Here is a 71,226-nt window from a genome sequence, read left to right as displayed (position 1 = left end):
CGCTCCCCCCTCTTGTGCTCTTTCTCTCTCTCACTCTCTCTCTAAAATAAATAAATAAAATCTTTAAAAAAAAAAAAAAACACTCAGAAATAGCTGAGTGTTATAAAACTAACACATAATCAATGTATCACAGCAAAAACATGAAAAAGTCATCTTCAAATGAATTTCAGAAGGGGCTCCTGGCTGGCTCAGTTGGTAGAGCATGTGACTCTTGATCTCAGGGTCATGAGTTCAAGCCCCATGTTGGGGGTAGGGATTACCTAATAAATAAAATTTGTGTTTTTTTTTTTTTTAAAGGCCTCCAGGGTTGGGGCACCTGGCTGGTTCGTTCACTAGAGTAGTATGTGAGTCTTGATCTCAGGTCCTCAGTTTGAGCCCCATGTTGGGCATAGAGAGTACTTTAAAAAAAAAAAAAAAAAGCTTCCAGGGTGTTTTAAGTTCCATTTCCTAACTGGACATTTAAAAATCCCACCAACCACATGCGAATTAAGGTGAATAAAGACTTTATGATAAAGGAAGGTACCCTGTACAAGAAATAATAATTTGCAATGAATCTAATTAGAACCCATGACAAAAAAAAAAAAAAAAAAAAAGAACCCATGACAACATGATAAAAATATGATTATCAAAAGTAATATAAGATTTAAAAAGAATGCTTGGGGCACTCAACTGGTTAAGTGTCTGACTCTTGATCTCAGCTCAGGTCTTGATCTTGGGGTCATGAGTCCAAGCCCCGCATTGGTCTCCATGCTGGGCGTGGAGCCTACTTTAAAAAAAATAAAAATAAAAAGAATCCTTGAGAAAGACATACCCTAAAGAAAAAAAAAAAAACTTAATCCAAAATTTCATAAAACTTTTTTTGTTTTTAATCATAGGTTGACAGCAAGAGGGAAGAAACAGGCTAATAGAGAAGTAAAAACCTACTAAAGTTCTGTTGTTTTTGAGGGGGAGGGCAAGAAGGCAGTGACACTGTACAAATTAATTTCCAGTGGCATGAAAAAGAGATTCAAATATGACTGCTAAATTAAAATGGTACACTAAAATTTTAAGTTTAGTAACATAAAAAGTGTGATTACCAGTGGCCACTATACTTGTTTTTACTATAAGAACATTTTATGAATAAACACTGCTTTTTCCACTTAGTAAGAGAATACAAGATACTTACAAAAGAATTAATCTGAAGAGAAGTTGGTCAGTTACCACAACATGGAAATGGGAGTCGCGAATTACAACAGTAATGAAGAGACACCCTTACTGAGAGTTTCTCACATACCAAGCCCTCTGCCAAATGTTTTTCATCTAATACTAAATCCTCACAGCCACCATCAAGTAGATACTACTATTACCGTTATCCCCAATCCACAGATGAAAAACAGTGGACTTGAAAAATTCCAATTCCAAATGTAATTGGACAAAATCACTTTTTAAAAAATGCTTTTATTGTAAAAGTTCCTTTTTCAGTCTCGTGTTGTCTTCTTGCAGATAAAAAATCTCCATCTATGTGAACTGTTATAAATGAAGGAGAGATGTGCATAAAGTGGACAGGACGGTTGATTTATGAATTATGTGACGATGTGGTGTATCACTTGGACTGGATCACATAACTAATAGGTCACATAACTAACAAATGGCAGCACTGGGGTCCAAACTCAAGTTTTTCTGATTCAACTTGCAAATGTCTTAACCACTCTATTAAAGAGTCTTCTCAAGAGGCAAATAAAGGCAGTGCCCACGTAAGCATTGCCCAGAAAGGATACCCGGACTCAAAGGAACCTGTCTGGTTCCGGAGGCAGCACCATTCCCCTTATGAAGATAGGGAAGGTTTTCAGGGCAGTTTCATTCTCTGGTTCCATGCTCACCAAGCAACTTCTAGCTTGCACTGGCTCCCATGTGGCCTGCCTACAGGGGAACATGGCCTGGCCAGAGAACACACATACTTAGGGCCCTTGGTGGTTCCATATCTCATTGTAAATTATGAAACTGGCATCCTGCTTTTATATAACCTTCTCAGTCAGCTGGGGTAACGCATGTCTTACTCCCAAAGACAATAGGTTTTTGGGTTTGTTTGTTTGTTTTTAAGATTTTTTATTTATTTATTTGACAGAAAGACAGAGAAGAGCGCGCGCACAAGTAGGCAGAGCGGCAGGGAGAGGGAGAAGCAGACTCCCCATTGAGCAGGGAGCTGGATGTGGGGCTCGATCCCAGGACCCTGGGATCATGACCTGAGCCGAAGGCAGATGCTTAACCAACTGAGCCACCCAGGTATCCCGACAATAGGTTTTTAAGCTGAACCCCTTGCTCTAAACTGTGCTGATTCTATCAAGGTTACCCTGCCCCGTGGGAGTGGTTGTGCCCAGCTGACACCCTCTTGTCTCATCACCTCCATCCAAGCTCTGTAACATATACCTTCCAAACTGGAGAGAGAGTTTCCTAATTCCCCTTAAATTCTACAAAGGCTTTCACAACCTCTCTTGAAAACGTGTTATGAAACTCAGAATGAATGATATGCAGAGAATTTCAACAGTTCTGAGAGGCTGTTGCTATAATGACTAGCAATATTTTCCTGTGGGGATAATGTTCCTCCATTTTTAAAAGTCACTCTTCACAGCTCAAATATGGTGAATTTAGAAAAAGTTTCCTTTCTCCTTCTTGGTGCTCCATTCTAGCTCCTTCCTAAGGCTCGGCCTCCTCTATTCAACCCCAGGAGTCGGCTACGTCTTCTCTCTCTCTCCTAGACAGCCTCATGCCCTCTCCCAGCTTTGATGAACTGATGTAGACTGATGATTCCCAAATCCTTACCCCGAGCTGAGCTCCAAGCCTGCATATGCCTCTGCCTGCGCAACATCTCCAACCCACATCTCTCACTGAGCACTTCCAGAACTGATCTCACCACACACCTCTCCCTATCCCCCTCAAACCTGCTCTTCCTTTCATGCTTCCTCTCCCAGTTATAAGCTCCACCATTTACTGGAAACCTGAGTATCAACCTGGACCCTCTGGCTAGCCCTTCTCCACACTTGGCAGGTAGGTCCTGAATATTTCCAGATTCCAGCCACTTCTCTCCATCCCCATCCAGATCCAAGTGACTATCATCTGCACCACAACTACTCCTTTCTACTCGTTCTCCAGAAGGCCCACTCTTCACAAAAACAATCACACCAAACCCCCTGTTTAAAATCCTTCACTTCCAGCCTTCAGCAAGTCCACCGTGCATTAACTGGGTGGCTCAGTTGTTAAGTGTCTGCCTTCAGCTCACGTCATGCTCTCGGGGTCCTGGGATCGAGCCCCACATCGGGCTCCTTGCTCAGTGGGAAGCCTGCTTCTCCTTCTCCCACTCCCCCTCCTTGTGTTCCCTCTCTCCCTGTCTCTCTCTCTCTGTCAAATAAATAAGTAAAATCTTTAAAAATAAATAAATAAATAAAATCCTTCACTAGGTGAACCTGGGTGGCTCAGTTGGTTAAGCGTCTGCCTTCGGCTCAGGTCATGCTCTCAGGGTCCTGGGATCGAGCCCCACAATCAGGGGGAGCCTGCTTCTCCCTCTCCCTCTGTCTGCCACTCCCACTGCTTGTGCTTGCTCTCTGTCAAATAAATAAATAAAATCCTTTTTAAAAAAATAAAAAATAGGGGCACCTGGGTGGTTCAGTCGTTAAGCGTCTGCCTTCAGCTCAGGTCATGATCCCAGGGTCCTGGGATCGAGCCCCACATCGGGCTCCCTCCTCCGCGGGAAGCCTGCTTCTCCCTCTCTCACTCCCCCTGCTTGTGTTCCCTCTCTCGCTGTGTCTCTCTCTGTCAAATAAATAAATAAAATATTTTTAAAAAATAAAGAAAATAAATAAATAAAAAATAAATAAAATCCTTCACTAATAGGGCACTTGGGTGGCTGAGTCGGAAGAGCATAAGACTCTTGATATCAGGGTTGTGAGTTCAAGCCCCATGTTGGGTGTGAAGATTACTTAAAAATAAATAAAATAATAAATAAAATTTAAAAATAAAATAAAATAAAATCCTTCACTAACTTCCCTACTACTTTCATGACAAACTCAAAGCCTTTAACAAAAACCCAGCATTATGTGGCCCTGTTCTCAGCCTTTCCTCTCCCCACCTGAGGCTCCAGGTAGAACACCTGCCTCATGTCTTTGGCCTGCAGTTCCTTTGGTGGAACAGTCTTTCCAGCCTTCAGCAAGTCCACCCTGCACCATCCCTTTCCCCTCTGCTGCCTCTCCCTATTGTCCATAGCACCCTCTACTTTCCCTATCATAGCATGGATCAGCCCATTTTCTTACTGGTGTCAACACTAGCATGAGCTCCTACTACATATGTCCTTGGCACCTAACAGGTCTTTAATATCAAATAATCAAATGATTCTGAATAGTCACTGGGGGCACAGTTTATCTATTCCTAACTTTTTATGAACTACAACAATGGGATTTCCAGTTAGGAATATAACCTGGGCATTTACAGGGAATAACCAGTTTCTCCATCTTTCTCTTACCCCAGAACCAAGCAGCCAAAGACAGGAAGGGTCTTACATTTAATTAGAGCCCTTTTCTTCACAGGCCTTACATAGCATTTTAAATTTAAGACATTATGTGGATCCCTGAGGACTCTACAACTTCCTACAGACGAGATTAGGGGTTTTCCAGGGCAAACGTCCCTATGATAGCTGTAACAGACTGTTGTTACAGCTTTAGCATTGGGGCACCTAGCTGGCTCAGTCGGAAGAGCATGCAACACTTGATCTTGCGGTTGTGGGTTCAAGCCTTACAATGGGTATAGAAATTACTAAAAAAATAACTTAAAAAAAAAAAAAAGGACAAAGTTAAAAAAAGGGGGGGGGTTGGCTTTACATGCACTTTAAATCACACAACCACTCTTGAGCATTAGGCACCACTGTTATCCCCATGGTTCAGATGAGGGAACTAGATCCCAGAAAGTCACTAACTCATCCAAGGTTAAACAACCAGTTGGTGAAGAAACCAGAATTCAAACTCAGACAATATGTCTTTACAATCTTGGTGTGGCCTGTGCAAAACAGTCAAGGAATGTTGAATGAATGAATGAAATCAGTAAACTGTACTAGGTCAGGATGACGCATTTGGGATTCTATTAGAAAAGGGGAACTTGGGGGGCTCCTGGGTGGTTCATTTGGTTAAGCGTCTGCCTGCAGCTCAGGTCATGATCTCAGGATCCTGGGATCAAGCCAGGGATCATGCTCCCTGCTGAGCAGGGAGTCGGCTTCTCCCTCTCCCTCTGCCCCTCCCCCCTGCTCATGCACACTCTCTCTCTCTCAAATAAATAAAAAAAATCTTAAAAAAGAAAAGGAAAAAGGAACTTGGACAATCCTAAACGCATTACTATTGGATTTTGGATTACATTTTATGGGAATAAATATAAGCATTTTCAAAACTCAGCACTATTAGTGATCTTATGGGGCCCACCCAAAGAAAGACCTCTTGCTCTGTATCTATTCCTTCTTCACAGGGAGGGGGGCTTGCAGACTTGGACATCATGGCCAGCGACATACTTGGAGAACACAGAGCCAGCATGCATTAAAATGTCTGGGAAGGAAGAAGGCACAAAACTAGGCTAGAGAAGCCTGCAGCCTTTTTGGGGGGGGGCGGGGGGGGCTCACCTCCCGCAGCTCCAGTCTTTGGGCCACAGCTTCCAGGCTCTCCTGGCCAGTGCTCTCCACAGACAGCGTGAACTCCACAAATTCGTTATTGAGCAGCTGGATGCGGGCAACCAGGCAGCTCTTGCTGGACACGGTGTAGCGCCGGGTGCGTTTTAGCTTCAATCCAAATGGCAGTGGCATCTTCTCGTCCCTTCGAGCGTGGCGGAGAGGTTAAAGAGGGAAAAGCCCCGCCACCAACGCGGAGGTGGTGATGGCGGGAGAAAGCGATCCTCTCCCGACGGGAGGAGTACTGCACAGTCTCGGGCCGCTCACCCAGCAGCGGCTGCCGCCATCAAAAAGCAACTGAGTCCCCAAAGGCCGGGCGAAGGGAGCATCCACGCCAGTGCTGAGGAAAGAGTAATACCAATTACAGGGGCAATAGCAACTTCTGAACGGAGTTTTTATTTTTATCCCCCTCCCCGGCCGCCTCTGAGTTTTTTAAAAAAATAAAAATCATGGGGGCGCCTGGGTGGCTCAGATGGTTAAGCGTCTGCCTTCGGCTCAGGTCATGATCCCAGGGTCCTGGGATCGAGCCCCGCATCGGGCTCCCTGCTCCGCGGGAGGCCTGCTTCTCCCTCTCCCACTCCCCCTGCTTGTGTTCCCTCTCTCGCTGTCTCTCTCTGTCAAATAAATAAATAAAATCTTAAAAAATAAAAATAAAAATCATGAAAACTGTATCCAAAGAATAAGTTTTCCGGGTCTCCTGGAAAAAGAAGGCCTGAACAGGATCTGGGAGGCAGTGAGGAAGTTTATCATCGCACTGCCTTAGCCCCTGGGTCAGACTCCACCCCTCATTGAACCCTACAAATAGCGATAACCACCTACGGCTATCTTCAGGATTAAACCAGACAGTGGCTGGCACTACCGTACCGCCAAATTTAGTAGCTAGCATTAGTATGGTTCTACGTTAAAGTTTTGTTTTTTATAGTTAATTTTTTCGGCTCCCTAAGACGCCAAGTGTCGGGGTTCTTTAGCCCTTATGGGAGATAACAGCAAAACACCTCCAAAAGCCCTCGGTGAAAGTCTAAACCCCATTAGACAAATGAACCCTGAACCCAAAGGGGAGGAATAATCCCCTGTAACATATGGCAACTGTGAGGTTCAAGCGAGGTGAAACGCTTAGCAAGCACTGGTAGGGCCGTTTCTGCTTTATAAACATTTACGTCACCAAATTGATTGACAAGTCATAAAGACCCTACCAATGCTTGTTACCCGATTACCACCAGAAGCGGGGAAGTTCTGAAAGCCGTGGCCCCGGCTTCCCAACAGGTGGGGACGCCTGAGAGGCGGTGGGCCTTCACCGGAGCAGGGCCGCGGCCCAGAAGCCGAGGCGGAAGAAGTCTTAAACGCCATCCTGCATTAACGAGGGGCGGACCCGGCTCAGCAAGCCCCCGAAGCAGGAGGAGCAGCGGAGAACTCCGGCTCCGACTCCCTCCACCGCGTCCTCCCCGCCGAAAAGCCGGCGGCGTTGCCCGGCCAACGCGCAGCCTCAGAAGTCCCGGAACTCTCCGCCCGCCGCCGCGTTTCCAGACGGACGAGCTAACGAAGGACTGGCTCCCGCTGCCCCCGGAGGGAACGTTTAAAGAACCCAGCTCGAGACCCACAGGAGGTGGAGGGGTCTGGGCGGGGTCCGTTTGGTTCCCTGTTTGGAGCCTCAGGACACCTCCACCCCCCATACGTGATTTACAACGTTTTTAAACACACCTGGTAACTCCTGGGCTGGAGCAAACAGCGTGAGCGGCGGCTGGGGTTTTGTACACTGCCTGGGTTTTTTCCCCCTAAACGAGTCAACAAAATCCCGGGAGGGTTCCTACCCTTTTGGGGGTTTGTTTTTGTTTTTTTTCTAAGTAGAGGCTGCCCCAGAAGACGAGTCGTTCAGCGAGGCTCGGCCGTGGCTGTGGCTGGCTACCCTGAACTTGGGCGGGGAACCGCGCGGAGGGGCAGAGTCCGCCCCCAGTCCTCTCATCTGGGAGACACAGAACCCAGGCCTCGAAAGAAGCGACTTTCTCAACTTCACACGGGGATGGGCTGAGCTGGGAATGGATCCCAGGTTCCTCATTCCCAGTCTTCTGCTCTTTTCCGCTTTCCTGACTGCGTCTCGGTTTCAGAGGTGATGGGCACACAGGGCTGGAGTATGGCAGAACTAGAGAATAGAGAGTAGCTATTTCACTAGGCTTTGCCAGAGTTAACATTAAGTAATTCCACTCCACAAAAGTGTATTGCGTCTCTGAGTACAAGGCAGCGTAGTGGGCAGTGTGAGAAATCTAAGACGAACCTTAAGCCGTCGCTGCCCTTAAGGAGATTACATGCATGCTATAATTATATACATGGCTGTATCTCTAGTAAGGACCGCACCACGGTTTTCTCTGTTTGTGTTCTTGCTTTTGTTGTTTGTGTTTTGGTTTTTTTGCCTTTGGAGTTCTGGTTATGCCCAGGTAGCCAGAAAAATAAAAGTTAAAAACAAGGGCTAGAGGAAGAAGGCCAAAGGAAAAAACCAGGACTACTTAAAGCACTGTTTTTTGCTGAGTACCTTCTATAAGTAAAAGCACCATACTAAGGGGGGTAATATAAATATTATAAAAAGATATGGTCTCCACCTGCAGTTTTCAATGCCCTTTGCTATGTCAGTGTATAAACTACTTGAGGCAAAATGAAAAAAAAAAAAAAAAATCAAGAAATGAGAACTTTAAATAAGCTTTTGACCAGAAAATTGCCTGATAAGCTATCAGTGTTTGTATAATACAAATGTTAAAAGATTATATGTATGTAACATACCACACCACATATACTATTAAATACCTTTCATGAGATGAGGTGGTGGATTTCAATTTTACATACAAATTATGGTTAACAAAAAACGGGACAGATTAAGTAGTGTGATGAAGAGACAAGATACTGCATTTATGTAGAGGAAAGATGAGTATTTGTATTGAGTGTTCAAATATGGTAGACTCTTCATTACAAAGATAGACCTAGGCCTTGAAGGCAGTAGGTATTATACTATATAACTTAATTATTAACTTAAGCTCAGCTTAAGCAGAGTAAAATTTTCAGTTGTTCCTGGGATTTGAAATGTTTTACTGCATCAGAGATAAAGAAAAGCCAATGTTTTCTCTTAGGTAGATTTTATAATGTAACAGAAAAGATTGAGGGGTGAATGTGGATGTCAGGGTGCATTTTTCCCCAAGATCCATCCACAAGAATAGCTTGCTTTTTGCTTATTTATATAAAACCTACTGTGTTAATACTGTTTAATAATTTAGAAAATTATCAATGATTTACACCTTTTAATTTTCTGTTATATACAGTTTTCACTAGCAAATCATGTCAAAGTTATTAATGTTCAAATGGAGTAGAAATATAAGTTGCTTTTTTGGGGGGGTCTGTTTCAGATGTAAAATAATATGGAATAGCGGCTCCTGGGTGGCTCAGTGTAAAATAAAATGCAATAGCGTAGCCTGGGCTGCTCAGTCGGTTAAGCGTCTAACTTCTGCTCAGGTCATGATTGGAGGGTCCTGGGATAGAGCCCCACGTAGGGCTCCCTGCTCAGCGGGAAGCCTGCTTCTCCCTCTCCCTCTGCCTGCCGCTCTGCCTACTTGTGCTGTCAAATAAATAAAATCTTTTAAAAAAAATATGCAATAATTTGAAAGTTCTGAAATTATAACTTATCTACTAAAGAGATAATTCATAATTTGCTTGTGAAGGAAAAAAAACTAGTAAATACTTTCTCTACAAAACCATCCTGTTATGTAATAAGGGACACATGTTAAGTTCTGTTCCACTTGTCAAAAGGCAGTCTCATATTTGTGAATTCATTTTAATGTTTCCACATTCCCTTTCAAAACTTTCTCAAATACACTGTAACTCTGAATCCTGTCGTTTCCCCCCTTGCTGCCAAGATCCTCCCCACATGTAATTTTGCCACTGATACTGTAATCACAGAATATATGACATCTTTAGAGTAATATATAGATCTATAGTATTAAATCAAACATATTTCTCATGGACAATATGCGTAAATACTCGAGAATAAAATACCCTAGAAACAAAACAACTATTATCAGAGTAAAATTACTGTCATATCCCAAAGTTAAAAAAAAAAATCTGTCAGCAACTAATTAGGCATACAGCGGTTGTCAGAGCACACAGTGTTTTGAATATGTTTGTGAGTATACGCTATTATTATAAGGCTTTCTCAGCATAAAAGAAAAGACGTGCATGCCAAGAGCGGCCAATCTAATCAGGATTTGCAGAAATCACAAGTCGGAATTTGCAGACCCAAGAATTCTTTTTTCCAGAGTAAACACTCTTTACTCCAAAAACAAGTCATCACCAAACAATCCTTCCCTACTCGCCTTCTCGCCAAAGTTATCTGGCACATTTCTCATTTAATATACCGAGAGGCAAAAATATGCCTAAGACTGTTAAAACCCTGATCCAGAATTAAGACGCAACAATCAGCCAAGGAGTTCAGAATAGAAGTTCAAGACCCCTTTTAGAAATGAACTCAACTAGATCACGGAGACCTGGAAAGGGAAGACTTTTCTCTTTGTTAACGCTCCTGCCACGGGTCTGGAAGCCGGGACCCATCCTCCGGGAGGGACTCCAAGGCTGGCCGACGCGCTCCGGGGTCCCCGCTGGCGGACACACCCCACCGCTCGGCCCCAGCGCCCGCCCTTCGGCCAGGGCCCCGCGCCCTCACCTGCTCCCGCTCCCGCATCCTCGGGGCCGCGCGCCCCGCTCAGCGGCCCGCCTCCAGGGGTCCCGCCGCGCGGCAGCCACAGCCGCGCCCGCACGCCAGCCCGCGCCGCGGCGCGCTCATGGGGTTCGCGCGCCTCACTTCCTGTCTCCCAAACCTCGGCCGGCAGACCATTCCCCTGGGCAGAGTCCGGCGGCGGTGGCGGCGGCGGTGACGGGAAAGGCCTGGAGGTGGGACCGGCCGGCCGGGAGCGCCGCACAAAGGAACCGGGCGGGGGCTGGAGTGGCAGGAGGACAGACGGACGGACGGACGAACAGACGGGGCACGGGACGCGCGGCCGGAGCAGCGGAGCGGCCGGGCCGGGCGTCCCTCCCCCTGGGCCGGGCGGGCGGGGCGGATCCGGGGAGGCGGCGGCGGCGGCCCGTGACCTCAGACAGTTGGAATGCGGGCGGCGGGGCGCGGGGGAGGTGCGGACAGCTGCGCCCGGCCGCCGGGGAGGGGGCGCGCCGCTGCTTTTTTTTTTTAATCATATGACCACTTATTTTAAGAGTTTCCAAATAAAGCAAGGCTTTTAATAAAAATGAGGGGAGGGGGATATTATTTCGGTTCCAGGTAAAGGGTCCGTAAAATGCTATTATTGCTGGAGTTATTCCTTTACTGTTGTACATTTCTGAAAACAATTCAAATATTCTATTTCTTACTTCCATGCTTACGTCTAAAGATATACCCCATAAAAAAGGAAAAACACTTTAAAGTACTGGGTGAGAAAGTCCCCTTCTCCCCCCAAAAAGGTTGATATGCCTCAAATAACATCTCGGTCTCCGAAAGAGCTGGATAAATACGCAACAGAGTAGAGCTATTAGGGATGGGGACTCCATGGTCAAGTAGTTTAGGTTCAAATTTCAGCGCCAACACTTTATAGCTGGGTAAACTTGTGCAAATTTCGTAACCTCTCTGTGCCTGCTTCCTCTCTTCTAAAGTGAGAATAATAATAATCGCTGTCCAGTAACTTGTGTAAAATACATGTGAAGTGTTTCATTTAACTCTAGACCCCATTAGCAGTGTTTATTATTACACGGTATTGTATTTTTAAGCCGCATTATTGTAACTGAATTACAGCACTTAAGCGGAGGAATAAAACTGTGTGACCCTAACACCATCACAATAGGGTTATTTGATCTTTACCTGGCATGTGGTTTGAGTGATTGGAGCAGGGAAGCTTTTATTTGGCAAATTTTAATTTAAATGATTTTTAAAAAAACCGTTTCTGGAAAGCTTTTTGGTGTTAGATTTTATTCAAGTCTCATTTTCATCAACAATTAGCAGTACTTACTATGCCTATGTCATGGCCCCTGCACACAGAGGACTTCTGGTCTAGTGGAAGATGCACACACCTACACACCACACATACATCATAGAGGTATGAGCGCTCTGGGAGAACAAAGCTGGCCAAGATTCAAGGCAGGTGATGGAGCTAAAAGCAAGTAAGACTACATGTGTTTCTGATAGAAAAATTAAATTAATTCTCTTTGTAACTGATATTTCAACAGTACACCATGAGGGGGTCAAATTGTGTGTGAGGAAAAAAAAGAGACATGAAAATGAGTCCCTTTTCTGGTCTCCCGAGCTAGAAAAATTGAAATTATGTGAGACCCTTCTCCCTTTCTCATCTCCAGCCTACCATCAAGACCTGGTATTTCCTCCTTCGCAATCTCTCAGGATTTCTTTCTTTCCTCTCTGCCTCCTACCCACTTCCCGCAATTCTAAACCAAACCTTCATCATTTTACATCCGGATTATTGCAACAAGGATGGTCTTGCATCTGGTTTCTCAGTTCTCTCTCCTTTACATGCAAATACCAAGCTTACCTCTCTCTCTTGGGTCTATCACTCCCAAGGGACCCCCAAGGCTAGCTTTTCTGCCTGTCCTTTAAGGCCTTTCTAAGTTGCTCTAGCCTCTTTGGCCATTCTCAATTTCTCTCTTCCCCCTGAATGCCCCAGTCAAGCTATTTCTCCTGGCCCATAGCACCTCCTGCCCGCCCGCCCCCTTTCATTTTTCTGAGTCTTGCCTTGCTCTCCAAGCCTCAATTCAAGGCTCTCTGCTTCCAAGACACCCCATTCCACAGTGATCTCCACACTTGGCAAGAGCTTTAAAAACTATTTCATGAAGGCTTCTTTTATATCTCCTAGAATTCCTAGGACAACTACTGGCAGAGAGTAAGTACTAAATAAAAATGTGTTAATTGAATCGGGAAGAAAATAAAAGAATTTTAAAAATAGAAAATGATCATAAAACCCAAGCGATATTAGACAACAGATTTGAACTTCCTCACCCTCACTGCATCAGTGTCATTTGCTGACCAAGTACTTAAACTCTATTTTCTCTCAACCATGTTAATATGACAGTAACTCCCCCGTGATAAGCCACATGAGCAGCCCCTTCAAAGCATCAGACTTGAAATTATTATTGGTTAAGTTTGAATGAAGAGAAATAATTTGTATGGTTCAACCCCAAAAAGTATAAAAAGCTGTCAGTGAAAATCTCCTTCTCACCCTGCCTGCTAGACACCCAGCTCTCCTCTTGCCAGTAACCAGTGTTTACCATAACCTTCTGTATCTATTTAGAGATACTCTGTAGATAAATAAGCCATTACATATCTGTATCTTTACCTCCTCTTGTTACCCAGAAAGTGGCATAGTATAAATACTTATCCACATGAAGATAATTCTTAATAAAATAATTAAGATTTAAGGGGTCCCTGTCTCAGTCGTTGGTAGAGCATGAGACTCTTTATCTTGGGGTTGTTAAGTTCGAGCCCCATGTTGGGTGTAGAGATTAGTTAAAAATAATATCTTTAAGGGCGCCTGGGTGGCTCAGTCGTTAAGCGTCTGCCTTCGGCTCAGGTCATGATCCCAGGGTCCTGGGATCGAGTCCCACATCGGGCTCCCTGCTCAGTGGGAAGCCTGCTTCTCCCTCTCCCACTCCCCCTGCTTGTGTTCCTGCTCTCGCTATCTCTCTCTGTCAAATAAATAAATAAAATCTTTAAAAAAAAAAAAATAATAATATCTTTAAAAAATAAATAAAATTTAAAAAAGAAAGTCCTGAATTTAAAAAGATAATCAATAAAAAGGAAAGGAAATTGTGGTTTTGGTGGTGCACTGACTAATATTTTCTTAGGAGTTAAGAAATTCAGGGCGCGCCTGGTTGGCTCAGTTGGTGGAGCATGTGACCCCATCTCGGGGTTGTGAGATCGAGCCCTGCATTGGGTGTGGAGATTACTTAAAAAAATAAAATCTTAAAAAAGGAAATCTGCTCTGATAGCTTGGAGAGTACCTACTCTACCTCACTATGTAAATTATCATCTTCTGCAAGAATCTAAACTGAATGACTGACCCTCTCCTCCCACCACATAGAGATAATGATTCCCAGAGGGAAGGGGTAGGAAGAGCCAGAAAGACAAATAAGATGTATGGCTCTGTCCTCAAAGACTTAGGAGCGTGCGCGTGCGCACACACATACATGCACTCCAGTACTATATATATGCATATATATTGTAGTAGGGGAATATATTAATGAGAATATATTTTAAGGGGGATAGTCATGTCTGGTTTATCACTGTGATTAGCTTCTAGCTGAGCCTGGAAGGACAAACAAAAAAGCTCACAAAGAACTCAAGGAAAAGAAGAGAAAAGCATTCCAGGCTGAAGGAAACCACCCCCAAACCCTACCTCCCTCCCTCCTGCCCCCCCCCACACACATATACAGGCTTGCAAAGGATGAGCACATGCCCAATGTCCAGCTGGAATGCTGCCCTGAGAGCAGGCTGGAGGTAGGAACAGGCCAGTGTTAGAGGACTCAGGGCACCATGGAGTTGGGCTCAGGCCTCTCTGACTTCAAAACTAACACTCGTTTTGTCATCTTGTCTCTTTAAAAGACAACCCAGAACCCTCTTAGCCTGCATTGTCATTTATTGAAATTTAGTCCTCATTCTATCCCCTATAGCAAAATAGGTCATTCATCCTGAACTGGAGAGCCCTTCCATGCCAGAAAAGAATTCTCTTGGTCTAGCTTAGTCTTTTTCAAGGTAAATACCCTTTGTTCCTTTAAGGGTTTCTCTCTGGTCATCGTCATGATCATCTTCCTCTGGATGTGATATGGTTTATGAAGCTGCATCTTCCAGGGAAGCACGTTGAACAGTGTTGGAACACTGAACACCATCGGTTTAGTGGGTTGCACCCTGTGACACTGTAACTCCTCCTGAGGTCTAAATGTGTGGGTTCTTTTTTTTTTTTAAGACTTTTTTTTTTTAAGATTTTATCTATTTATTTGAGAGAGAGAGATAAGGAAAGAGAGCACAAGCTGGAAGAGAGAGCATGAGGAGGGGGCAGAGGGAGTGAATTTTTTTTTTTTTAATTTTTAATTTTAAGTGAGCTCTAGGTCCAATGTGGGGCTTGAACTTAGACCCAGAGATCAAGAATCACATGTTCTACTGCCTGAGCCAACCAGGTGCTCCCCCCACTTTTTTTTTTTTTAAGTAAAAGCATTTCTTTTCATCTCCTTTTCTTTATTATTATAAATGTGTGCATTCTTAAGCAGCTTTTAAAAGTATTGTTCTGACAGTTAACACTTTCTTGAATACATTTTTTAAGGATTTATTTATTTGAGAGAGAGAGCACAAGCAGGGGTGGAGGGGAGGGGAGGGCAGAGGGAGAGAGAGAAGCAGTCTCCCTGCCGAGGGTTCTGTGGACTCAATCCTCAGACTCTGGGATCATGAGCTGAGCCAAATGAAGGCAGACGCTTAACTGACTGAGCCACCCAGGCACCCCTTAAATACATTTTAATAAAAGTTTCCCTATTCCAAATACATTTTAATGAAAACATTTTCTATTCTCTGTAAAACGTTCTTTCAATATTATCTAAATATTGACTAACGATTTTGTAATTGGTAATGGATACAAAAGTGTTTTCATTCTTAGTTCTGAAATCGTGGATAAATAGAAATAATGTACTATTTTTCTGGATTGTGAGTGTCATGAAAGCAGGGACTCCGTCTTGCTCATCTTTGTGCTCTGGCTCCCGGCACAGTGTCTGGTTCTGAGAAGGCATTTAATTTTTAATCAACAAACAGTGCTGCTGTGAGCCAAACACAGTTTAAAATGCTTCCCAAATTTTAGGGGCGCCTGGGTGGCTCAGTTGGTTAAGCGACTGCCTTTGGCTCAGGTCATGATCCTGGAGTCCCGGGATCGAGTCCCGCATCGGGCTCCCTGCTTCCTCCAGAAGCACCCTCTGACCCTCCTCCCTCTCATGCTCTCTGTCTCTCATTCTCTCTCTCTCAAATAAATAAATAAAATCTTAAAAGAAAAAAAAAATGCTTCCCAAATTTTAATTTATTTCATCCTCATAACCCTATGAAGGAGAAACTGCTATCATATGAATGTCACAGGTGAGGAAACTGAGGCACAGAAAGGCTAAGCAACTTGCCTAAGGTTTAGGAGGGAGTAGCAGGGCTGGGATTCAAACCCAGACAGTCTGGCTCCGGTGTCCTTGTTCTCACTTTGCTCTGCTGCTTCTCATCAATGTTGGATGAGGGCAGGATGGTTGGATTAATCCATGAGGAATGCTTTTGTTAATTTAGGTCATTTATTTTATCCTACAAATATTTCATAAGTGCTTTCTATATGTCCAGCATCCTGAAAGAAATTTTGGAGAAATGGAGAACTACAAGAGTTTGTAATTTTGTTAGAGAGGATACATACACAATTAATATTACAGAGGGTATATTAAGTGTCATCCTAGTAGCTCCCACATAGATGCTATAGGAATTCAGAAGGAAAAAAATGATTATATAAGATAAAGGGCCATGTGGCAAACAGACCCTAGGTGGCCCCATGATTCCTGCCCCTGCTGTTTACACCCTGTATAATCCCCTCACCCTGACAGTGGGCAGCACCTGTGACTTGCTTTTAGTTAATGAATATGGCAAAAATAAAGGGGGGGGGCGGATTTTGCAGATGTAATGAGCCCATAAATCACTTGATTCTGGGGTCAGGCCCTGGGTGGCCCTAAGTTACCCAACAGAGTGAGAGCCCCGAGAAGAAGAGGAACTGGGCCTTCCCTGAGCTGAGAGACTGTCTTGGTGGACTTAAGTAAGTAGCCATGTTGAAGAAGCGCATGGCAAGGAAACTGTGGGCAACCTCTATGGCCTGAGGGTGGCCTCAAGACAAACAGCTAGGAAAAAGCTGGGGCCCTCCCTCATAAAGTTGCAAGGGAATTAATTTTGCTAACAACACCAGTGAGCTTAAAAGTGGAGTTTTCCTCTGTCAAGCCTCCAAATGAGAACACGGCCTGTGACTGACACCCCAATAGCAGCCTTGTGAGAGCCTGACCAGAGGACTCAGTTAAGCTGTGCTCAGATTCCTGACTCATGAAAACCATGAGATGATAAATGTGTGTGTTTTAAGCTGCTAAGTTTAGTGTGTGGTCATTTGTTATTAAGCAATGGATAGCTAATAGGGACCACTTCCAGATTTAGTGGATATGGGGGAGAAGGGAGACCTCTCTCTGCTTATTCCTAGATTTTATGATCATGGACAGGGAGAATTAAGCTGTTATTGATAGAAACAGGGACATCAGGAATAGAAACCAATCTGAGTGGGGGACGGGAAAGATAATGAAGACGTAAATTTTGATGTGCTGAATTTGGGGGAAATACAAATGCCTGAAGTCATCTGGAATTTGGGAGTGGAGTTTAGGGGGAAAGTCAGGGCTGACAGAAAATTCGGTTATTCTCAGCATAGAGATGACAGCTGAAATCCTAAGAATAATAGAGTTCTCTAAAGGAAGGGTTTCAGAAAGGAAGGAGCAGGAGAGTGACTGTAAATCTTGGGGAAGGGCCACCGAGTGGGGGAGGGGGGAAGGAAGGCAGAAACCGACCCAAGGGAAGCAGTACTTGTGGAATCATTAGAAAGGACTGTGATTGGGGTGCTTGGGTGGCTCAGTTGGTTGGGCATTCAGCTCTTGATTTCCTCTCAAGTGGTGATCTCTGGGTGGTGGACTCAAGCTCCACGCCTGCTCCCCGCTCAATGAAGTTGGCTTGAGATTCTCTCTCTCCTTCTCTTTCTGCCCCTCCCCCCGCGCTCTCTCAAATAAATAAATAAATATATAAAATCTTTTATTTTATTTTTAAAATATTTTATAAGATTTTATTTATTTGACAGAAAAAGAGAGAAAAGGAACACAAGCAGGGAGAGTGGGAGAGGGAGAAGTAGGCGTCCTGCTGTGCAGGGAGCCCGACCCAGGCTCGATCCCAGGATGCCGGGATCATGACCGAGCGGAAGGCAGACGCTTAACGACTGAGCCACCTAGGCGCCCCAAATAAAATCTTTTAAAAAAAGAAAAAAAGAGGACTGTGATTGATTGGTTCTCCTGCGCGGGATAGTCGGTTCCCTCCAAGTGTAATTATAATGCAACCGCTAGGAGGCAGTCTATTTTACAGGTAGGAAAACTAAGGACTTAAAGGTTTAAATCATCTAAACCATTATCACATTAAAAGCCAGTGAAAGCTGGATTCTAACTCAGATATCATACCAAAGCCAGGGATCTTTCCGCTGCATTTAATTCATCTTTATTTTCCAAAGAGCGTAAAATGAGTAAGTGAGGGCGAGGAAAGGGGAGAACTCTCCAGGTGCCGGGAGCGGCGGAGAAAAACCGAGGGCATCCTCCGGCCGCTGCTCTCCTAGCCGCCAGCAGAGGCCGCCCGAATACAGACTCCGCGGGCCCAGGTGCGCGCAGGCGCAGGCGCAGGCGCAGGCGCGCTCGACTCTGCTCTCCCTGGCGCGCCGGGCCGGTGGGGGCGGGTCACGCAGATCGCGCGGCCGGGAGCTGGTAGCTGGCGGCTGCGGCGGCGGAGCTGCGGGGCCGGGAGCCGGCGCGGGGCTCTGGGTAAGCGAAGCGCCGCGCAGTGCTGAGCCCGCCGCCCGCCGGGAGCCATGGAAATCGGCACCGAGATCAGCCGCAAGATCCGGGTAAGGCCCGCGTCGGGCGGGGGCGGGAAGCCGGGCCTCAGCGGGCGGGCGCGCGGTTGTCAGGAGTAACGGGGACTGTGGGCCCGGCCTGGACGCCGCGGCCTACTCGCCGCCGGGGGCTCTCGGCGAGCTGCGGGGTCGCGAACGACTCCTCCTCGGCCTGGGCCGCCTCGGGCCGACGGGCTTCAGAGAGCTCGGCGGGCGAGCGGAGCCGCGGCTGGAGAAAGCCGCCGGGAGCGGAAGGAGGCGTGGAGCGCCGGGCGAGAGACGCGCTCGGCGGCGGCTGGAGGGGCCCGCGGGGACGGGGGAGGGGCCCGGGCGCCTCCCCGCCCCCACCTGGGACCTGGGCGCCGAGCGGGCGCGAGGTGCGCGCCGCTGCCAAGTTGCCTCTGCGTTACGGAGCCGGGTGCTTTTCCGCCTTTTCTCACACGCAACGTTTGTCTTTCTCTTCTTCCCTCAGAGTGCCATTAAGGGGAAATTGCAAGAATTAGGAGCTTATGTTGGTAAGTTTTTTTGTTGTTGTCAGCGTAATAGAATTTAGACTTTGCTGCTAATTGAATTTTAGTGAATGCATTTTTTTTTCCCTTCGTACTGTCGACTTTGGAGAAACCCCTTTTCACTTTCAAATCTGATTCTTTGCGGTTTCTTATTCTTATTGTCTTTTCTTGAAAGCTCTATATGCAACCTTGCTCCCCCCCCCAAAAAAACCGCCTTTTAATATGGTGCTTTTAAGATTGTTTAGCCTCCTCTGTTGAGGCTCTGTCTTATTCTCCATGTTTATTTGATTCTGTTTTTCCTATTCTCTTTGCTTTCCTCTTGATCTTCTTATTTCAGAACTTATTTTGCATATGAATGTTTTCTGGCAGTTGGCTCTGCCGCGGTTCAGTGAGTTTTATTTTCAAATCTTTCTTTTTTCCTGTCTCTTTCCTCTTAGCAGCCACAGTAATGTTTTCTCTTTTTCTTTATGCTTTTATGATTTATAATTTGAGTGTTTACTTTGGATCAGGCACTGTGCTTAACCATTGTCTATGCGTTAGGTCATGATAATATCCAGGAGAACACTGGAAGGTAAGTGGTAATACTCCTATTTGTACAAGCAAGGAAACTGAGGCTTTGAGTGTTTACTTGAGCAATGCTTTATGGATTGAGATTTGGGTCTGTTTGGCTCCAAAGCTGGTGCCTCCTGTAAAAGTAATTTAGGACATGGTTCTCAAGGTGTGAGAGATGCCAAGGGTCTCTGAAGTCAAAACTATTATCTCATTAATACTGAAAGGGTACTTGCCATTTGGATTGTGCAAAAGCATGAGTTAAACTGGTGGTACCTGAATCTGGAGATCTCACCGCAAACTCTGTGAGAAATCCTATCACCCCTCTCCTGGGAATTTTTTTAAAAAGCCAGTTTCACTTAATTAGTGAAGCAGTAAAAATATTTTTTTTAAATCTTGGTCCTTGCCTACGTCTTTTAAATGTGTGATGTGAGAAAATAGGAATTACTCATGAAGTACTTCTGTGTATTAAAACAGGTTGGTTTGTCTAAAGGGAAAGGATTTGTGTGATTGAGTTAGGCACCGTTTTCATGGAACATTATTTTTATCTCCTAACACTGACAAACTAGACATACACTTGGATATTTGGCAGACATATTCTTGAAAGTGAAAAGAGGAAAAGAACTGATACACTTTTTTACCAATGACAAAAGTTGAGCTTTCAGGTGAAAATAGAATTTTGAAAAGTTTGTTTCTGCCATCATGAACTTGAAAGCTTCCCAGTACTTAAAAGAAGTTCTGATGATATTAACAAATGATTCTTTTGTATCTTGTAATGAATTGTATCAACATGTCAGTGATTTACCCTGAACCAGTAGATTTTCAAATGATCAATGCATGATGTTACAAAATTATACAAGGGAAAAAGATTCATTAAAAGTAGAGGATGGATCAGTGGATTTTCATGTAACAAGGTACAAAAAGGTGATTGATAGAGTTTTAGTTTCCATATTGCTGCCTACCTTTAAGAAACTACCACTTGTTGAGTTTTGATGTAGTATCACAGAAGAATGTCCACATTATCTGAAAAGGCTTTTAAAATACAGTTGACCCTTGAACAACTTAGGGTTAGGGCTCTGGACACTCCCCTCCCTGGCACAGTTGAAAAGATGAGTATAACTTTTGACTCTCTCCAGATTTACCTACTAATAGCCTATTGTTCATCAGAAGTCTTACTGTTAACATAACCAGTCCGTTAACACATAGTTTGTATATTATGTGTACTCTATACTTTATTTTTACAGAAAGTAAGCAAGAGAAAAGAAAATATCACAAAAATCATAAGGAAGAGAACATGCGTTTTTGATACATGTATCAAAAAAAATCCAGGTATAATTGGACCCAGGCAGTTCAAACCCATGTTCAAGGGTCAGCTATACTTTCTTTTCCAACTGTGTATTTGTGAGGCCAGATTTTCGTCATATTCTTCAATTAGAGCAACATATCATAACAGGTTAAATGCAAAAGTGGAAATTGAATCCAGCTGTCTTTTTGAAAACCAGATATTTAAATATAACTAGTTTTATGTTATTTTTTTGGAAAATTTATATTTTATAAAAATGTTAATTATGTCATATAAATGGGTTTATTAACATGTGATAAGTATGTTATTTTAAATAAGATTTTTAAATTCTCAGTTTTTCTAGCATGGTAATTATTAATAGATAATTCACATAAAAGTTCTTTTTGTCGTTGGTAACAAAGTGTATCAGTTCTTTTCCTCTTTTCACTTTCAAGAATATGTCTGCCAAATATCCAAGTGTATGTCTGGTTTGTCAGTGTTAGGAGGTAAAAATAATGTTCCATGAAGAAGGTGGCTAACTCAGTCATGACCTGAGCTGAAATTAAGAGTTGGAAGCTTAACTGACTGACCCACCCTGGGTCATCAAGCATAAAGCGAACCTGAGACCCAACAGTTTGAGAATTACTAATTTGGGGTGCCTGGGTGGCTCAGTTGGTTAAGCCGCTGCCTTCCGCTCGGGTCATGATCTCAGGGTCGTGGGATCGAGCCCCACGTCAGGCTCCCTGCTCGGCAGAGAGCCTGCTTCTCCCTCTCCCTCTGCCTGCTGCTCTGCCTACTTGTGCTCTCTATCTTTCTGTTAAATAAATAAATAAAATCCTTAAAAAAAAAAAGAACTACTAATTTACCACATGCTGGGCACTTTTTATAAACTATTTGTCAAGATTGTTCTAAGCCTTTAACAGATAAGAGAATTGAAGCTCAGAAGTAAAGATGAAGCTGAACCAGAATTGATTTATTATTTAATTTCTTCAACACTTGATGGATACCAGCTATGTGTCAGGAACTTGTTTGGTTCGAAAAGAAATCTACAGAAAACATCTAGCGTAAACTTTCTTAGTTCTAGCACATGAAAGCACAAACACGTGTTAATTGAGTCTAAGTTCAGTCTTATTGATGATTCCTATCATTTATCAAAAATCTCAAACCAAGAATTTTGAGTCTATTAAAAACTTGGTTTATAAGCTTAATGTTCAATATGAAATGAATTATAGTAAAAATATATAAATAGTTTAAAAAATAAAAACAGTTTGATTTTCAGAATATTTTCATATAGTTACATTTGTTCCTGAACACAGTGCTAAGTGGGAATGGCAGGTAGTAGTATTTCTTTTACAACTAAAAAAAATGGAGGGGCGCCTGGGTGGCTCAGTCAGTTAAGCATCTGCCTTCGGCCCAGGTCATGATTCCAGGGTTCTGGGATCCGGCTCCCTGCTCAGTGAGAAGCCTGCTTCTCCCTCTCTGCCTGCCGCTCCCCCTCCTTGTGTGTGTGTGCGCGCGCGCGCTCTCTCTCTCTCTCTGTCAAATAAATAAAATCTTTTTTTTAAAAGAAAAAGCACTAAAAAAGGAGTCTTGGAAGTAGCAGAGCTGGTCAGTAGCAGATTTAAGACCAGAGAACTCAGGTCTTCTGTGTCCTTGATACCAGCAAAGGCATAGGAGTCACTCCTCTGTGCTCCTCTGGAATCCACTGAAATCTCTTCCAGTGATTGACACATTAGCATGGCTTCCCAACTTGTGTCTGTTTCTTTACTGGACATTTCTTGAGGGCAGAGACTTAGTATTTGTGATGTCCCAGTGGCCTAGCAGAGAGTATGATTTTTTTTTTTTTAAATAAGTGTTGATTAAGTAGAAAAACAGGGGTTACGGTTACTCTGAAATAAAAGTATACGTTACGAATTTAGGTTTACAGTTAGCTACCTGATTGTATGTTTATACATCATTGTCCTTCTGAAAAGGATGACTTTCTAATCCCTCTCTCTGTAAGAAAGTCCTGGAAACCTTTAAGGTTATGGAAGCAATAGTATTTAACAAATATTTGAGTATTTATTTTCAAGGCATGGGGTGGCGAACAACTCTTAGGAGTGATAACTTCTCATTTGTGTTTATTTAAAATGGAGCACTTCAGTGGGAAGGCGATTACGGTTCAGAGCAGTCCTTCATTCACATGTTATTTTTTATTTAAAAAAATTCTTTTAGTATCCTTGACAATTTCATTCACATTTTAGAAGCCTGAACTTTGCATAAACCTCCAAAACACTCACTTTTTCCCTATTAGAGATTTCAAATAAATTTGAGAAATCTGAAATCTGTGGAAATGTATCATGAACACGTTAATTTTTCAACAGATTCTTATTTTCTGTTTTGTATACTGAGGAAACTATGATTTTCCAATGGCTTGGTTGAGATATAATTAGTATATTAACATTGGTATATTAAACGGCGTATTTAAAGTGTACAATTCGGTAAGTCTTGACAAATACACATGGTAATTAGACTAATGAACGTATTCATTACTCCCAGAAGTTCCCTGGGGCTCCTTTTTATCCTTCCTTCCCGCCTTTCCCTGCCTTGACCCTGTACTGGAGCAGCCACGGATCTCACCTAGAATGTTAGAAAATGCAAGCTAATAGTGCCAGGAAAGAACATTTTCTTTCTTTCCTTCTTTTCTTTCTTTCTTTCTTTTCTTCTTTCTCTTTCTCTTTCTTTCTTTCTTTTTTTTTTTTTTAAAGATTTTATTTATTTATTTGACAGAGAGCGAGACAGCGAGAGAGGGAACACAAGCAGGGGGAGTGGGAGAGGGAGAAGCAGGCTTCCCGCGGAGCGGGGAGCCCGATGCGGGGCTCGATCCCAGGACCCTGGGATCATGACCTGAGCCGAAGGCAGACGCTTAACGACTGAGCCACCCAGGCGCCCCTCTCTTTCTTTCTTGATTTTATTTATTTATTTGACAGAAAGAGAGGGCGTGCACCAGCAGGAGGAGCAGCAGGCAGAGGGAGAGGGAGAAGCAGGCTCCCCACTGAGCAGGGAGCCCGATGCGGGACTCGGTCCCAGGACCCTGGGATCATGACCTGAGCTGAAGGCAGACGCTTAACCCACTGAGCCACCCAGGCGCCCAGGAAAGCACATTTTCATCATTGACATTGTGAGGGAGAAAATCTGTGAAGGCTGGCAAAGCATTCTAACTTTTTTTGTTGACCTTTCCTGGGTTACCAATGGTAGTCCATAGGTGGTAGGTGCACTTTGCATAAATAGGCTACCAGGCTTACTTGCTGTAATTGCCAGAAACAGTGGGAACCTTTTGATACTGTGCAAAGAAAATAAATGACTGTCTTCTTGTTCCTACTTATATTCCCTCACATCATATTGCATGATTTCATTAAATATTCAGATTTCTGGGCGCCTGGGTGGCTCAGTTGGTTAAGCGACTGCCTTTGGCTCAGGTCATGATCCTGGAGTCCCTGGGTCGAGTCCCGCATCGGGCTCCCTGCTCGGCAGGGAGTCTGCTTCTCCCTCTGACCCTCCCCCCTCTCATGTGCTCTCTCTCATTCTCTCTCTCTCAAATAAATAAATAAAATCTTTAAAAAAAAAAAAAATTCAGATTTCTTCAAAAGAACAAAAAGGCAGCCTACTGAATGGGAGAAGATATCTGTGAATGATACATCTGATAAGGGGTTCATATCCAAAATATATAAAAAACTTACACAACTTAACAACCCCCCCCCCAAAAAATCCATTTAAAAAATGGACAGAGGACCTGAACAGACATTTTTCCAAAGAAGACATACAGATGGCCAACGGACACATGAAAAGATACTAACATCACTAGTCATCAGGGAAATGCAAATCAAAACCACATGTATCACTTTACACCTGTGATAATGGCTGGAATCAAAGAGACAAGAACTTGGCAAGAATGTAGAGAAAAAGGGACCCTCATTCCGTTGGTGGGAATGCAGATTGGTGCAGCCACTATGGAAAACAATAACAATACGGAAGTTCCTCAAAAAAATTAAAAATAGGGGTGCCTGGGTTGTTCAGTCAGTTGAGCATCTGCCTTCAGCTCAGGTTATGATCCCAGGGTCCTGGGATTGAGCCCCAAGTCGGGCTCTCTCCTCAGCAGGAACCTGCTTCTCCCTCTCCCTGGCGCTCCCCTTACTTGTATTCTGTCTCTCTGTCAAGTAAATAAATAAAATCTTCAAAAAAAATTAAAAATACAAGTATTATATCCAGTAATTCCACTATTGGGTATTTACCCAAAGTAAACAAAACCACTGATTCGAAAAGATAACATGTTTCTCTATGTTATGTTGTAGCGTTATTTACAATAGCCAAGAAATGGAAGCAGCCCAAGTGTCCATTGATAGATGACTGTATAAAGAAGATAAGAGATATATATACGTGTGTATATGTTTATAATGGAATATTATTCAGCCGTTAAAAACAATGGGAACTTGCCATTTACAACACCATGGATGAACCTAGAGGGTATTACACTAAGTGAAATAAGTCACACAGAAAGACAAAACCATATGATTTTCTTATATGTGGAATCTGAAAAACAAAATGGGCACCTGGCTGGTTGAGTCAGTAGAGCATGTGACTCTTGATCTCAGTGTCGTGAGTTCAAGCCCCATGTTGGGTGCAGAGATAACTTAAGTAAAAAATAAAAAAAACTAAAACCAACCCTGACTCTTAGATACACATAACAAATCGGTGGTTGCCAGAGGGGAGGTAGGTGAGGGATGGGTGAACTAGATAAAGGGGATTAAGAGGTATAAATATCTAGTTATAAAATAGATGAAAAGTACAGCACAGGGAGTATAATCAGTTTTGTAATAACACTGTATGGTGACACTAACTCTCCAGAGGCAGGGTTGCCACCTAGACTAAAATTTTTTGCAACATTTTTTTTTGTTAGTAAAATTGCAAGAGATCTAAATATCCAGTGACATAAAATGAATAAATTGTATATTCATACCAATAGAGCAGTAAAAAATTTAGATTTCTCTCTCTCCATTTGTAGATTGGGCTAAGTATATTTGTGCTTTTCTTGAACTGGATTTTTGATGATTCTCCTTGAAACAAATGCCTTATAGTACTTCTTTTTTTGTCTGATAGTACTTCTGAAATGAACCTTTCTGCCTACTTAGAAATACGAATCTTTAAGATATTAAATCTGAAGGAATTTTTTTGGTGGGCATTAGAGTTCTTGATAAATGCCTTTGCTTCCTTATCTTTTTACTGTGGTGGTGGTGTTTTTGGTCCTAGACCTCACCTTCATAATCATTGTGTTAGGAGCATATGAAGTTGAAATTATTTAAATAAATTTTTTAAATGATAATTTTTGGGTGGTTTTAGTTTATTTGCTCTTGGTGCAAATTGGTTACCCTGAGATAATAGAAATCTGCCTTTACTGAGGATAAAGATGTTCTCTTGAGAAATGAATATCATTTTGAAACATAGGTAAACACAAAACTAGACAAAACTCAATTACTATTCTTGAGGGATGTCCATATGCTTTCTGGAAGCTTCTCTGAAATTGATGAGCATTATTGAAAAGATAAAAAGACAATGAATACACTCTCAAGTTTGATACTGTAATTCACAATATCTAGTTTTATAAGTATTTGTTAGATATTCCTAATTCCCATTCTTCTAGTAATTGAAATACCTATGTAATGAAGAGGGGAAAAACTATACTTTCTTGTCCAACATAATTCTAGTAGAGCTGAGATATTAATTTTTAGAGCTATATCTATATTTTCAACTACATTGACTTTTAAGTAGAAGACAATATTGAGGAAAACATAAAGTTTTTATATACTTTTCCTTTTAACTAGATGAAGAACTTCCTGATTACATTATGGTGATGGTGGCCAACAAGAAAAGTCAGGACCAAATGACAGAGGACCTGTCCCTGTTTCTAGGGAACAACACAATTCGATTCACCGTATGGTATGTTTCTGAATTTTTACCCCTTAGACCAAAGTTTGGCACAAGTCAGAGTAGGTATTCTGTCTGAAAAGAGGTTCTTGACAGGAGAGTCAGATTCACTGTGGAGAGGGAGGTAGTGAGCCATGAGAGCGCAGCTTCTGGAGCCAGACTCCTGAGGTTGAATCCTGGATCTGCCTCTTGCCTTGGTTTTTCCATTTGTAAAATGGGATTAATAAATCCCCTTTATAGGCCTGTTGTAAGGATTAAATGAAATAATATGTGTAATGTACTTGTAGCTGTGCCTGGCCCATAACAAGTCCTTAGTCTATCTTAACTGCAGTTGTTATGTTTCTTTTGTAAATGTTTGCATCTTATTCCTTTCCCCCAACCAAAACCAGTTTACATGTATTTTGGGGGCTGGATTGACTTCCTAAATTGCTTTCTCTAATGAGTTAACCTTTAGGAGGCAAAGTTTTTGGACAGAATTTCAAATCATTTTTAAAAGTTTGGAACTTTCTGAAGTTTGGAATTTTAAAAAGACAATTTTATGTTCAAATATAAATTCATGTTATAATTTTCAGTGTTCTTTTTCAAACCAAATATTGTCTTTAGTTTAGAATAGTGGCTAAAGGCATAAGATTCAATTTAAGAAGGCAGGTTTGAGGTAGAGTGAGGGTGGCGGAAGGGTAATGATGTGACTGAGAATAGATCAGGAAGTACTCCTATAAGCGCCCTCACTCTGGGAACCACCAATTACAACACAGGTTGATAATGGAGCAAAAGTTGAGTGAGCAGAGTGGCCTGCTTACTTTGAATGGCAAGAGACTGGGAGAGGTAATAGGAGGCATTAAAGAGGGATATGAAACTGGTTAATTTCTTGCCTTTAAACTAAAGTTTATCTTGAAGGTGTTTTTGCCCCTGTGGGCCACTGTATGCTTTGCAGGTCTTGTGAACTTTTCTTGAAATTCCCCACAGAATTCTCTATGTTAGATTATACAGTTTTGTATGACATTTAGTGCAGTGGTTGATCCTCAAATTTTTTGGTACAGCCAACTACTGCAGAGTGGGTGTCCTAACCCACTCATTACACTTAGTCCCCAGAATTTCCCAAAAAAGAGAGAGAGAGAGAGACTGTGGTACTTTTGACTGGGGAAGTTATCATGATTACCTTTTTTTTTTTTTTTTTAAACTCTTCTGCACCCCAGGTATTTGTTTTGTTTCATATACATATGCACCCCAGGTATTTGTTTTGTTTCATATACATATACATGTTTTATGACTTGACTTTTGGTTCAACCTTTGTATCACTTTTTGGGTTTGAGTCCCACTAATATACTATGGAAGATTGACCTAGAGATCCTTTCTTAGATAACTTGATGGAATGCCTGGGACACATTTCTTACATAAAGGACTAAATGAATTTGAATTTAAAATCAAATTTATTCAATTTTCTCATCTTGCCATAAATTCCTTAATATGTACTGATGCAAGTTACGGTATCTCTGTTTGGGCACTTTATTTCCCTGGTTAAGTGTTCATTGACATCAGCCTGAAATGGACTATTATGATTGTTTGGAGCCCTGCACTAATTGTGTCCAAGGGGACAGTAACATGTGACTGGGTTCTGGGTGAGACATTATAATGAGATATTTCTGGTATTTTCAGGAGGTACGGCTCTTGGAAGGGATTGTAAGGCAAATTTGCTTTGCACATAACTACTAAAATAGGTTATATTATAAACAAGGTTGTAACCTGTGCTTGTTTACAGCATTAGTAATGAAGTGATACGTTTTGATACTATTTTTCAGGTTTTTTCACCTCTCAGAATTAAGTTGTTCCAGAAACCATATAAATAGATAAACTTAAACTCTGCTTTGTAGTAATAAGCTATATTACATATTTCTGATATTTTATCTTTTACCATATGCTACACGGAGTCTTTAGTCCTTATAAAACAAAATTACATTCTTTGTAGATCAAGACTGTGGTCAGGTAATATCTTTGCCCTTATTTGTACAGAAGATAGATGTTGAAAGTAATGATGAAAAAATAATGATTTTTGATTGGCTTCTATAGTATTCATATAAGCCTTTTTTAAAAATGTGGCATTTCTTTAACTTTGATACTTTTTGTCCATTAATTACCATTTATCAGTATTTATATCTGAAGGTAGATTCTATAATGTCATCAAATTTCAAGTGATAGTTGAAATAAAATCTTGATTGAAGGAAGCTTTAATATTTTTGTTTTTTTTCTTTTAGGCTTCATGGTGTGTTAGATAAACTTCGCTCTGTTACAACTGGTAAGATTCATTCAAACGTTTGGAATTTACTATAGCATTTTCTTTTAAGATCGTATTTATTTGCAAGAGAGAGAGATCACGAGCAGGGAGAGGGGCAGAGGGAGAAACAGACTCCCCGCTGAGCAGGGAGCCCGATGTGGGGCTCGATCCCAGGACCCTGGGAACATGACCTGAGTCGAAAGCAGACACTTAACCGACTGAGGCACCCAGGCGCCCCTAATGTTTTCTTTCTAAAGCCGTTTATACTGCTTTGGAAAAAATTCCATAAATTTGAAAATAATAGTTTCTTGGAACTTTCTTAGTAAGCTCATGAATTATGAATTCAAGAGCAATAAATTTAACATAAAGATAATTTAAACAAGGGAAAGGAAACTATGCAATTTATCCTAAGGAGATAATTGTAAATGTGTGCAGTGTTTTTAGCTTCAAGGATGTTTTAATATTTTATTTATTTAGTTTTAAAGATTATTTATTTGAAAAAGAGAGAAAGCGCACGCACAAGAATGTGGAGGGAGTACAGACGGAGAGAGAGGATCTCAAGCAGACTCTGTGCTAAGCACAGAGCCTGACATGGGGCTCAGTCCCACCGCCCATGAGATCACGACCTGAGCTGAAATCACTAGTCGGTTGCTCAGCTGCCTGAGCTACCCAGGCGTCTCGAGGATGTTTTAATATTTTATAATGGAAAATTATTTGAGAGTTCAGTAATAGTAAATTGAATTAATTATTATATTAACTACGTGTGGAGTTAACAATCAGCCATTAAAAAATGCTGTGGAAGAACACATTGCTTTTAAATTGGTGATGAAGAAGGGAAAGATTCAGAGTTAATAAAAACAGCTTAAAAGGACCATGTGTTTCTTTTTCCAGACCCTTCCAGTCTTAAGTCTTCTGATACTAACATCTTTGATAATAACGTGTCTTCAAACAAGAGCTGTTTCAGTCGGGGAGATGAGAGAAGGCATGAAGCTGCAGTGCCACCTCTTGCGGTTGCTAGCAGTAGACCTGAAAAAAGAGATTCCAGGGTTTCTACTAGTTCACAGGAGCAAAAAACCACTACTGTCAGGTAAGAGTCCTGTGTAGACCTCCTGTGGGTAGATGGGTATGTGTATGTGACCTTGACATTAGGTTTTAGATCTTTAAATTTTTGTTTTCAGAAATTTTTGGAAATACTGAGGTGGTTGTGAGCAATTTTTTTTTTTTAATTTATTTATTTATTTTAGAGAGAGAGAGCACAAGAGGGGGGAGCGGGAGAGGGAGAAGCAGACTCCCTGCTTAGCAGGGAGCCCGATGCGGGACTTGATCCCGGGACTCCAGGATCATGACCTGAGCTGAAGGCAGTCGCTTAACCAACTGAGCCACCCAGGCGCCCCGAGCAATTTCTTTTTAACAAGATAATGATAAGACCTATGTATGATTATCTTTTACCTCAAATATAGTAAATCAAAGTTTTAAAAAAGAAAGTAATTTTAAAGTAGTTTTTAATGGAATACGTAAAGGGAGTATCTAAACTTTTTCATTAAAATTTAAGTATTCTTTGAAGATTTGAAGATACTGCTCTTAGTTGGTTAAAGTTTTATGTGTATGTTGTTTTTAAAAATAGACAGACTTATGATGATGGAGCTGCAACCCGATTAATGTCAACTGTGAAGCCTCTGAGGGAGCCAGCACCCTCTGAAGATGTGATTGATATTAAGCCAGAACCAGATGATCTCATTGATGAAGACCTCAATTTTGTGCAGGAGAATCCTTTATCTCAGAAAAAACCTACAGTGACACTTGCATATGGTTCTTCTCGCCCTTCTATTGAAATTTATCGACCACCTGCAAGTCGAAATGCAGATAGTGGTGCTCATTTAAACAGGTTGCAATTTCAGCAGCAGCCAAACAGTATTCATGCTGCCAAGCAACCTGATATACAGAACAGCCGGGTATATGAAACAGGACGTTTGTGTGAACCGGAAATGCTTAACAGCTTGGAAGAGACTTACAGTCCTTTTTTCAGAAACAACTCAGAAAAAATGAGTATTGAGGTTTGTGTATATATATATATATATATATATATATATATTTATTATTATTTTTTTTTTAATTTTTAAAATTTTTTTATTTTTTTAAGTAGGCTGCATGCCCATCATGGGGCTTGAACTTAAAACCCTGAGATCAAGAGTCACATGCTCTACTAACTGATCCAGCTGGGCACCCCTGCATATGCTTTTAAATTCTGGCTTCTTAGGCTGAAAATTGGCATTTCTTTTCTTTTAAAGATTTTATTTATTTATTTGACAGAGAGAGAGACAGCGAGAGCAGGAACACAAGCAGGGGGAATGGGAGAGGGAGAAGCAGGCTTCCCGCTGAGCAGGGAGCCCGATGTGGGACTCGATCCCAGGACCCTGGGATCATGACCTGAGCCGAAGGCAGATGCTTAACAACTGAGCCACCCAGGCGCCCCTGAAAATTGGCATTTCTTAAAACTGACTATATCTGAAATAACTAAACACATATTGCAAGTTTACTTTAAACTGATTTCTATGCTATTCAACATACTAAACCAGAATTTCCTGTCCACAACTGGCTTCTACAGATATTTGACATCTTGTTTACCTTCCTGGGATGCCATCATTTGAGATAACTGTAACCTTACCTTATAATTTTGGTGGAATTTTAGGTCAGTTTTAGATTTTCCACGGCAGTTACTAGGAAACAACTAAGTAATTCCATTTTATGAGTTTCCTCACCGGTGCTGTATTCTACTGTTTATAAATGAATGTAAAGCACTAGTTTTTGTTTTAGCTAACAATTGGCTATTAGGATAATACTTATTTTTATAAGAAACCAGGAAATAGCTTGTGAATTCTTAATATGATTGGCTTTTTCTTGGGGAAAAAAAATATTGTTGTAGAACTTTGTTTTTTCTCTGAGACTAGGTAAGCGTAAATTTATCTGATTGCAGGAAGAAAACTTTCGGAAGAGAAAGTTGCCTGTGGTAAGTTCAGTTGTTAAAGTAAAAAAATTCAATCATGATGGAGAAGAGGAGGAGGAAGATGATGACTGTGGGTCTCGTACAGGAAGCATCTCCAGCAGTGTGTCAGTGCCAGCAAAGCCTGAAAGGAGGTACCTTGACCATTATCTGTAAATTAATCTTTAATTGCCTGATGGAATCTTCTGGGTTTCTTGAAGGAGGATATCCTGAAAATAAAATTTTAATAGCATGTAAGACTTTTCTATTGGTTTTTGAGAAACAGATTAATGAAAGAGAAGTTGTTAAAATTGGAGAAGATTGCAGAGAATACTAAAAACTGGAATATGGTGGGGGGAGGTGGTGATCCAGACTCATTATTTAAAAAGTTAAAAGGTTCCAATCTAGTTGACATTTCCTAAAAACTACAACTAGTCTGTACAAAACCTAAGAGAAGGCTGTAGCAAAGGCTTAATGGATAGCTAGCATGTAAAGAACTCAAATCTAAAATTTAATCAAAATACTTTTAACTTTTTTTAGACCTTCACTTCCACCTTCTAAACAAGCTAACAAGAATCTAATTTTGAAGGCTATATCTGAAGCTCAAGAATCTGTAACAAAAACAACTAACTATTCTACAGGTAATTTAAATGTATTATGTTTACATTAAGTGAGTTTTCTTTAACTCTTGAGGAAACTAGAATTGGTTGCTTCCCAAGTTGTGGTATAGTAAAGACACTTGCCAGATGTCAGGACCAAGAAGAGGTTCAAAGAACGGTTTTAAAAGGAGATCACTTTGAGAAACTTCCAGCTGTCAGTGTAATTTAGTTCTTTGAGCAACTGTGTAATGCCTTTTATTCCCTCTTTCTAGTGTGTGTGAAATATATATTAAAATTTTTGTAGGGAGTTTTGATAAAGGTGGGACTTTTCATATTCATGGCATTGGAGTCAGCATTTGATAGGACTTTATGATCTGTAAAAGGGAGCAGAGTTGGATATTAAGAGGTCAGAGTTAGAGAAATTTGGCTAATGCATGAGCAGATTGGCTTCTTTGCTTTCAGTAGAACCCATTAAGGAATATAAGGCAGAGAATTGACTCATTTGTGATGTTCCTTCCCCAGTCCTAGTGGAAGTACTAAATTATTTTACGAGAGAATATAAGGGTATTGCATGTTTTTAAAACAAAACAAGTAAGTCACGTATAATCTGACCTTACAAAAAGCTTGTTCTGAAATCAAACTAAATCATGGATGCCATATTGCTATAATTCTGTACTCTGCCCCACGTGCTGAAGCCAGTGTGTAAAACTTTCGGTTAATAAAAACTGATGATTGCCCACTCTAAAAATTTTTATTTTATCCTTGCTATGGATTTGATGACTGTTCTTTTAGCATTTTTCTGCTTTTTCATTCTCTTTTGTATCTCTTTTTGTGACCCCTTCCTAAAGTGGAAGTAAATTATGTTAGCAGCTTTTGAACCTCATAGGTATCTGTCCTCTTGCTTCTCCTTTCTAACTTAACCTTGAACATAAACAGGTTTTGGCATATATAAGGATTATCAGGCAAAGGCCAAAACTAGACCTAATCTATTTACATTTCATTTCTTTGCCTTTCCACAATTGAGTAGTTTGTTTGTTTTTTTAAGATATTATTTGAGAGAGAGAGAGCATGAGCAGGGGTGGTGGGGAGAGGGAGAAGCAGGCTCCCCGCTGAGCAAGGAGGCCTATGCGGGGCTCGATCCCAGGACCCTGGGATCATGACCTGAGCCAAAATTGAGTCAGATGCTTAACCAGCTCAGCCACCCAGGTACCCCTGTTTTTATAATAGTGGGAGATTCCCCAAGTATTTTTGAGAACTAGCATTGAAGTTCATTCTCGACCTGTATTATGTAAATTATAAAGTTGTTACATGATCATGAAGCAAAGTTTAAACTACATTTGGTTAGGGTGCCTGGGTGGCTCAGTCGTTAAGCATCTGCCTTCCGCTCAGGTCATGATCCCAGGGTTCTGGGATCGAGCCCCACATCGGGCTCTCTGCTCAGTGGGGAGCCTGCTTCTCCCTCTCCCTCTGCCTGCCACTCTGCCTACTTGTGCTCTCTCTCTGTCAAATAAATAAATAAAATCTTAAAAAAAAAACTACATTTGATTAAAAATGAATACCTATATGTGGCAGTGTATTATGGCATGTGCTTTAAATGAATACCTATATGTGGCAGTGTATTATGGCATGTGCTTTAAAATGTATAGATGAAGCAGGTATCTAAGAAAAAAGGTGTTACCTGTGAACTGTTTCAAATTTTTCATATGTTCTAAACTCAAAGAGGCATTTATGTTTAAGAGGACATATTCACTGCTCAGTTTTGATGTATTACTGCATCTGCATTTCCCATCTTTTTTCCTTTTAAAAAGTCTCACAGAAACAGACACTTCCAGTTGCTCCCAGAACTCGAACTTCTCAAGAAGAATTGCTGGCAGAAATGGTCCAGGGGCAAAGCAGGACCCCCAGAATAAGTACCCCCATTAAAGAAGAGGAAACAAAGGGAGATAATATAGAAAAAAGCCAAGGTAATAATTTAAATAATACGTCATTTCTCTACTCTTACACTTTTTCATGAGGCTTTAAACATTTCCCAGTGGGTATTTATGAAATGTTAGTTCTGTGAGAAAACTGGTCATTAGGCCCAAAAATAGGATGAGAAGGCACCATGAGGAAAGTCTAAGCCTACACATTTCAGAATCCTGAAAAGTCTTTTTATTATAGAAATTTTTAATGTTCTTACAAGTGGGAAGAATAGTGCAGTGAATTCCCATGAACCCAGTTACCTGGCCTTAATAATTACCAGTATTTTGCTGGTCCTAAGAGAGTTTCTACTTAGAGATACATAGATAATTGCATTTTTTCTTCTTTTTGTTAATCCTACTCCTGTTCTCTTGAACTGGAAATTGCATCTTTAAATCTCCCTTCTTAGCATCCTTTCTTTGACCTGGCCAGTTGTCCCAGTGGCCCTACTTTATTCTTTTGTTGCTGGCAAACTGCAGTTAGCCTCGAGCTGATCTTTCTGCTTCCTTTCTCTCAACCCCCACTAACTCCATCTCCAGTACACTTTGCCTGTCTAAAGTGTGCTCTGATCATGTGACTTCTTGAGAGCGTTACAATGTTTCCACCTCATGCATTGTCTGGGATTGATGCCATCAGCTTGGCCTTTAGGCAGTTTGGCTGTCTGGTCTCTGGGCCTGCCCAGTCATTTTCCACTGCTCTCCGACCTCTTCCTATCAAGAAAGGTCCTAGTTTCCATCTTTTTCTTTTCTATTGAGAGCTAAATTAGAAAACCACACCAAAACTGAATGCTCATCATGTTATTTCTGACTTATACTTTTCTAATGCTGGCATGCATTTTTTTATTCCTCCTGTTCTTGAAACTGTTTCAGGTTCATTTCAAATTTATTTGTTTCATGAGGCCTTAATGATTCCATTCTGTATTTGTCTCTTCATTCTCTCTCTAAAAAAAAAATCCTTGTATTGTGCATTTTGCCATGTCAGCATTATGTGCAAATCCAATAAATGATGGACCTGAGAACAGGAAAATTCTGAAACAGCCAGTAGGTACTAACTAGAAAGCATAAGTGGGCCAGTTTGTAAAGAGCAACTGGAAAGCATTTGAGCTTCAGTGAGGGTGAGAATTGCAGTGTATTGAAGCCCAACAAACAGGTTTAAATCCAAGATTTCATATATTTTTTTAAAGATTTTATTTATTAGAGCATGAGCAGCAGGGAGGGGTAGAGGGAGAAGCAGACTCCCGCTGAGCAGGGAGTCCGATGTGGGACTCGATCCCAGGACCTGGGATCATGACTTGAGCCGAAGGCACATGCTTAACCGACTGAGCCACCCAGGCACCCCCATGATTTCGTATTTTTTAAAAGTGAATCTTTAATTGGTCACCTTCTAGAGGTATAATAGATACTAATTCATTGTCTTGAAAACTGGATAAATAAAATTATTGAGCATTTATGCTGTCTTTCCGTTAAAGAATGGTATCCCTGTGTAACCAAATAGTATAGGAGTTAACATCTGCTTTTGTAAATGTAGTTTTATTGTACTCATTCATGTATATATTGTCTCTTGCTGTTTTTGTACTATATCCAGAGTTGAATATAGCTGATGAGGAAAGCGCTTTTTTTTTTTTTTTAAGATTTTATTTATTTATTTGACAAGGAGACACAGCGAGAGAAGGAACACAAGCAGAGGGGTGGGAGAGGGAGAAGCAGGCTCCGGGGCTCAATCCCAGGACCCTGGGATCATGATCTGAGCCGAAGGCAGACACTTAACGACTGAGCCACCCAGGTGCCCCCCCCCTTTTTTTTTTAAGGAAACTCTATGCCCAATGTGGAGCTTGAACTCATGACCCTGAGATCAAGAGTTGCATTCTTCAGACTGAGCCAGCCAGGCACCCCTAGAAAAAGCATTTTTAAAGATTCTTCCAGCTCATAAGTAAAAACAGAATGATAGGATTATAGCTTGTTGGGTTTTTTTCCCCCCTCAACTCAGTGAATTAATCTAGGCACTGATGATTAATGGCTACTAAAAAAAGCGAAACAGTCATTTCATGCCTCCAGATGAAAGAATAAAACTACCTTAGTCTTGGCAGCAGCTCTTTCTGCCCATAGGTCCTGTCCCCATGGTTTAATAAAGTCACCATTTTTGCACCAAAAAAACAAAACTACCTTAGTCTTGCCAGAGGATTTGAACCTGGGTTATCAGGGCTCTGATCCAGCCGTCAACTTGCAGGAAGTACAGAGGCCTGAGGAATATGTTGGTTGTCACATCATGAATGTGCAACAGGCAAAGAACAGTCTCTGGGACTCCATATAGGTCAAACAGCCTGAGAATTCTAGATTAAAAGACAGCAAGGTGCAAGGTTAAACTGTAGTGTCTAGAAATACACACTTGTGTGCCACAAAGAAATTTTAGGTTACTATAAGGCATAAATGGTTACTTTAGGAGAGGACTGATTGAGATGGAGCAAATACGGAAAGGTTTCTGGGGTGGTTGGCACAGTTTTATTTTTTGGACCTGAATGTTGACTGTAAGGATGTTTTGCCTCATAAAATTCATTAAGCTACTGTTTGTTTTGTGTGGTTCTCTCTGTGTTTTGTTTTAAAGTAAGAGGTCAAAAATTTGAAATGGAATCAAGTACATCTGATGAGGACTTACTACTCTTTCTGAATTGGTTTATTCGCAAGTGCAAAGTGACATTCTGCAAACAGCGATTAATTACTGTGCTTACTCACTGTTTTACAACTTTGTGACTAAAATCTAAATATGCATACATATATTGGCATGAGTTAGTGTTTTTTCATCTCTCTGGTCTCTGTATTTTTACTAGCCTAACCACCTCACAGTATTCATGTTATTTCTCTTTTTGTCTTGGATTAGTCTGTCACCGGAAGTTTATTTTGTTAATGTGTTCAAAGACTTAACAACAATAATTCTGGCTTTATCGATTCTCCTTTGATGTCTTGGTTTTCTATTTCTTTGGTTTCTGCTCTTATTTTTAATATATCCACCTATATTTTTAATTATTAATTTATCTCCGCTTGTCTTTTCAAATGTAAACATTTAAGCTGTAAATTTCTCTTGAGGTGCCATTTCTGTTGTGTATCACAAATTTTGATATATAATGTTTTCATTATCAATCTAAGTATCTTTAATTCCTATTACGATCTTCATCTTTGACCCCTGAGTTATTTGAAAATGTTTGTAATTTATAGTATACAGAGGATTTGTCTTTTAGTCTTTTATTATGTACTCTTGACTTGATTGCATTGTGTCAGTGTGATTTGTGTAATACATATTTTTTGAAAATTGTTAAGACTTAAGACATTAATTTTGCACATCTTCCATGTGCATTTTGAAAGGAAATTGTTGGATTGAGAATTTTGCATTGAGTAGATAAAGCTCTGTGGTTACGTTGTTCAAATCTTCACCTTACTGAGTGTTTGGTTTGCTTGACTTAATGAGAGAAGGTCTTGAGATTGTCCATTACGATGACAAATTTATCTTAATTTCTCTATACTTCTATCATATTTGTTTTCCATGCCTTTGTTGTCAGTCTTCTCTGACCTTCTCTTTAATGCTTTAGGCAAATATATCTCTTAAATATTATAAAGCTAGATTGTTGTTTTGTTTGTTTTGTAAAGATTTTATTCCAGAGAGAGAGAGTGGGGGGCGGGTAGCAGAGGGAGAGGGACAAGCAGACTTTGTGCTGAGTGTGAAACCCGATGTGGGGCTTGATCTCAGGACCCTGAGATCATGACCTGAGCCAAAACCAAGTCAGACCCTTAACTGACTGAACCACCAGGGCGCCCCTAGATTGTTGTTTTTTTAACCCAATCTGAGTTTGCCTGTTAATGGAAAGTTTAAGCCATTCATAGCTCTGTCATCTTTTCTTTCTTTCTTTTTTTTTTTTTTTTGCCAAAGATTTTATATATCTGACAGAGAAAGAGGAAGCACAAGCAGGGGGAGTGGCAGGCAGAGGGAGCAGGAGAAGCAGTCTCCCTGCTGAGCAGGGAGCCTGACGCGGGCTCGATCCCAGGACCCTGGGATCATGACCTGAGCCAAAGGCAGATGCCTAACTGACTGAGCCACCCAGGCACCCTTCTTGTTTGATTCGTATTGGCCTTTCATTTTTTTCTCCCTGTTTGCCTTTAAGATTCATTAGTTACTATTGTTGATTGCCCCAGCTCTGCATTTTTTTTTTTTTGCTAGTTTAAACACTCCATTTCTGTTCATTCAGTGGCTAGCACTGAAATTTTACCATGCAAATTTAATTGCATATTCCATAAGTTAATGTTCTGATCCCATTTCCAAAGTAAATGAACTGTAGTTCCAGTCTTTACCCTTCTGGCTTATGTTTCCAGTGTTTCATTTTAGTCATTTTTTAAATGCATAAGTTGGGCACCATTATTATTTTACCCAGGCAATGTTTACCTACATGTTTATCAGTTTTTGTTCTCAAATCTTGAATGTTATTAGGGGATATCATCTTCCAGTGTTTTGAAGTATTTTTGAAGTGTATTCTTTGGCAGTTTCTTTAAGAATGGGTCTATTGCTCTAAATTTGCCAAGAGTCTGTTTATCTTTGTGATTTTTCTTTCCTTGTTCTTGTGCAGTAATTTTGCTGGATAACAACAGTTATTCTCAACACCTTGTATGTATTATTCCGTTGTCTTCTGGCTTCCATTATTGTTGAGTGGACTTCTGTCATTCTAATTGTCTGTCGTTCCTTTGTAGGTGATCTGTCCTTTCTCTGGCTGCTTTCAAGATCTTCTCTTTGTCTTTGATGTTCTGCAGTTTCACTACGATGTGTCTAGGTGTGGATTTCCTTTGGTTTTCCTATTTTGTATATGTTGTATAAAAAACATCTAAATAAAATATTTTACATATGAAATAATGTTTCCCATAGAAAAATTGGAAAAGCAAATCTTTGTAATGTTTGTTGATAGATTAGAAACTAATCAAATAGCGTAGAAAATTTAAAAATAAAAAGCAGTGTTCTTTGCTTCATTCTTCTCTACATTGGTTCTTCCCAGACAGCTACCACTTTTAAATGCTTGTGTTTATGTCTTTAATTTTCTCCATGTCAATAATATGCTTTACATTCACTAACTATAGGTGGTATCTTTTGTTTTTTTGCCACAATATATCAGGATCTAACTCAAAACTTTTCCCTGCTTTTCAAGCCCATATAGTAAAATCACTGTTTTTGGTTGATTTATTGCTTGCTTTTGTCATTTTAAGTAATACATCTAAATATTTTTTGTGTGATTACTATAATTCAGTATGCTTTGTTCTTTTTATTTATTTTTTTAAAGATTTATTTTTTTGACAGAGAGACAGCAAGAGAGGGAACACAAGCAGGGGGAGTGGGAGAGGAAGAAACAGGCTTCCCGCTGAGTAGGGAGCCCGATGCAGGGCTCAATCCCAGGACCCTGGGATCATGGCCTGAGCTGAAGGCAGACGCTTAACAACTGAGCCACCCAGGCACCCCATTTATTTATCTTAGAGAGAAAGCAAGCAGGGGGAGGGGGAGGGACAAGCAGACTCTGCACTGAGCTTGGAGTCCGACATAGGGCTCAATCTCATGACCCTGAGATTATGACCTGAGGTGAAATTAACAGTTGGACGCTCAACCAGCTGAGCCACCCAGGCACCCCTATTTCAGTACACTTTGATCTTCCTAAGGATATTTATGCCCCTTTATAAACTCTGATGCATCTTTTCATACCACACCTTCTAAATTCCTTACTTTTTTGCTGGGGGAGGGCAGAGGGAGAGGGAGTGAGAGAATTTTTTTTTTTTTAAAGATTTTATTTATTTATTCATGAGAGATAGAGAGAGAGGCAGAGGCAGAGGGAGAAGCAGGCTCCCTGCAGAGCAGGGAGCCCAGTGCGGGACTCGATCCCAGGACCCTGGGATCATGACCTGAGCTGAAGGCAGACGCTTAACTGACTGAGCCACCCAGGCGTCCCGGAGTGAGAGAATCTTAAACAGACTCCACACCCAGCACAGTGGGGCTCTATCTCATGACCCTGAGATGGTAACCTGAGCCAAAATCAAGAGTCAGACGCTTAACCAACTGAGCCACCCAGGCGCCCTAAACTCTGTACTTTTATATTGCTGAAGAGGATCAGATACACATTTTGTTTTGTTTTCCTTGTTAAGACTACTATGCTTTGTAAGTTGACTCTGAAAGTTGAGAACCAATAAGCAGCGTATTTACATTATTAGGATTATATAAATAGGGGTGCCTGGGTGGCTCAGTTGGTTAAGCGTCAGACTCTGGATTTCCGCTCAGGTCATAATCTAAGGGTCATGAGATCAAGCCCTGCATCAGGCTCCACGCTAGGCATGAAGCCTGCTTAAGATTTTCTCTTCATCTCCCTCTGCTCCTCACCCTGCTCAAGTGTGAGCATGCACTCTCACTCTCTCTAAATAAATAAAAATCTTTTTTTAAAAAAAGACTAATTATTCATTAGAGGTCCAGCTTTACATTTTGTCTGCAGCTCTTTGCTAGGGGTTCCTTAGAGTTGTTTTTCTGTTCTTGAACAATTTTTTGTTTTCCTTAGGTTACCCTTCTTGTGTTGCCCATCTTTATTATAGTCTAAAAATCTGTCCTTTTATGCTATTACGTCTTTGAGTTCCACTATTTTCTTAGGTACCTCCGTTCTAGAGCCTCTGCCCTCTCTTGCTCATCTGACTGGTTGCTCTCTAGGTCTGCTTCAAGACTGTCATTCCAGGACTTACTCCTTCCCTGAGTTTGCTCTGCATATTCTGGATCCCACTGTCTTCTCCGTATGTTCTTCCGTTTTGTCATCACATCATGAGGAAACTTAAGAAAAAGTATGGGAGGTAAATTTTTCTGAGTACTTAGAAATCTTATAATTTTAATTGATACTTCGGATAGGTACGGAATTCTAAGTTGAATTTTTCTCAAAATTTTGAAGGCATGGCTTCATGATCTTGAAGCTTCTAATGTTTATGCTGAGGAGTTGGTTGCCCATATGATTCTTATTCCATTATAGAATACCAGGGATTTATTTCTTTGGAGGGTTTTAGGATTTTCTGTGTGTTCTTGATGTCTGAAATTTACTGTGATAAACATAGGTGCTATAATTAGTCACTTTTGGGCTAGATACTTTGTGTACTTTTTAGATTTGAAAATCCATGCTTTTAAGTCTGGGAAATTTAAATTATTTCTTTAAAATTTTTTCTCTTTTGGAAATTCTGTTAGTTGGATGCTTCCTGCTTTGATTTTCTCGTCATTTTTGTCTTGATCTTATTCTACTTTGGGATATTTTATTGACTTTATTATCTTTAGTCCCCCTGTTTTTGTTTGTTTTTTAAGGCAAGTGTATTTTAAAATTTCCTCAAGCTTTTTCTTGCTCTATTTATGTATCTTGATTTGTGGATACAGTATTATTTCAAATTTGTCCAAAGAACCTAAGTACAGGGTTGTTTTTTTTCTTTTTAAAGAATTGTATTTTGTACCCTAATTGATGGTTTTCTCCAGAGTCAGTGTTTGGTTTTTTGTTTTTCCCTTTTATTTGCAGGCTCTTTTCAAAAATGTGTGTAGGCACGTGGGTTCCTAGTTTAAGAAAAGGCAGTAAAGAGGCTTACCTAGAATTATGTGGGCTGAGCTTTGCTGTGCGCAGGTTTTGTTGTTTTTTTTTTTAATTTTTTGCAGGTTTTGTTTTAAATTAGGCAGACGAGGAGCTGCAGTTGGCCTTGAAATTATAGAGGAGCTTTGTGGAGGTGGTTACATTCCCAGTAGCTATCTAGATTCTCCCCAGATAATTTGCTGAGTTCCTTCTTTTTAAAACATTAAAAAAAATTTTTTTTTTAAGAAGGCTTCATGCCCAAAATGGGCCTTGAACTCATGAACTCATGACCCTGCGATCAGGAGTCTTACACTCTACTTACTGAGTCGGGCAGGCACCCCAGAACGTTTGAATTTTTAAAAAATGCATGGCTGTCTTATTTGCAAACCCTTGTTTTCTGTTGCACATCCTTTGTAGTCTTCTTTGCTCCTCACTTCTCACAGTTGGATGGCCCTTTATTCCTTTCATCCAGGTTATATATCCACGTTGTCAACTCTGAAGTGTGTATCTCCAGCCAAGACTTTGCATCTGAATTCTCCCAACTGCTTATTCTACATTTCTTCTTGGATATGTAATAAGTAAACTTATCTGAAGCCTAACTACTAACAATCTTTTCTTCCAGTCTGTTTTTCCTGCAGCCTTACTCATTTTAGTTAATGGCACAGCACCACTTTTCCAGTTGATCAGGCCAGAAACCTAAACCTGTTCTTTTTTTCAAACTTAGGGCCATTCTTCCTTGCCTCTCTCTTTTCTTTCCTCTCTCTCTCCTTTTACCTTCCACCGTTAGCAAATCCTGTTCACTATTCCTTATCACCTCTGCCTCTAGCATCCTAATTTAAGCCATCATCCACGACTTGCCTTGATTATTGGAAGAGTGTCCTTACTGGTCTGTCTGCTTTCACACTTGCCCTCCTACAGTCTGTTCCACACAGTAGCAAGTGATCCTTTTAAACTGTAAGTGAGATCATGCTATACTCCCCTTCTCAGAACCCATTGGTGGCTCTCCATTTTACACTCCAAGTAAAAGTAAGATTCCTCCCTGATCTTTCACCTATTATTACCTTTTGCCTCCCTCCACTTCCCTTCTCCTTGATATCTCCTAGGCATACTTGCTGTGTTTCTCTTTCAGAGCATTCAAAGAAGAGCATGTCTGAGATGCTTTCAGCCTTTCCCTGGTATATTTTTTTCCGTATGTACACATAACTCACTCAAAAGTCATCTCTGTGAAGCCCTCCCTAGCCCCCTCCACTCCTTAACCCACTTTTCTAAAGCTTTATTTTTTTCATAGCACTTCTTATCATCTAATACATATTTTATGTTTTCATAGTTTAGATATTTTTATCCAGACTCGGGTCATCAACACAAAACATGTTCTGTTTTACATATATTTTGGTTTTTTTTTTTTTTTTTGAGCTCCCATCTCCTTCCCCTCCCACCAGAATATAAGTTCTCTGACCAGGGATTTTTGGTTATTCATTGCTGTGATTGAGTGCCCAAAATGGTGCCTGACATAGTAGGAGCTCATTAAATCCTTTTGTCTTTTTTTTTTTTTTTTAAGATTTTATTATTTATTTGAGAGAGAGAGAACACAAGCGAGAAGGAGGAGCAGAAGGAGAGGGAGAAGCAGACTCTTCACTGAGCAGGGAGCCTGACATGGGGCTCGATCCCAGGACCCTGGGATCATGACCTGAGCAGAAGGCAGATGCCTAACGAACTGAGCCACCCAGGCATCCCTAAATCCTTTTGGCTTAACGAATATGTCACTCTGCCTTGCATCTCACTTGCAGCTTTCCTAGGGTCTCATTTTGGCTTTTCTGCTCTGCCTCGCAGTCAGTATTTGTCCATATATTTTCTGTTTTCTAGAGGTTATGGAAAACTCATCTGCTGTGATGCCCTTCCTAATCTACACTTCTAAATCAGTGATCTCCTTATATGATTTTTTGTGTACTGGAATCATTTTTTGCTACTACACTCTGTATGTATTTGACTTAAATATATCCACACTATTATTGGTATGTATGTTAGAATGTGTAAAAATAGGACTCTAAGGAGGATAGAGATATAAGTATTTCTAATATAAAATTTCTGGTTATTTTCTTCCTGTCCCTCAGTGGATAATGTTAGAGACCCAGTTTGGAGTCCCTGTTGTATGTGTTAGGAGATTGTCCTTTTTAAGTTCTTTACTTCATTTTTAAGAACTCTGCAGAAGCAGCAGCTATAAATGCATATGCTCAGTGTGTCCTGTTGGACTGGAAGCCCTTTGTGAAGGAGTCTTAATAAAGAGAGGATTTTTTGTATTCAGACAAAATGAAAATCTCCCTTTTGTTCTGCCCATTGCCTTCCTCAGAGATAAGCGCTATACTTAAAACAGTTTGGTGTAGGGGCGCCTGGGTGGCTCAGTGGGTTAAACGTCTGCCTTCGGCTCAGGTCATGATCCCAGAGTCCTGGGATCAATCCCCACATTGGGCTCTCTGCTCAGTGGGGAGCCTGCTTCTCCCTCTCCCTCTGCCTGCCGCTCTGCCTACTTGTGCTCTTTCTCTGTCTCTCAAATAAATAAATAAAATCTTTAAAACAAAAACAGTTTGGTGTATATCTGTAGTCTCCTTGGCATTTTTTTCATATGTGTGTACGTGTACATCCTTTCTGTGTAAAGTAGAATTACATTATATTTATATGCACATACCATATATGTCTATATAAAATAGGAATCGCATCACATGAATTTCTCTGTGACATGTTTTATTTCACTTAATATGTTATGGGGAAAAGTATAATGGCGTGATTATGAGTATGGACTGAAGGAGTCAGACTGCTTAGGTGTTAATCCAGGCTATGCCACTTACTGGGTGACCTTAACCTTTTTGTACTCCAGTTTCCTTAAAATATGTAATTGTCTTCTGCTGAGATATTTCCATTGGAATCCATGGAGGGAACTTATTTTGCATTCTAAAGTTGGGTTGGGCACAGTGGGTGTGATAACAGAGGCCTCAAATGAGTTTTTTTTTAGGCACTTTGTTATACTCATCTTTGGTTAGACCTCTTTCCTGCTTTTCTCTTTGATGTGTTGTTTGCTGCCCTCTAGTGAAGCAGCTGGTTTTCAGGGGGCGTTTGGCTGAGGATGTGCTGCTGCTTCTCATGCTTTATGCTGTAGATATCATCTGTCCCAGCTAGGGCTCTTAATTCTATATGAATCCAAAACCTTGTAAATTTTGAAAATTATTTTCTATCTAAAGATTTTAAAAATTAGATTAAATTTACAGATACAGTGGAGAAATGAATAAAGATTCTTAAATAAATTTCAGCACTTTCTTCTGTTACTGTAAACATCTGTTTAACTGGGAACCCAAAGGCTACAATTCATTGTAAGAATCCTTTTAGGGACTGTTGGGGGTCATGTCCACCATCTTACATCCTTATATTTTGCAACTTATTTGTTGCTTGGCTAGTAAACCAAAGTAAAAAAGACCTTTCTTAAATTAAAGCCATAGAAAGAGATCTTTCATGTTCATGGATTGGAAGACTTTAATATTGTTAAGATGGTGATCCTCTCCAAATTCATTTATGAATTCAACTCAATCTATGTTGAAATCCTGCAGGCTTTTTTGCAGAAATTGGCAAGCTGACCCTAAGATTCATATGGAAATGAAAAGGACCTAGAATAGCCAAAATTACTGGAAAATAAAGTTAGAGTACTTACATTTTCTAATTGCAAAACTTACTACAGAGCTATAGTAACTCACTGGCACTAACATAAGGATATACAGACAGATCTGTAAAATGAAATTGAGTATCTGGAAATAAGACAATACATTTATGATAAGTTGGTTTTCAGTAAGGATGTCAAGACAGTTCAGTGGGGAATAAATAATCTTTTCAACAAATAGTACTGGACAGCTGGATATCCACATGCAAAGAATGAAGTTGGACCCTACCTTACATAAATTAACTCAAAAAGGGCTACATGTAAGAGCTAATTTCATAAAACTCTTAGGGAAAAAATAGGCGTAAACCTAAATGAGTTTGGATTAGGCAATGGTTTCTCAGATACGACACCAAAAGCACAAGCAACCAAAGAAAAAGATAAATTGGACATTATCTAAATTAAAAATTTGGTGTTTCAAAGGATACTCTGAAAATTAAAAGGTAACCCACACAGTGGGAGAAAATCACTTATCTAATAATAGTCTATCATTGACCCGAGGCCAATTCCTCATTTCTCTATCTGTAAATTCCTACCATACCATATCCATGCAGCTGAACTGCATTATTTCCATATATATTTTAAAGGAGATTTGTCTGTGATTGTGGGTCCGATTATCTTCCCTACCCTCCCCCTAAAAAGAAAGTGCCAAATATCACCCTATACTATTTTCAAGGGTAAATGAAACTCAGGATACTAGATAAAAAAATTTAAAAATAATTTGAAGCCCGAAAATTATGGTTTAATAGATGGACAGTAGTCCATTAAATTCATATCATATCCAGGTATAAGGGACTTAATGTCATTATACTGATTTTTACTTCAGATCTTCAGTGCTCCTTGTCATATGAGGTAAATAATAGGAAATTCTTTGTCACATGTCTGCTTTCAGCCAATCAGAAGCCAGAATTATTTCTTAAGCAATAATAGGGTTCATTGTTTGGAGAGGAGCTTTAAGTAGGACTTACAGGATATAGGGGGCTTCATATTAATTAAGGCTTCTTAGTTGGTGCAAAGAGAACATTGGTCTGGTTTGTTTAGCATTTTCAAATTTACTTTGAGTTCTGACTCCAGAAATGTACAATCTTGTCTTTTTAGTTGTAGGTTTTAAAATGGTATTCACTCTTAATACTTTTTAAAGTAGCAGCCTTAATCTCTGTTTTTATTTTTGATGAAACAATTTAATGGGCTGTGAAGGAAAAATTACCAAATTTTAAGAGGGAGAGAGAATTTTATGAAAATGTCTTCAAGGTTTCCATCACCATCTTTACCGATTTTCTTCTCACCTGGGCCAATTGACTTAGGTTCTGTAACAAGTTCTTCTTGTTCACTGAATGAGCTAGACAATATTTCCCATCTTTTAAGGAAAATATCAACTGATATCAATGAAATTAAGGGAATGAAAGCAGCAATTTTGACCGTGGAAGCAAATCTTTTTGATCTAAATGTTAGAGTGTCACAGAATGAAGCAAAAATTTCATCTTTGGAGGTTAAAATGAATGAATGTTCAACATCAACATCTGAGTGCAATAAACAGTTTGAAGATCTTCAAGAGGAAGTAGATTTTGAATCACAGTCAAGGACTACTGATGTAAAAATAATTGGCTTCCTTAGAAACATTGAGAAAGGTAAATGTTTAGTATTGGATATCTTCTACATAACTCACCCTTGGATCTGTGTCTTTTTATGTAACTTGATTAGTTCTCATATGGAAGCAGCAAGTCAAAAAACTTGAGTTTCTCATGGATCTTTAATGACAAAACTGGAGTCCATATGGTTAACTTAGAAGCCTAGAAGTTACCAGAATTCTCTTTAGTGGATCTCTATAAAATGTTTTGAAGGGAGAGGTGAGCATAGAGAAACAAAACTTGAAATGGGAGAGAATGGTCCTCTTTCGTGTTCTGTCTCGTGAAATTATTTTAAAATGTGTAATTCTTTCATTATTCATTGTGTTAAAGAGACCTGTTGTAGTATTAGAATTGAAAGAGCTTCTTCCAGTAACCATAATATGTATCAGTTACCCAAGCTGTCTTACAGGAGTACAACTTGACCAAATGACCTCTGCATTTCAGGTCAGCTCATTGGGATTTACTGTGTTTTTTTACCATGATAATTTTGGAAGGAATTAACTTTTTTTGACACACCACTTAAGAGTGATATATCTTACATTTTAGAAGAAAATAGCTGATAGAATTTTGAATTGAGCGTTTAAAATTGAAAAACGCTGGACACCTTGCTTGGCTCAGTTGGTGGAGCATGTGACTCTAGATCTTGGGGTCATATGTTCGAGCCCCACATTGAGTGTAGAGATTACTTAATAAAATCTTTAAAATAAAAGAAAATTGAAAAACCCCTTTTAATGAAACATGGCAATTGCTTGCCAACTAATGTACTGAGTGAGCAAAGGCTGTCCTTACGAAACTGTTAGTAATAAGTATACTAAAAATTAATATTCAGGCATCCTACTTATATTTCAGTATTTAGAACCCTATCAATCACATCCCTTTCTACACTTTACCACTTTTTAAAAATTTTTTTAGGGGCGCCTGGGTGGCTCAGTCGTTAAGCATCGGCCTTCGGCTCAGGTCATGGTCCCGGGGTCCTGGGATCAAGCCCCGCATTGGGCTACCTGCTCGGCAGGAAGCCTGCTTCTCACTCTACCACTCCCCCTGCTTGTGTTCCCTCTCACTGTGTCTCTCTCTGTCAAATAAATAAATAAAATCTTTAACAAAAATAAAATTTTTGTAAAGATTTATTTATTTTAGAGAGCGAGAGAGCACGAGGAGAGGGAGAGAGAATTCCAAGCAGACTCTGTGCTGAGTGCAGAGCCTGATGTGGGGCTTGAGCTCATGAACCCGAGATAATACTTGAGCCGAAACCAAGAGTTGGACCGACTGTGCTGAGGCATCCCTACTTTTTAAATTTTTATTTATTTTTAATTGAAGTGTAGGTGACAGTACTACATTATATTAGTTTCAGGTGTGCATAGTGATTTGACATTTATATATACATTATGAAATTCTTACCACAATTAAGTATAGTTAACTATTTGTCACCATACAAAGTTATTAAAATATCATTGACTGTATTACCCATGCTGTACTTTACATCTCTGACTATAACTGGAAGTTTGTTCCTCTTAATCCTCTTTACCTATTTGCTTCTCTCTGCTGCAGCCACTAGTTCTCTGTATTTATGAGTCTGTTTCTGTCTTGTGTTTGTTCATTTGTATTGTTTTTTAGATTGAACATAGAAGTGGAAGTAACAGGGTGTTTGATTTTCTCTTTTTTCACGGTAGCATAGTACCCTGCCTCTAAGTCTATCTGTGTTGTTGCAAATGGCACGATTTCATTCTTTTTTATGGCTGAGTAATACTCCTGTGTGTGTGTATATGTAGGTGTATATATATGTGTGTGTATCATATCTTTATCCATTCATCTGTCAATGCACACTGAGATTGCGTCCGTATCTTGGTTATTGTAAATAATACCATAGTAAACATAAGGGTGCATATATCTTTGCAAATTAGTATTTTCATTTTCTTGGAGCAAATACCCAGAAGTGGAATTATTGAATACCATAGGATCCAGTATTTCTATTTTTAATTTTTTTAGGAACCTCCTTACTGTTTTCCACAGTGGCTGCACCAACTTACATTCCCACCAACAGTGCATGAGGGTTCCGTTTTCTCCACATCCTTGCCAAGACTTGTTATTTTTTGCCTTTTGGATACTAGCCCTTCTGACAGGTGTGAAGTGATATCTCATTTTGGTTTTAATTTGCATTTTGAAAAATATTTTCTGTACTTATTAGAGAGAGCAAGCACAAGTTGGGGGAGAGCTAGAGGGGGAAGGGAGCCTTCCTGTTGAGCAGGAAGCCTTATCTAGGGCTCAATCCCAGGACTCCCAAGATCATGACCTGAGCTGCTTTGTTATCAGGACTTACTTAATTGACTGAGCCACCCAGGACCGTTAATTTGCATTTTTTGATGAATATTGAACATTTTTTCATGTGTTAGCCATCTCAGTGTCTTCTTTAAAAAAAAGTCAGTGGTGCACTTGGGTGACTCATTAAGTGTCCGACTCTTGGTTTTGGCTCAGGTCACAATCTCAGGGTCCTAGGGTCAAGCACCAAGTCAGGCTCTGTGCTCAGCATGGAGTCTGCTTGAGATGCTTTCCTCCTCCTGCCCCTGCTCCAGTGCTTCTCCTCCTCTGTTATTGCCCCTGCTTGCGCATGTGTGCTCTCTCTTGCTCGCTCGCTCTCTCTCAAATAAAATCTTAAAAATGTGTATTCAGGTCCTCTGCCTTGTTTTTTTTTTTTTAAAGATTTTCTCTCTTTGAGAGAGTGTGTGCCTGGCACAAGATGGAGGAGGGGGAGGGATCAGCAGACTCCCTGCTGAGTGCAGAGCCTGAAGAAGCGCTTGTCCTGAAGAAGAGCTTGTCCTGAGCCAAAGTCAGACACTTAACCAACTGAGCCACCCAGGCGCCCCCCCCACCCATTTTTTAATCAGATTGGGGGGTTTTTGGTGTTTTATGAGTTCTTTTTATATTTTGGATATTAATCCCTTACTGGGTATATCATTTGGAAATATCTCCATTCACTAAGTTGCCTTTTTATTTTATTGATGGTTTCCTTCACTGTGCAAAAGATTTTTTAGTTTGACGTAGACCCAGTTGCTTTCCTTTTGTTGCTTTTGCCTACAGAGACAAATCCAAAGAAATGTTGCTGAGAGGGATAGCCAAGAATTTACTGCCTATATTTCTGTTGAGGAGTTTTATGATTTCAGGTCTTACACTTTACATTTAATTGAGTTCATTTTTGCATATGGTATGAGAAAGTGGTCCAATTTAATTTTTTCTCTCATGTAGCTGTCCATATTCTCAGCACCATTTATTGAAGAGACTCTCCCCTGCTGTAGATTCTTGCCATTGTATTCTTTAAGATTTTATTCATTTTGACAGAGACAGAGAGAGAGGGAACACAAGCAGGGGGGTGGGGGAGGGAGAAGCAGGCTTCCCAAGGAGCAGAGAGCCTGACGCAGGGCTCGATCCCAGCACCCTGGGATCATGACCTGAGCCGAAGGCAGACGCTTAACGACTGAGCCACCCAAGTGCCCCTTGCCATTTTTTTTTAAAGTTTTTATTTTTTTAAGTAGACCTTACACCCAACATGGGGCTTGAATCCACAACCTGGAGATCAAGAGTTGTGTGCTCCTCCTACTTAGCCAGCCAGGCGCCCCTCTTGCCTTTTTAATCATAGGTTAATTGGTAAATATGCACATTTTAACAATATTATTTCTTCCAGTCCATGAGCATGTTGTATCTTTCCATTTATTTGTGTCCTCTTCAGTTTCTTTTATCTGATAGTTTTCAGAGTACAGGTCTTTCACCTCCTTGGTTAAATGTATTTCTAGATATTTTGTTCTTTTTGGTGTAGCTATCCGTGGGATTGTTTTCTTAATTCCTCTTTCTGCTGCTTTGTTATTAGTGTATAGAAACGTAATAGATTTCTGTATCTTAATTATGTGTCCTGAAACTTGACTGAATTCATTTCTTCTAATAGTTTTTTGGTGGGGTCTTTAGGGTTTTGTGTATATAATATGTCATCTGTTTGGTTTTTTTTTTTCTTCCTATTTCTTAATTTTCTTTCCAATTTGGATGCCTTTTATTTCTTGTCTGATTGCTGTGGCTAGGACATCCAGTACTATATTGAATAAAGGTGGCGAGAGTGAACATCCTTGTCTTGTTTTGATCTTATGATGTTATGAGTATGATGTTAGCTGTGGGTTTGTTATATATGGCCTTTATTATGTTGTGGTATGTTCCCTCTAAACCCACTTTGTTGAGAGTTTTTATCATAAATGGATGTTGAATTTTGTCAAACGCTTTTTCTGCATGTATCGAGAGAATCATGATTCTTTGCTTTTTATTTTGTTAATTTGGTGTGCCATGTTGATTGATTTGCGGATATTGAACCATCATTATATCCTTGGAATAAATGCCACTTGATTATGGTGAATAATTATTTTAATGCATTGTTGATAACACTTAATTTTGTTTTTGATAACACTTGTTTTTTTTTAATGAAATGTGGTCTTTTTTTTTTTTTTAAGATTATTTATTTGAGAGAGAGAGAATGAGACACAGCATGAGAGGGAAGAGGATCAGAGGGAGAAGCAGACCCCCCGCTGAGCAGGGAGCCCGATGTGGGACTCGATCCCAGGACTCCAGGATCATGACCTGAGCCGAAGGCAGTCGCTTAACCAATGGAGCCACCCAGGCGCCCGATAACACTTGTTTTAAATCTGCAAGTGAGGGGCGCCTGGGTGGCTCCGTTGATTAAGCGTCTGCCTTCAGCTCAGGTCATGATCCCAGAATCCTGGGATCAGTCCCACATCGGGTTCCCTGCTCAGCGGGGAGTCTCCTTCGTCTCCCTTTGCCCCTTCTCCCTGCTTGTGTTCTCTCTCTCTCTCTCCCTCTCTCTCAAATAAATAAAATCTTAAAAGAAATAAATCTGCAAGTGAGTACTTACTATCGCCTAAGCACTGTGGAGGGGGAGGTTTGGAGAAGTATGACATCCTCCCAGTCTTCAAATTGAAGGTGGAGAAAATCCGTTCTTTGTCACTGCTTTGTTTTATTTTGCAGTGTAACTGAGGAAATTAAGAACTTTTTAAAGAAATCATAAATACTCTAGCTGAGTATCTTTTCTTATAGGAGATTCAGATAATTTTTTAAAAAAAGATTTTATTTATTTATTTGACAGAGAGTGATAGAGCACAGGCAGAAGGAGCAGCAGGGGAGAGGGAGAAGCAGGCTTCCTTCTGAGCAGGGAGCCCAATGCGGGGCTCGATCCCAAGACCCTGGGATTATGACCTGAGCCGAAGGCAGATGCTTAACTGACTGAGCCACCCAGAGGATTGTTTTCATGCTGATGTAGGATCTGGACTCCAGATCTCTTGAATGTCATAATTGTTCATTGTTTTCTTTGTATCAGTCTAAGCTTACAGTTTGTCTTTTGGGAATTCTCTGATCAGATAACTCTGCTGTGTTTTGTTTTACAATTCTAGGGGTGTGGCGTGAGTTGTAATGGTGAGAGCCCAGGTCATGGAGGGAGAGGTTTCTTATTTTGATCTTGCACTTGGCTGTTGCCTGTCAGTTATGGCTCAAGCTCTGGGTCCACACAGCACCTCCTCCTGGTTTTTCCAGCCTTTACCTTTATTCCCAGGCTTTACCTCCAGTCCAAGAAAACTGGCTTCCAGACAAAGGGAGAACTAGGAAATGTCCTACAATGCCGTTTTTGGTTTAACTCGGAGTACAGATTTTTGTCTTCAGACCTTTGGTCTGTAAGTATTATTAAACTGCAGTGTTGAAGTTAATCAATTATTTTTAAGACTTCCAGTTAAAAACCCAGGAAGATTATTTCAGGCTTCATTTCTGGGAAACATACATGCTGGTATTGTTTGTTTTTTAAGCTTAGTAAAGTTTTAAAATTTGTTATTCTAGGAACTCAGCAGAGGCAGTTGTTATCCCGACTGCAAATTGACCCAGTAATGGCAGAAACTCTACAGATCGGTCAAGGTTGGTAATAATCTTAAATTTTCATTGTAATTTAGCATTTTTCAGTTGCTATTTCCATTTCTTGCACCTCATTTAATGTATCTTGTATATCTTAGATCCTGCCCTAAGATGCTATATTTAGATTGTGAAAATATTTTAGGGCCAGGAGACAAGATCTGCATTTTCTTCATGTTTTTATGGTGTTTGTATTTTTCGTCTCATTCAAAAACTTTCTTGCTTTGGTGCCGTTTCACCTGAGTCCCTGGAATCTTCTGGCTGTCACTCCCCTCTAGGGACAACTCAAATCCTTACCCTGCTCTCCTTTCTACCCTACTTTTCCAATGTCCTGAGCTGCTTTACTGTCCTGTAGCCTGTTCAACCTTATCCTCACTTTTATTTCTCTTTAGAATCTCCTCACCAGGGCCACACCGAGAACTTGTTGTTCTTAGAGTCCCCGTAGCTTAATTTTTTGCCTGTACCCCTTCCCCACCCCTCCCCAGCATAGACACGTAAGCCAGGGGCTACCTCAGGACAGGGCCAAGTGCCTTGTTTATCTCTGCATTCTCCAGTGCCCAGCCCCTGCCACATGCATGTACAGTCCCCAGGAAATGCTGCCTACATGAAGGGAGCCATTCGACGCCTGCAATCTTCAGTTCAGAAACCTCCTTTTTTCTGTTTCCTTCTATTTCCCCTACACCTGCCCATTGTTGGAATCTCTGTTGCCTTGACCCCTCCCCGTGGCTCTTCTTCCCCTTTGGTCAGGCCTCCACAGTCAATAGGTATATTCTCTTACCCCATCTAGCTCTGTCTCAGAAAGAGGAACTTGTCCTCTCTCAGGGTTGCCTTCCACCCAGAAGCCAGATCCTCCCTGGTTGATGAACACTGGAGTGCCCCCACATTCCTGTAGTTTTAGTCTCTGCCTCTCTCCTGGCTTCTCCTTTCTGTCTTGTCTAAGTGTTTAGATACTCTCCATTCTTGATTTTGCCCTGTCATCTCTCCACATTCCATCCTGCTTTCCACATAAGGGTATTTTCTTTCAAAATGTCTGGCAGCTAAGCTCTGTGTATGTTGTATCCACTTCATTGGCACTTGCACATTCTTTTTTGTTTCCTTTAATGTTTCTTTTTTTCCCCATGGTGCACGTACAGTTTGAAGCATCTAGTTCTCTGAGGCTTATGATTGACTACATTCTTTGCTTACCTCCTGTCATGGTTTTTATTCCTGAGAGCCCTCTTGTTTCTGCATATTCCTTTTATTTATTTTTCACATACTGACTTTGTTTCATGTATGCAACACTCTCTGTTACTCTCTGTTATTTCTAATATCTACATCTAATATCTGAGGATATTAAAGATAGTTTTGGGTATTTTTTCCCCTCCCTTCTTGGTCTTATTTTTTCCAAGTTGTTTGTTTCAATTGCTATCTTTTGTGACAGGTTTTCCTCAGATGTCTGGGGATCCTTGGTTGTCTTATATTTATGAGTGGGACACTCAAAAAGCTGATTGGCATTCTGGGTTCATTAGTCAGGGTGGAGGGCTTGTGACTTCACATCTGAATATAGATCCTGCAGTGGAGAGTCATTTGTCTCTCTAATTTAGGGGCACCGTGAGGTCACCGTCTTTAGGCTTTTCCTCTTGGACTGGTTAGCTTCTCCAAAGAAAGATCTTTCAAAGTAGTGGATTGGCTGTCAAGTGTTCTGGGAGCTAAGTGAGGAAAAAGGGCTGGGGGAGGCACCTCAACTTTAATTACTATGTGATGCTTGCTTAACATCCCCTCCCAGTTTTCAGAATGGTACTTCTTTCAATGTGGCTGGCATCCCTTGGTCCAGAGACTCTCTGTTTTGACCTTTCCAAGAGTCTTAAGCTTCCCTCTTCTCCAAAGGAGAAAATGGTCAAGGGTTATCAGGAAATCTAAATGCTTTTAAAAATTTTAATAGTATACATTTAGCTTATTTTTTTGCAGCACTAATCTGTCAAAGTGGTGATGCTTCATTTATAGGCCACTCCAATATTGACCATTGGGAAAGCATGTCTCCAGCTATTCCAAAAAACTTGAATATAGAGGTAGGGGAACAGGTGTGATAGGGATCAGAAATGAAGAAAACAAATTCCTAGTTTAGGAAGACATAACTGCTTCTGGACTGGACCTTGAACACACCTGTATTGGCCTTGTCTTCCACCTCTTCCCAAGGTCCCCTGTGCTGCCAGTTACCCAGCCTTTGGAGAATCTTGGGATCCACATTGAATTGTTTCATTATTGGCTTAAGACTCAGCTTTTGAAGATCTTAGTTTTTCACTTTCAAAATGTGGATGTCTCCTTTTACAGTTGTTTTCTTTGTGAGTTTATGTTTCAATGAATTAACCTTTGTTGACATTTTAGTGGGGTTTTAGGAGGAAACCAAATGCATGGGTTCAGCCGGTAGTCTGTACCCAGAAGATGTCATTAACTCTCGCATCTGTGTGCTCCTCTTTGACCCAGGTGATACCGTGAACCTTGTAGAAGTGACTAGTGGCTTATGTGGAATGAAAAGCTCTGTGTTCAGTGCTCACTTTTCTAAACTCTGTAGTATGTGACACGTCGTTCCCATGTTTTCTTAAGTCTTTGTTTGGCTTCCAGGACTTCACGATCTCTGTTCTTCTACTAATTCCATGTCATTCTCCTTTATCACCTCCTCTCCTCCCGTACTACCCCTCGAAATGTTCATTTTATCCTGTGTCCTGCCCTTAGCATTATTTTCATCTCTTTTTATATTCTCCCAAGATGCAAACTGGTAGAACTGCTTTGCCTCGGAAAGGGCTGGGTCGTGAGAAAAAGGGCAGCAGCCTTGGACTAAGTTCTAGACTCTACCTTTGCTAGCTGGGAGCCCTCAGTGAGTCACTGAAGAACAGCGAGTTGCCTGTTGGTCTCCTGTAATGGAGGAGGGAAGTCTCCTGCTCAGGCTCCCCATGAGAGACGGCAGCGCTGAATGTGTGTGCTTTGATTCAATGCTGCTTTGACCTTCAGTTGGAATGCTGCTTCTCTTATTTCTCTCGCCTCTTATTTCAACTTCTAAATGTCTGAGAGCCCCACAAAGACTTCAAACTAAATAAATCTAAAGTTGAAATTTATCCTGCCCCCTTTTCAGTCTGCTCTTTCTCCTGTCCTCTGTTTCCTGGATCCAGTTTCTCCTTCCGCTGTCCTCCATCTGCCTCTTTACCCTCTCCGGCCCTCGTTGGGGAAGGCAGCTCTGCTTCGTTCCCAGGATGGGAGTTGAACATGCAGCTACTGTGAGGTGCCAGGGCTGCTGAGGTGTGTGCAGTGTGTCTTCTCTCCTTCATGTGTGGGCTCAAATAGGACAAAGATTGAGAATCTTTTAATTTGGAGCTTCACTGTGTCTCCTGGGCAACAGCCTAGTCACTGAGCTCTAGGACTTCCTTCCATACTACCTGTTCTTCCAAAAACCAGTTTGATCATATCATTTCCCTCCTTAGAAACCTCTCTTGATTCTTGATGACTTCTAGATCAGAATCCAAACTCATTGACACATACAAGATCCTTTATGCGTCAGCCTTCCCTGCCACTCAGCTCTCCCTGCACACAGCCCTCCATCCACACCACGTTTCTCAGCAGGTCTTAGATTCCTTGTGTCTCATGAAAGCCTCTGCCTTCTTCCGTGCGGTTTCCTCTGCCTGCCATGCTCTGTTTATTGTCCAGCTCCTTGCTCCCCACCCTGGTTAGCCTGCTCATTTCCTTTAACATCTGCTTCAAATGTCCATCGTCTGTAGGCTTTGTCTGGATTTCCTAGCTCGAGTAGGTTTCCTGTATTCTACCAAAACTTGGTTCTTACTCCTTTAGGATTAGCTTTTAGGGTATGCTGTTCTGCAATTGTGTGTACATCTATTTTTTCTTCTTTGTGTACCTAGTACAGTGTTCAGTTCTCAGGTTTTTGGTTTGTTCAGTTGAATGAACATGAATGGACATCCTGTAGATATTGGTCTCTTATTTGCCTATTAACCTTAAGAGAAGTGCAACTCATTAACTTCTGTCAGTTGATGGCATAGCAGTAGGTCAACCATCTCCACTCTGGGCTCTTGGCATATTTTATGAAGTAGTCAGGGTTAAGAAGCATATTATAGATGGCATGAGCTGTGGTTATTTGCACTGATGGTCAGTGTTTTCTTTGCTGTATTTTTTTTTTAAATGCCCATTCATCTTAAAATTCCTTTCCAATATAGTCTTCTTGGTACAACCAGGCAGAAATTATGCCAGGTGAATTCTTTTCATCAGGGCGTGTTCTCTCTCAGTGGTACTGTGCGAAATGAACAAAACATTTTAGAAAAATTTTTAAGCAGCCTTCATATCATAGTTTGAGGGAATATGAGGATTTTTCTTTATAATTTTAGAAGATATTATTGTACTTAGAGTAAGTTTGTATTGTTCATATCCCACTAGATGCTTCACATAAGAACCTTTCTGTACCGTAGGCAGGGAGTGTTGATTAGAAGCCCTAGGTCATGGGCTGTTACGAGGAAAGGAATACTTCCTTGAAAAGGTGTTTGGCACAGAATTGCAGTGCTATTCCTGGGTAGAACCGTTGTGATTTTCCTTTGAAAAAATTACAAATATATAAAAGATTGACATTCTTCTCACGTGTGTGATGTTGGGAATGCAAGGTATATTCAAAAGTAAACATTTATGGCCAATTTCTTTGGCTCAGATTACTATGACATGGAATCCATGGTCCATGCAGACACGAGATCATTTATTCTGAAGAAGCCAAAGCTGTCTGAGGAAGTAGTAGTGGCACCAAACCAAGAGTCGGGGATGAAGACTGCAGATACCCTTCGGGTACTTTCAGGACACCTTATGCAGACACGGTAGATGGTTTCTTTTTCTTGTGTAGCTTTTTTGTGTTGATTAGATAGTGCAGGTTAATGTGAGTTCCCAGCTTCCCTCTTCCCCATCCCAGCCCCCAGTGTAGAGTGCTTTTATTGAGTCAGTCGGCAGGCCATGAATAAATAGTAAGCCAAATTCAGTTTTCAGAAATTACAGTTCATCTTTCTTGTTCAGAAATCTGTTAACCTACAAATAAGTCCATGTATGATTTAGCTCTGTAAATAAGATTCTTTCCTTTAAGCGCATCCAGGAAATGAAATTTAAAAGCCAGGTGATCAAAATCAGGAGATCTCTGCAGTTAGATCAGATTGGGGTGATTCCTCCCTTAGAAAATGGACTAAATATTCTATAAAGTAACACACAGATAATAAAATCAGTGTAAATATAGAGCTGCTGGCCACGTGTTCTGAGCATAGATGCTGATTTTTCAGTTTATCTCCATGTGACCCTGTGAAGATCGAATGGACGATGATGTTCAGGGTGGAGGGGAGATTGTCCTTAGTGCAGCCTGGAGGGTCGCTGGCCATGCCGCCACAGCAACTGGCCGTGGCCATGGTGTCGTGGCGGAAGCCACCAGGGCCGTACCTGCAAGTCCTCCTGAGTTTGTTTGGTTTTTTTCCTACTGAAGAGACCACCACCAAGTAAGGGAGCGATAGTTCTGCTGAAGAGCACTGTAGGAGGCTCAGCGTTTTGTGTTTGTTTCCCTAATTCTATGGTATTTTCTATCTGTCTGGCAGAGATCTTGTACAACCAGATAAACCTGCAAGTCCCAAGTTTATAGTGACGCTGGATGGTGTCCCCAGCCCCCCAGGATACATGTCAGATCAAGAGGAGGACATGTGCTTTGAAGGAGTGAAACCTGTAAACCAAACTGCAGCCTCAAACAAGGGACTCAGAGGTCTCCTCCACCCACAGCACTTGCAGTTGATGAGCAGGCAGCTCGATGACCCAAATGGTAGCTTTTCAAATGGTGTGTTGAGAGCTCAGATTTTCCCTTTCCAGGGTGCTGTCATTGTGCAGGAAACCTGGGACCGGCCTCTCTACCTGGAATGAATATTGGTTGGAGGCCTTGCTCTTAATCGTAATTCAGTAGCCGCCTCTTTTCTTCTCTCAGACAAAACAGTGAGTTCCATCCGTAGTGGGCACTGCTCCCCGGCTGCCGTGCGCTCAGCCCTGAGAGCCAGAGTACCTCTTAACCATGCCTGTGAAAGGATCAGCCTTCGTTCTTGCTACCTTGTTTCCTTTTTTCCTTTAGAAACTATACTTGTTACTGTCCCCTTGTTGTAACATAATAGTCTCTTACAATTAACTTGACAGAAAAATGAATTTGGATTTTGATTCTATTTATACCTCAGTGAAATTCCCTTGAAAGGAGTTTCTCACCTAATTTATCAAGATACTGCTGGGAAGTTTAGCAAAGCCTTATGTTTAAATTAATAAATATTGAAGCAAAGTATTTAGTAGACACGAGATGAACTCTGTTCAGATAACAGCCTGCTTTTAGGCAGATGAATCGTTATCACTGGCTGTTCTCTCCCTGGGCCCGGTGTCAGGTGCACAGACTGCTGGACGTTTTCATTTGTGACAAGAGAATGGTAGTTGTGTTCCTTCTGTCTTGTAAGATGTTTAGAAACACCTCTATTGGGAGGGGAGACAATTACTGAAGCTTAAAAGTGAATAGTAGCGAAGCAAAGAAAAAACAGTAATGGGTTTCGATACTTTTCCAAGTTAATCCTCTTGGCAGAAACATGAAGATGTATTCAATACCTTTTTCAGTTGCTAAAAATATAATAGCTTTTAGAGGGAGATCATGAGTGAGTGAGGAGATACCACTGTTGAATTGAAAGCTTTTTCGCCTCAGTCAATAATATAATGTCCTAGTTTTGAGTGGTGGAGGGAATTGAAAGTCTGACTGTATCAAAAGGAAGAAAAAATTTTAAATGGTAACAAAGGTGGTTAAGAACTGCCATAGAGATGCCGTACAGATTTCCTGAACCTGTGTATTTTGTTTCAAATGAGAGAAAAAGTTAGGGTCTAATTTTGTTTAAATGTAGATGTCCATGTTAGGCTTTATTGGTGTATACGTCCTAGCAGCGCCCCTCTAAATAACACGTTAGACTTCTTGCCTCGGTTTCACAAGTGCCGTGGCCCTTCTGGAGGCCAGGGGGATGAGCGGCGAGCCTCCTGTGCCGTTGCTTTGATCTGGGACTCTCACTGTTTCACTGCTGCTCGAGGATGAAGCTTTGTAATAGTTGGAACATAAGTGAGGCCCAAGAGACTGAATAACAGTCACAGAGAGGCTCTGGTCCTTCTTGCTCTTCCCCTCCAAGCAGGGAATTTGAAACTTGGTGATTGCTTTTGCTGGCTTTTTGTCCAGTGTTTCAAGGGTGCTGTCAACAGCACTCCCCGCCCTCCCCCGCCCCTTGAATGGCAGCACAGGTTTTATAACTTGCAATAAAAAGTGAATTTGCGGGCGCCTGGGTGGCTCAGGTGGTTAAGCGTCTGCCTTCGGCTCAGGTCATGATCCCAGGGTCCTGGGACCGAGTCCCGCATCGGGCTCCCTGCTAGGCGGGGAGCCTGCTTCTCCCTCTGCCTCTGCGTCTCTCTCTCTCTCTCTCACTCTCATGAATAAATAAATAAAACATTAAAAAAAAAAGTGAATTTGCCTAATCTTAAACAGGAAAATTTTTAATGGCTTATGAGGTTAATGTTGGGGAAAACCAGAATTGAGACCTCTTGTATATATGACCCAACATTTCCATTAGAAAGATAGTGTTTCCTTGTATTTAACTAATATTGCCCATGAGTAACTACTTCATTTTCCAGCCAACCTGTTCTTGGGTATTCTGTTAACTTCTTTCATTTGGCCTGGGTTCCCATGTATATACCATAGTCTAAAGTATGTTCTTTAGGAGGAGGGTAGGACACATTTCCTGCAGGCAGGATATTAGACACACTTAAAATTGGAGAAAACTGCTCTTTCCAGCCATGCAAGATTTTATTGGAGACTAAGAATACCTTTATATCCTGGAGCTAAACAGTGACTTTTACTGTTTTAAAAGTAGCGTGGAAAACTATATATCAGACATAGTTGTGGGTTTTTTGTGGCTTTTTTAAAGATTTTATTTATTAGCATGAGCAGAGGGGAGGGGCAGAAGCAGAAGCAAACTCCCCACTAAGCAGGGAACCTGATATGGGGCCGATCCCAGGACCCTGGGATCATGACCTGAGCCGAAGGCAGACGCTTAACCGACTGAGCCGCCCAGGCGCCCCTAGCATAGTGTTACAGTAGCCCTTTCATGGTACTCCTGTCTAGGCTCCAGGACTGGATTTGTGTGCCTTGTTCTCCTGTAATGAAGACTGAGGTTGAGTCACTAGATCAGTAAGTTCTCAGAATACCAGCTGCTGCACTGTTAGGTTTTGATTGGTCGCCTACTTTGTATTTTTGTTTCCATTCAGTCATAAAACTCTAAGGAAGACATCATTTTCTTTTTGCATAGATAAGGAAACTGAAATTGAGGTACTAGGTAAGACTTGTCCAAAGTGTCTGGCTCAGCTAAGTTACAGAGCCAAATTTGAACTGCTTGATCTCAGGCAAGAGGAATAGAGCAATGTGGCTGAAATGATGTTTGCTTTTATAGTTACGAATGTGAACCCTAATTTGTAACACCCATGATGCTTTTTTTTTTTTTTTTTTAAAGCTAGGGTGTTTTGGTCCAGAAGTTGTCGGGTCGTTACGGCCTTTGGGTGTGCATTTTTGGCCTTTTTACATTTTAAATGGGCATTAGTTGCCTGCATTTAAGCTTTGTATGTCATATAAAAAGGTTTTTGGCTTTCTCTGAATCGGGAGACAATCTGGAAGCACAGGCCCACTTTCCCACGCCCTAGTAATTGACATCGTCATTGGACACGACCCCGAGAGGGAGCGGCAGGCAGGCAGTGAGCCCTGTGGATGGTGCATGCACTTGCTCTCCTGGTTGCTCTTACCCACCTTTGTTTCCTCCCCACCAAGGCTGTCTGCCACCGATCATCTTCTATCCAGCCAGGCTCACTGCTGGGTGATCTAGCGGGCCCCTGTAGGTAATGACATTTGTGACCCATTTTAAGCAAGAAACTTTTCCTCACATTGATGTGAGTTTATCACCTGGACTTAGAACTGTGTATACCTCAGTGAGTGGGAACACTTTTGTGTATGAACCACTCATAATGTCTGAACGTGAGAATTTGTTCACATTCTTTGTTGTTGTTTTTTTAAAGATTTATTTATTTGAGAGAGCATGAGGACGGGAAGGGGCAGACGGAGAGGGAGAGAGAATCCTCAAGTCGACTCCTTGCTAGGCTTGATCCCAGGACCCCAAGTTCATGACCTGAGCCAAAGTTGGATGCTTAACTGACTGAGCCACCCAGGCGCCCCAGTTCATATTCTTTTTCACCTTGTGTTTGCAGTTTTCATTTCATTTTATTGGCTCCCTACTTGGACATCCTTCCCCACCCCCCTCCTATTTTAATTCAGCTCTGAAATAATATTGAGCAGGGGGTTTGGGGTGAGAGCTTTGGCTCTAGTTGCAGCATCCCTCTCTGGTTTGCTTTTCACAGTGAGAACTGCAGTGTGCTTCCTGGTGACCTTTTTTAGCAGGCTCTTACCTGTGTTACCCAGAATATTGGACTCCTTTATTTTGTATGATCATAGACATGGAAGAACATAAGATTTTAAGACTGGGTTTTGAGGGAAATGTATTAAAGGTGCCATATACTGAATTGATCATAATTAATGAGATACTTTTAACTTTTTCCCCTTTTTAGCTGAGATAAGTGAACTGAGTGTGGTCCAGAAACCAGAAAAACTTTTGGAGCGTTGCAAGTACTGGCCTGCCTGTAAAAATGGGGATGAGTGTGCTTACCATCATCCTGTTTCACCTTGCAAGTGAGTAGCAGCAGCAAGCTGATTCTGATCTGCAGGTTAATTTCTAGATCTTAGAGCTGGTTCTGTTTGTTTTTCGTTTCTGTGGATGAATTTGACTCGTATAAATGCAGTGACACTTAACCATTGCCCTCCCAGAATAGCATCCTTGTGTAATATATGTGTGTGTGTTTGAGGGAGTGGGGAGATGGGAGAAGGCTTCTGTACATTTAAGGAGATGGTTATATAACTGCCCTGGTTTGAATGCATTATATTCATGTACATATCCACAGCTTTTAAGGCATTGGGGACACAGTTACAGGTAATGTGACAAAACATTTTGGACTTGGGTGTAATTTTTCCTTACCAGTTGGCTGGTTCAATGGCATGATCTTTGAGAGGTGGCTTTTAGATTTTAAAAAAAATACATATTTTGGTCCTAGAGGTGGAATCTCCATGTTTTGACTTAAGAAATGTGGATGTGAGAATAATATGGATGTACATGGAGGGGGAGACCACACCAATGAGTCTTTTTGGATTGGTGCCTTGCACATATATTATGCTCAATATATTGAGTTCCTAAATTACTGCAAACATAGATCTTACAGAGGAAATGGTATAAGGTATGATTCTTAACACAAAAAATCCTTTTGTCTCTCATGGTCATGGCTTGAGTTGAAAATCTTATTACCTTAGGCTTCAGAATAGACTACTGTGTCCTTTTTTGAAATCTGGCCTCATTTTTTTTTTCAGATTTTTTAAAAAATGTATTCATTTGAGAAAGAGCACAAACGGGGAAGGGCAGAGGGAGAGGGATAAGCAGACTCCCCACCTGACTTGGGGCTCGATCCCAGGACCCTGGGATCATGACCTGAGCAAAAGGCAAAAGCTTAATAACCGCCTTAGCCACCCAGGTGCCCCAGATATGGCCTCATTTAAAAATTGAGTTTCCCGGGGCATCTGTCTGGCTCAGTTGGTAGAACATGCGACTCTTGATTTCTGGGTTGTGAGTTCAAGCCCCACGTTGGGCATAAAGCTTAGTTTAAGAAAAAATTGAGTTTCCCTTTTTTCTATTCTGTGTTTCTCAAAAAAGTAGTGATGGAATAGAATGAGCCTCTCTACAAAAAAAAAAACAAAAAACAATGCATTGAGAAGATTAAATGTGAATAATGTTTTTATTTTATAGAGCCTTCCCCAATTGTAAATTTGCTGAAAAATGTTTGTTTGTTCATCCAAATTGTAAATATGATGCAAAATGTACTAAACCAGATTGTCCCTTCACTCATATGAGTAGAAGAATTCCAGTACTGCCTCCAAAACCAGGTTAGTGACACTGTGTACTACTACAGTAGGTAAAAAATGGAAAATGACATTTTGTGATTATCAACTGAGTTTTTTTATTTTATTTATTTTATTTCTTCGTTTGACAGAGAAAGACACAGCCTAGAGAGGGAACACAAGCAGGGGGAGTGGGAGAGGGAGAAGCAGGCTTCCCGTGGAGCAGGGAGCCCGATGCGGGGCTGGATCCCAGGACCTTGGGATCATGACCTGGGCCGAAGGCAGACGCCCAACGACTGAGCCACCCAGGCGCCCCATCAACTGAGTTTAAAAGAAAAAAGGAATAGTTTTAGAAATTATCATGCCAGAATCAGTTAACCTAACCAGTCTTTAAAGAGTAGGTGTGTCTATTCAGTATCATTCTAAAATATTTTATCTAATGAATATATGTCTCTCATTTTTAAAATGGGTCCATAAAAACATCAGTAGATTGCATTACAGATGATTTTGCCGAATTTGTTCAATCTTTGCTCTTATTTTTGTCAGCAGTTGCAACACCAGCCTCACCTTCTAGTAGTCAACTGTGCCGTTATTTCCCTGCTTGTAAGAAAATGGAGTGTCCCTTCTATCATCCAAAAGTAAGAATTTTCATTTTTCCAAAAAATGATTTAGTGACAACTTTTCAATTCTGAGGCCTGGAAGAGCACTAGCAAATTGATTATCTTGTGTGTCCATGGTCTTCCCCTACCCACCCCCCCCAGTTTGTTTTTGTTAAGACCTTGTGGTTCTTGGTCTGAACCAGAGGTTAATGTTCTAGGCTCTCAGAGTGAAGCTTCCCTTTGCTTAGTTTCCATTCCTCTCTGCACCTAAGCATGTGGGTGGGGTTTTTTACCCCCACCTCATGTCAGAAACAGATGATGAAGTCCAGTTGTACTTGTGCTGATGGTTTTAATTTTCTGTGTGCTATAAAGATGGATGTCTCCCCACCTGTTGAGTTGCTCAGAGTGAATGATCTCTCTGGCCGTCACTCCCCGCCAGCTGCAGTTGGGCATAAATGAGGGTGTCCGGGGCATGAGGGATAGAAGGGATGTTAGGGTGATTGGAATTTTGTGTCAGGGGGTGGGGGGGGTCATTTGTCAAGGTTTCAGTATTAAAATATTGTTAGATTGTATCTCTTGCCCCATTAAATGTTTCTCTCAAATTGCCTTTTTATTTGTATTAGCTTTGCAAATGTTGAGACTGTTGTTTGTATTTAGCACTGCAGATTTAACACTCAGTGTACAAGACCTGACTGCACATTTTATCATCCCACCATTACTGTGCCACCACGACATGCCTTGAAATGGATTCGACCTCAGACCAGGTAAAGACTTGGGGGAGATGATCACTTTGATTTTTCTCTACTGTTTCAGTTGTACATGGTCCTTGGAAAACGTTTCCAAATTTCGTTTTACCAGTGATTGCTTCTTCACCTAGATATCTCCAGATCACATTTACCTTCTGCCTATATACTGCTTACAAATCTCACATCAGTTTTCTTGGCATTAGTAATGTAAAACATTGGAAGAAAGTTTTATAAATTTAAATACACATCATTACATAGTTTTTATATAATTATTTAAAAATCTGATACTTACATTGTAAATCTGTAGAACAAATACTCGTCGTGTGAAAATACTCCTTAGCTGGGTATGTATGAACGTAAAGCAGTTAATTAAAATTTTTTGTTTACTCAGTGAATGACAGTCCTACTTGGCAGAAGATTGTGGAGTTTCCATCTACTGGCAAAAATATTCTGCAGAACTTGTCAAACCTTTGAAACTTGGAATATATTGGTTTCATAATACGAAGTTTATTGCCTATCTGAAGTGTCTAATTTTTCAAGTTTGTAAGTTTATTAAGTGGTTTTAACATTGGGTATTTTTTGTTTGTTTGACTATGAAAAGACCGTTTAAGGAAAAGCTAAATTCTATTAAAGCATTTGAGGCGTGTTTGTACACTGCTATTTCAGATTAGTGTCAGTACTGGGGCTTCAGTGAGAGGAGCATCCTTACTCTAAAAAGTTGGATTTTGTTCACTTTTCCCAAGGATTAAACAGAACACTGGCCAAAAGTGTGGAGACAGCTTAAAATAGTCATTCAGTCCTGCTTTTAAATGAATTTAGTTTGAAAAGCATGATAACACAGGCTTCTTGGGTTGAGTGCTGCTGTAGTTGTACTAACGGTTCTTACCTTCTGGGATAGGGTGGGGCGGGTAAAAACAGAGTGGCAAATGCAAAAAAAGATGAACAGTTCCTTAAAATGCTTTCATTTACTATGAACATACACTTTTTAAATAAATATTTTGGGGCTGCATTATCACAAAATTATACAAAAATTTTTTTACAATACTATATACAGAAGGTATCAGAAAACAAACTTCAAACTCACAAGATTATAACTACATATATTAACATTTTCAGAAATAACTCCACAAAAAATTTTTTAAGTGTAAAAATTAGATTTAAATAGTATATTTTAAATGACTAATTACAGAAACCAGATGGGTAAACTGCAAAACAGGACTAACCTCTCGGACTACTGAATCCGTACACAAGCTTCTGTGTGTGGTTTTTGAAATAGTTAAGGCAAGAAGTGTCAGATGCTTTAGAATTAAATAACCAACGGATCACGATCTTAAAGATTTGATGTACAGCAATTTTTAAAAAAATAGACTCACACATTCTCAGGACCAAATTAACTGTAAAAAAAAAAAAAAAAGTTCATTGACTAGTTATATACCCGAGGGATAACAAAACAGAATGTGTAAAAGTCCATGTTTAAGAGCATAAAACCAGCAGTCGTTTTGTGGCCATTGCTTTTCCATTGGGAGAAGAAAGAATTAACCAGTTATTAAACCAGCTGTAAGTTGCACTTTGCTGTGCCGATTCCTAAGAAAAACCTTGAAACCATGGAAGAGGAAAGACCGTGCCCAGGATGGCACAGAGCTCTCACCGAGTTAGGCTGGGGTGACAAGACTCCTGAATTTAAGGCGTTTGTTCATTCCAGTGCTACTTAGATTTCTTCTGCAAAGATGTAAAGCATCTTAAGTTGTATTTCTAGAAATCTAAACAGACTTTTAGTATCACGATTTATAAATGGCATTCAGAATTCCACTACAAAGAACATAAATGGGAAACGGGGCTTAAGTGGTTTGGTTCAGGCATTTCACAAGTCAAGAACATGCTAAAATCGGATAGTTTTTGCCATTTAATAAACACTGCCTGGAAACCCCTTTAAGGGTTTAATGTTACCTTCCAGCTGCTGTGTTTTACAGGCAAGCTAAGGTTGACTCTAGACCAAGTTACCCAACAAATGTTTAAAATGAACCACCATCAAAAAGCATCGCAACAAGGGGGGGAACCAGGTGGCTAGTGGCGGGGGCGGCAGATGCAGTGTGCTCGGGCGTGCGCTTATGTACGGAAACGGGACTGAAGGGGCCAGAAATCTCAGGTGACAAATTGAGGAGCTTAGTCAAATACTGCACACAAAAGTAATTCTCTGGGTTAAAAAAATAAACACAGGGCAGAATCTTCATAACCTGTGTGGTTGTTCACCTTCCCTTAGTTGATGGCTGGAATAAACAAGGTGGTGGTGGGAGAACTACTTAAAATCAACATGAGTTTTAGTCGTGAAACTGACAACAGTCATTAAAGCTGGCTTATCAGGCTGGCCACTCGGGGGAACAAAAATGCAGCGGAGGCATTTTTGTCCTAAGTCTTTTACCTAAGGTTATAATTAGCGTTTCTACATGTACTGTAATAGAAATGGAATTTCTCTTTAGTCAAAAGCTGGGAAGCTTTGGCTCAGAAGGAAAATTTGAACAGGCTCAAAGATGGAGGGGGCGAGTGGGGGGGTGGTTCAGGGGAATTTCTTTAATTTTTGAATGGCTCTTTATAATAATATACGTGGACAGAAATTTAATATTAGTATATTCTAAAATTGGGCTTAATTTAGGAGAATCCATTGATGTGACTATGATCTTATGTTTCAAGCTTCTTAATGCCTTAATCAGTCCTTCAGACACAGCTACTGTTCAGAGCTTTAAAACTGACCATGTTCAATCACTGGTTAGGCTTTTTGTGATACAGTTCCGCCTACAGTTCTGTTTTCAGTATTTACAAGGTGTTGGGCATACAAAATAGGTATCAGGAATCTTCATGTCTGGTCAAACCAGACTGAGATTTCCAGAAACCTGAAGGGGTCTATTACGCTACAAAGATAATTAACACATTAAAATAAAATTCATAGGACCAATAGAGCATCTTAAACTTTTTCACACTTAGAAAAATATATTTTTAAATAGCAATCTACATAATCTCCCATCTTCAGGAAACTACGGACAGGCTAAACAAATTCCTGAACGGCAAGTACTGATCTTTGGCAGCATTAAAGTGAATAGGGATAAATATCTAAGAGTTAAGCCCTAATCCACCAAAAAGGAATTTTAATGGACAAGTTTTACAAGTGGACCTGTATTCATTCCTTTTGGAGGTCAGCCTATGGGGTGGCATACATCTAATAAATTTTTCCAGTAGAGAAAAAAGCTATAAAAATTTTATTTCAAGAGCTTACTAAATTGTTTGACTTTGTAAATGTGACCTTGAACACTTCAGTCTACATATTAAACAAGTGTTTCTATTATACTACATCTTTAAATATTCGGTATGCTCTCCCAGTTAACTACTACTGCTGTCTAGAACTTTAACCTGTACACCCCTGAAAAGGACTGTTTGTCATACTACCTTTTCATTAATGAGGCTATAATCATGTTTTAATTTTTCAGCTATAGAGATGACTTCCGAACAGAAAAGGATCGACAGCTCAAAAATGAAAACGTAGTGATCATATATTACTAACTTTGGATTTGTTCCTGAATGTAAAACTGCCAGGAAAAAAAATGTCCTTTATAAAAAGAGGTTTACTGATGCTTAAGTAGCATTATCTTCTCCAGTAAAGCTCATGTGTGTGTTTTCTTAGGGAAAATAATGTTTGCCTTTTAAAAACTGTGATCCTCTAAGGTGATGGTGTGTTTCCTTTCCTTATGTAAACACAAGGATAAAATAAGTCATTAAATAATGAACCTTGAAAATAAAATACAAATTCTAAAAAAGAAAAACCGTTTTGCTAAAGAGAGGAAGAAAATTAAGCAACTTGGGTTCTTAAGGTTTTGTTTTTTGAGAGGCGCTGTCCCCTAAGCCTTCCTAGCAGGTCTGCCAAGTTTGCACACTCCCCCAAACTGGGGGGCTGGCTTTCACCGAGTATTTATTCAATCCTTTCTTAGAGTAATTGTCTGGCAGTGTATGGATTATGGACAGTTATCCAGTGCATACAGCAAATATTTTGAACTTATCTGTCTTCTGTTTGGATGACTCTGGGCATTTATCCCTGTTAACAATCCTAAGTTAGCACCACTTGCCCACGCAAGGTTTGGTTCTGTTTTTGTTTTGTTGTTGTTAGTTTTTCCTCTTCTGTAATTCTGGTCTCTTCTCAGCATCCATATCTTTCAGTGAGGCATATGTACACATTTCCAGACAAATAAACTGCAATCAGAGACCAAAAAAAGCAGTGAGTTCATTATTTTTCTAGATTTGCAGAAGTTTAATGAGCTTTCAAATCAAACGTATAAAATTTTTCATTAACTCCTTTTTCCCGTCCTGCCCCACCTGCTGCTGTGCTGCCACGGGGCCAGCCGGTTACGCCGCCGTCGCCTGTGGCTGACTCAGAGTCTGTTACCTAATACAGTGATAGCAGGTCTCTTAGGAACTAGCAAGAGAGAATCTGCTCTTCTTGGGCTGAGGAGGTTACCCACCTGCAGTCATCACCTCCGGCACTAACGACATGTCGATCACCGCTGGTAAATCGAATATTGGTCACATGAGGTGAATGACCCAAGAACCTTTTGTGCTTTGCCTGAAAAACCATGAAAAACAAAGCTCAGGATGTTGTGTGAGGCACACAAAAATCAGAGGTTCCTGTCAGGAACCCTAGATCTCCATCACAGGGGCTGTGAAGAGAGGTAGGCAGTTTGGACCACAGCCAATGTTACTGATGTTAGCTAATGGATCTGCACCTAACACAAACCAGGTTCTTGGGGCAGGACTCTGAACGTTTTCCTCTGAGGAAAAGCGGTTTGATAAAAAGGCTAATCACAGCGTTATTAGGATAGTTTGCAAAGATGGTGTTACCTGGGGGCATGGGGAGATGATTTCTAAAAGCTTTTACTTCAGAGTAAGGGACTTAGTAAGTTTTGAAAAAATTTTAGGAACATAAAAAGTGTTTCCAAATCAGGAGACGGTAACATATTTAGCTATTAAATTATGGGGGAAGAAGTAGTAATGATCAGATGTCTGAACTGCTAGTAAAATTACATAAAAAGCAAAACCAAACACAAACTTACAAATTTTTCAGGACACGGGAAGTCAAATAACTTAACCATGCCAAAGTCATCTCCTGTTACAAGGCTGATTCCTGAATGAGATACGCAGGCACAGTTGACATTGGCTTTCTCAGTGTGTCGGGACCAGATTCCCGTAACTTCATCCCCTAGAATACTAGAGGGAAGGAACAGAAGAAAATCCATAGCAAACATGTACCACGCTAAAAAAGTTTTTTGGTAATTAATCTCTACTTAATTATGTTACTTTAAAATTAAAAGATGCTTACGCTTTAGGAATTTGATAAATTAAAAAGATGACTACTCATGGTTACCTGTTAAAATAGCAAATTTATAAGGTTCCATTTCTAATAACTGCAAGATACCGTTCCTTTAGATAAATAACACAATTGC

General features: G+C 40.7%; 3 protein-coding genes across 9 annotated transcripts in view; 1 reads left to right on the top strand and 2 right to left on the bottom strand.

Annotated features, from left to right (window-relative positions):
- Positions 1-10,744, bottom strand: part of PTPN21 (protein tyrosine phosphatase non-receptor type 21) — a 74,019-nt gene extending 63,275 nt beyond the window's left edge. The window contains exons 1-2 of the mRNA XM_081829741.1: positions 10,374-10,744; positions 5,633-6,017 (exon numbers count right to left, since the gene is read on the bottom strand). Of these exons, the coding sequence (XP_081685867.1) occupies positions 5,633-5,812 (180 nt within the window). The 5' untranslated portion in view covers positions 5,813-6,017; positions 10,374-10,744. The remainder of the gene's footprint in view (positions 1-5,632; positions 6,018-10,373) is intronic.
- Positions 10,745-18,195: 7,451 nt separating this feature from the next.
- ZC3H14 (zinc finger CCCH-type containing 14) lies at positions 18,196-66,248 on the top strand. 6 transcript variants are annotated; one of them, XM_006742200.3, is made up of 17 exons: positions 18,196-18,393; positions 18,854-18,896; positions 26,580-26,694; positions 28,935-28,975; positions 29,846-30,041; positions 30,579-31,008; positions 31,929-32,089; positions 32,475-32,575; positions 34,342-34,497; positions 53,292-53,366; positions 58,042-58,201; positions 58,958-59,175; positions 63,024-63,144; positions 64,307-64,443; positions 64,948-65,036; positions 65,655-65,761; positions 66,135-66,248. In XM_006742200.3, exons 1-17 carry the CDS (start codon positions 18,358-18,360, stop codon positions 66,139-66,141), a joined length of 2,193 nt encoding a protein of 730 aa, XP_006742263.1. In that variant the 5' UTR covers positions 18,196-18,357; the 3' UTR covers positions 66,142-66,248. The 6 variants fall into 6 exon arrangements, with proteins under 6 accessions (XP_006742263.1, XP_030893684.1, XP_030893683.1 ...); XM_031037824.2 differs by having other exon boundaries at positions 64,945-65,036; XM_031037823.2 differs by having other exon boundaries at positions 58,958-59,190.
- Positions 66,249-69,870: 3,622 nt separating this feature from the next.
- Positions 69,871-71,226, bottom strand: part of EML5 (EMAP like 5) — a 159,060-nt gene continuing 157,704 nt past the window's right edge. For both annotated transcript variants that reach the window (XM_081830082.1, XM_081830083.1), the window contains 3 exons: positions 70,837-70,990; positions 70,249-70,349; positions 69,871-69,979 (listed from right to left, as the gene is read on the bottom strand). In XM_081830082.1, the coding sequence (XP_081686208.1) occupies positions 69,943-69,979; positions 70,249-70,349; positions 70,837-70,990 (292 nt within the window). In that variant the 3' untranslated portion in view covers positions 69,871-69,942. The remainder of the gene's footprint in view (positions 69,980-70,248; positions 70,350-70,836; positions 70,991-71,226) is intronic.

This window comes from Leptonychotes weddellii, chromosome 9 (genome assembly GCF_054177405.1).
Source record: "Leptonychotes weddellii isolate Sample4059 chromosome 9, ASM5417740v2, whole genome shotgun sequence".
Taxonomy (NCBI): domain Eukaryota; kingdom Metazoa; phylum Chordata; class Mammalia; order Carnivora; family Phocidae; genus Leptonychotes; species Leptonychotes weddellii.
Note: the sequence above shows the minus strand (reverse complement) of the source record. Positions and strands in the feature narration are given on the sequence as shown.

Excerpts from the sequence above, each read along its gene's own strand:
- ZC3H14 (XM_006742199.3), top strand. The coding sequence starts at position 18,358 with ATGGAAATCGGCACCGAGATCAGCCGCAAGATCCGG. Across the intron at positions 34,498-53,291 it reads TAATATAGAAAAAAGCCAAG|GAACTCAGCAGAGGCAGTTG; the intron begins GTAATAATTTAA and ends TTGTTATTCTAG. Across the intron at positions 64,444-64,944 it reads AGTACTGCCTCCAAAACCAG|CAGTTGCAACACCAGCCTCA; the intron begins GTTAGTGACACT and ends TATTTTTGTCAG.